Consider the following 72,089-nt stretch of genomic DNA (forward strand, 5'->3'; position numbering starts at 1 on the left):
CCGATATTCTCATTGGACTAAAAAAGATTGGTTATTAAATTAATCCAAAATAAAGTTCAAATATAAGATTTATACAGCCTAACTTGCCTACTCCAGCTGCCATTTCAGTAAATGCTTATATAAAAGATGTTTTATACCTTCCCTTTACGTTTCTGGTAAAGGTGAAAGGTTTACAGGCAGTAAATTTATTCATAATTTTTAAGAGCCCCTGAAGCGATATTTGTTAGAAATAATTGCTTCAGAAAATGGTTAATTGTTTTACATTTTATATATACAAATATTGTTGCTGCTTTAATACAAAAAATTAAGAGGTTAAATCTTTTGGTGTGTATTATTCATTGTGTGATACTTTATTAGTGGATTTCTCTAAAAAAGTTTTTTCTGCAAGCCATTGCTCCAATATAACGAGCTTTAAAAATTTTTAGAGTACTTGTTACTCCAAAAAAGGATTCAAAGACAGTGTCTTTCAATATTTGAGACCTCAGTTATATCCTAATCAGATTGTGACACAGAAAATTCTAATAAAAATAGATAGTTGGGGCTAGAGAGATGGCTCAGCCATTAAAGGCTGGACTTAATTTAAATTATAAAAGCTGAACTCCCAGCAACCACATGGTGGCTCACAACCATTTGTGGTGGGAATCTAACGCCATCTTCTGGCTTGTGAGTGTACATGCAAAAGAAAATGGTTTACTTTTAATCTTGATTTGCTCTTAGTGATTTTTAAAAGTTGTTAAGAGATATTAATTGGCTAAAACCTCATCTTAAGCTTACCATAGGAGGATTTAAACCTCTGTTTGATGTTTTCAAAGGGATGCAAGTCCTAAATTAAATCATATGTGTATTTTCTTGAGTTTATCCTGCTTCAACACAATTAAATTATATGTTGTAGCCACTGTTTAGAATGTTAAAAAAAGGTGTATCTGCCTTTGTCTTGTTGAATGGTATATTTCATGAAGTACAAAATGTTTCAGCTACATGATCTAATATCTCTAGCCATTTGAATAACATTAAAATTAATAAGGTGTTTAGGAATACATCTGCACAACCGGTGTCAGTGTGTGTGAACCGTCCATTTTTCTTTATGTTATCCAACTTTCAGAATAATTCTGATATCTTGGATTGTAAGAATGTTACATGCCTTTTGGCACAATGCTGGAATGGATCACTAGACCTAGCCTTGGTTGTGCACGTGCCTACCTTTGTGCCCATCCCAGTAGAAGCTGACCCTGAAACTCTCCCTACTACATCATTATTGAGACATAAAAGAGACTTTGGTCAATCAGAGAGTTGATTTGCTCCAAGCCCATGTGGAGCAGCTCACGGATGTGGTTCAAATAAGCTGCGTGTCAGCAACCCCACATCCAGGTATTACACCTCTGAGATTTGTGAATGATACATTTATTCAAAGCCATAATCTTTCTGCTTATTTACAAGAGAATTGGACTGGGGAGTTGGTCCAGGTGCAGCAGCAATTACAGATCTGGATTTCGAGCCTTGATGGAGCGCAGATGGACCCTGTTTCCCTTGGCGATTTTACTTCTTGGCCTACCTCTGCTTTTTCTTTCTTTCTTTCTTTCTTTCTTTCTTTCTTTCTTTCTTTCTTTCTTAAAGGGTGGGGATAGGCCTGCTTGGTGCTGCCCTATGTTGTGGATTAGTGTTCATGATGGTTGATCTGTAAGCTCAGAGCCCAACAAAAACGTGAAAAGGCCACTATCGCCCAAGCACTCGCAGCCTTGGAGCAAGGATCTGCCCCTGAAATTTGGCTATCTAGACTAAGAAAGTAGCTGATGACTGAGACCCTCAGTTGATGCACCCCAAGGGTTCAGCCCATTGCACTGGGTCGATGAAAGGTCTAAGTCCAGCCAGCCCTTGCCTGAATAACTGGTACCTGAATATTTAGAGGTGTTTGCGAGTGGGTACTCGACAGGGAATGTTTCACAAGTGTGGATAGATTTCCCGAAAGTATGCCTGATTGCACAAAGGTTTGATGCCAAGAAACCTCCCCTGGTGGCACCCCAGGGTGGAGGCTCCCTTTCCCCGTCAAAAGGCATCGAGATGGGTATGGGAAGTAAACCCATTACAATATCTCATTTTGCACAGGGGATCAGGCCTCTGCTTTCCCTCACTGAGTTGGTGCCGCGCTTGATAGGCAATAGGCTGTTCCATCTTAAATATATAGATAGGGGGAGATGTTGGGAGCCGCAGTGAGTCGCCATTCCAAGATGGCGCGGGCATTCTGTTTTCCCACTAGTAAACAATTGACTGCGCAGGTGCAAAAGGCAGAAAGCGCACCAAAGTCACTGCCCATCCCGGGGCGTAATATGGGGTGATGAGTGAACAGCCAATCAGAAGTGAACACGTCACTCTAGGGTGTATTTAAGCTGTGCCTCTTCCTGTCTTTTCGTCTTTCCCCTTGCTTCTGCTGTTACAAGTAAAGCCTCATCTGTGGTAATACCCGAATACTGCCTCACGTGTCTCTCTTTCGCAGGCAAAGTGGACACGAGAGGCGCGCAGAACATGATATGAAAGTAGAAGTGAGGGTCAGGTGTAGCTTCGTTTTATTTTTGCTTCGCAACTGTGTAGGCTCTTTGTGGGTTCTTCTGTCTCCTAACAATATCTTCTCTGGCTCAGCTCAGCTTCTCCTAGCTCAATGGTCTCTTATTTTCAGTTTGTTCAATGTCTTTTCTAGTCCTATGTAATCTTCTTTCTTCCTGCATCAACTGTAGTCTCTAATCCTACTCCCTGACCCTACTCTCTTCTCTCTCCAATCCTACACCTCTTCTGCCAGCCTCTGCTGGCTTTTTCTATCCTCTCCTGTTCCTAGAAGTCCAAGGGCCAACTGACACTGAAGATCATAGGGTCAAGCAGTTCTAATGGCTAAAAATTTCCACAGAGTCAGTTGACTAGCCATTTGGGATCCTTTACAGGGCTAGAGACAGAAAATGAATCATAATACACTCTTCCCCATTTGTTTTAGGTACTAATTACGCAGTTTTGAAGCTGCTTCTCCATTTCTTCTGATGTCTTTTCCAGGGTCCCAGGTCTCTGATGGGATCTTTTTGTTGATCTCTCAGGATTGTGTCCACAACTGAGATAATAACCCAACAGTGATGTTTTTCTTTCCTGTAACTTGGGAGCTGCTTCCTGAATCTTTTTTTTTTTTTTTTTTTTTTGACTTGGACTTGCAGGATGTGGTATTCAGCATAGTCTGTCTTAAAGTCCTGCTCATGGGCCTGTTGTTGCTCTGCTCTGTGGATGGCTCTGTATTGCAGGAGACCAAAGTCCTGCTCATAGGCCTGTCAGTGGTTAAATGCTGAACATCTCTTGTCCAGGCTTTTCTGGCTGTCAGCGAAGGCAGTGGCTGGTCAGGCTCTCTTCTTTGCTCTTTTTGGGTCAGTGGCCAAGGTTCTCAGAAACGTCCAATGCTCAACTCAGAGCTTTGTCAGTTTTGATGGTAACCACAGCTTTTAATTTCCTGTGGATATATAAACAAATCAATCTCCCCAAAGCAAAACATTCACTGCCTTTCATTCTGATGTTGACACATCCTTATAGTATATAGGCCGTTTTAATTAAACACAGATTTTTCTATAACCCAGGTCTTTCAGCTGCTGGTGTTCCTTTCTTGTTAGTTAGTGTTCAGAAATGTTCTCCACTGCTGTAATAAATCTCATCCTCATGAATTTATCATCATTTCAGCCACACAAGGCTGGTTTATTATAGCAGTGGAGAACTAAGATTAATTAATATTCCTTCAATACCAGAGACAATCCCTAAAATAAGGAGTGAAATAAAAGATGCGTCTGTGGAAGGTATTGAAAAATGTCATCCAGAACATCCACAACTGTGCTGCTTGTCCAAAACCAGGACATAATAGGGACTGAGTTTCCAAACTTATAGGGGCGGTTACTGCTGAAATTATACCAATGCCCCTACATTTTAACAAGCACGTGTGGGTAGATCAATGTCTCTTAGCAAAAAAAAAAAAAAAAAAAAAAAAAAAAATTACAGGCACTTGTATTGGTACAAGAGTAGCTGTAGGTTCAACATATAGAAGACTCACTCTACCAGCCCATGCATTTCCCCTGTGTTTGTTATAAAAACAAAGGAGGGGGATGTAGTATAATTTATTTTGTGTGCCTGGACCTTAAATGTATTTCCAATGGTTAGTCAGCTGACTCTGTGGGGATGCTTAGCTGTTAGAACTGCTTGACCTCTCTTTCCAGTGCCCCTCTGATTTTCAGGAACAGGAGAGGATATAAAAAGTCAAATAGAGAGAGACTGAGTAGGATTGGAGGGAGAAGAGTAGAGAGTAGGGCTAGAGAGGAGGTTGAGCAGAGTGAAAATAAGAGACCACTGAGCCAGGAGAAGCTGAGCTGAGCCAGAGAAGACATTGTTAAGAGACAGTTAAGAGAAGAACCCACACAAAGTAGTGAAAAGTAAAAGAAATAAAAGCTGCAACCTTGAGGCTAGCTCTCCGGAGTGCTCCCATCAGTGTGAGGTAGGGACGGTCCTATACACCCTTGGACATCACCATGGTCCCAGGCAGCAGGCCAGACCTGGGGTGTCTGCATGACTTTTGGTGTTAACATGAGCCAGGGACACTGACATAACTCCTGCTGCTTCCTGGCTACAAACCCACAAGTGGCACTCAGCCTGGCCGGGATGCCACCATGGCCTCAGGTGGCAGGACAGGCTACTCACATCAAACCACTCCTCTCCATCCTCACATCTCCAGTCCCACCTCTCTTCATATTGCTCAAACCTTTTCAATTCTTTCTCTCCATCTCTCCACCACATACTTGCACATCATAGTGGCTCCTACTGAAGGCAGGCAGGCCTCTGGATGTCTTCTGTAAAGGGATCTAACTATTGTTTTAATTCAGAAACTGAAACTTTTCACACCCCTAGGTCCTGATCAATCTGTCAACTTAGTTTGGAAAACATCAGAAGAGGCATATTTAGTCAAACCATTAGTAAATGCCCACCAAGTAGGTTCAGGGGCCCAGAAATACTGCTGTTGTACAAATGAATTAACCCACAAGGCAAAATAAGAAGTGTTAATATAAGAGAAAGTGCCTAGATTAAAGGCTTTGGATATTAGACACATTTCAGTCCCTTGTGAGTCCTCTAATGTTAATTTGGGTTTCCCCTAGTCATGGTGAGTTTTGTCAGTTAATAGGCTGACGGTAGCATGGGGGCTTGGCACAAAATGGCGGACTCCCTTTACCAGCAGAGCTTCTCCTCTGACCTTGGCTGGGGATCCCAACTCCCCCTACCCTCTACCTGGAGAAGGTTGAGTAATCCTTGGCAGACCTACAAGTTCAACTCCCTCTTTCCTGATGGGAACTTGTCCAGCAAGTACCTGAGATTCTGGAATGCCTTTCTATAGGCTTAAATTTTTCTCAACCCTTCTTTTAATAATGGTTCTTAAACACTTTAACCTCCCTTCTAGCCACCACCCACCAGAGGCAACGGAAAAGAAAGGTTATTAGGATCTAGAGGAAGTGGACCGGTTTAGAAATTTTTCTTTGGAGCAAATCCCATCTGCTTTGTCAGGAAATCACTAGTTCAGTTCACAGGTTAGCAGTGGCAGCTCGATCCACTCACAAACACTTCACAAATATTCCAGCAGTCTAGTCCGGTGTCAACATAGCAAACACGAATCAACAGTGGTGGCATGATCTAGCAGAGACAGCCAGGCCTATGCCAAACTGGCAGGAGTGAGCAGGAGAGACCAGGACCACTGGAGACATGAGGAGTGGTACATTGTCTGTCATGCCTCTCCCAACAAAGTGAAGATCAGCGATGATGTGAGACCAAGAAGTGTTGCCAAGTTAGCTAAGGCTATGCAAGCAAGCCTCCATCACTGTTTGTTGGGTCCTATTTATATTCCCTCCAAACATCACTTGTCCTCCATGGGTCTTGCTTCAGCATGTGTCTCGCTTCAGCACGAGTCTGTTTTAGCCAAACTCCATGTGAGTCTGTATCAGCTGACATCACTCTGCCAATTGGCCTGAGTTGGAGGAAGCAGCAAGAAGCCACAAAAACCTCTCAAGAAGTTTTTTGGTGCATTTCTCTCTATGGAGTCATAACAAATGGAGCTCAACAATGCATGCAGGGCAAATCCATACATGTGTGTTGTTAGCAAAGAACCATTTTGTTCGGGGCTGACTTTTAGCAGAAAGCGGCTATCAGATTTGCAGCCATCTTGAGCCATATACCCTGACATGAGACTTGAATTACAATAGCCTACAACAGCTGAGAACACTCCGATAATCTTGGTTTAGATACCTTGAGATTAAAGGCAAGTGAGATTAAAGGTGTGTGACTTAAGAGTATGACTTAGAAGTATAGAGATCAGAGTTAGAGACAAGACCTAAGGGCATGATTAAAGGTGTAACTTAGAGGCGTGGCTTAGAATCAGACTATAGAAGACAGAATCAGATTCAGACTATAGAGGGAGAATCAGACAGGAGACACTTAGAGGAAGAGAGACTGAAGAATAAACAGGATTGAATCACACCATGTCTGGTCTCCATTCTTTGAGTCTGCCCTCACCCTAGCTCTTGCTGAACCCCGACCCGCAGACCGGAGCAGCAGCTTGGGCCGGGATACAGTGGCCGCCCAAACGTGGGTCGGCCCGGGCCTCAACATTTTGCCTGGGCTGCAACATTATTTGGCTGCCCCAACGTGGGGCTAGTGTGGACCCCAACATTATTTTGGCGCCCAAACAGGGACTCGAGCTTGGGCCTCAACATTATTTTGGTGCCTGAACGTGGGGCAGCAAGAACGAGAGACCCAGTGACAGACTTTACTGGAAGAAGGATCTGTTGATTGTCGCAGGAATCTGTCGCGTTGAGAAAGGTAAGGAAATGGGACAAGAAATTCAACTCTCTGTTTTGGTTTTGTTATTTGCTGTTCACATGTGTTAATTTTCTGCTTTTGTTCTTGAATGCTGTCTTTTTTGTTCAAAATAAAAGGAATCGTAAGTTAGAATCCAAAATACAACCAAAGGTTGATGACAATTTGTCAGAGCCAGATTGTGCTGACTAAGAGAAAGAGGAAGTCAAATTTTATGACGCTGAAATGCCCCCTCCCTATGCACCTCCACCTCCAAGTGCTCCCCCAATGGAGATGGTGGTTATAGATCCCATAAGGGAATTACAGGAAAAAAAAATCTGTTCTTAAACGACAAATAGAGCTATAAAAAGAGTATCAGGACTTAATTAATCAGCTACAAAAATTAAAGACAGGAAAGATGTCTCAAGAGGTAAACTGTGAAAATCCCCTGGCTCCTTGCATTCCTCAACCAGGAATCCAAAGGCAGTCCCTATCACCTAGTTTAAGATTAGCCACAGATCAGCCAGAGGAGGGAAAGGCTGAGGCTTTCCCTGTATCCGAGACTAGAGACAATCAAGGAGTTGCTTGGAGACATCACACAGGTTTTAATTTTCAAATTACTAAGGAATTAAAAAATGCAGTATATCAATACGGTGCCACTGCTCCTTTTACTATTGCAATTTTAGAGTCTGCCGCAGAGGAGTGGCTAACTCCTAGTGATTGGAATACGTTAGTGAGAGCAGTTCTTAGTGGTGGAGACTATTTAATTTGGAAATCAGAGTATCATGAGAATTGTAAAGAGACAGCTAGGAGAAACATTCAGGCAGGCAATGGTTGGTCCTTTGATGCCTTACTAGGAGAAGGGCAATTTGTGTCTAGTGATAACCAGATGCAATATGACCCAGGTTTATTTGCTCAAATTCAAAATGCAGCCATGAAGGCTTGGCTTAAACTTCCGGTAAAGGGAGACCCTGGTACATCTTTAACAACAGTCAGGCAAGGGCCTGATGAGCGATTTTCTGACTTTGTTCATCGATTAATGACAACAGCAGGGAGGATTTTCGGTAATGCAGAGGCAGGCGTAGATTATGTGAAACAACTTGCATATGAAAATGCTAATCCTGCCTGCCAAGCGGCCATTAGACCTTATAGGAAAAAGACAGACCTAACGGGGTATATCAGACTCTGTTCTGACATAGGTCCTTCTTACCAACAGGGCTTAGCTATGGCGGCTGCCATGCAAGGAAAATCAGTAAGAGATTTTTTGTCAAGTAAAGACAGAAAGGCATGTTTTAAATGTGGCAAGCCTGGACACTTTGCAAGAGATTGCAGGGTAGAAAATGAGTTAAGCCAGAGACAGCCCAGAAAACAGCCTGGGCTCTGCCCACGTTGCAAACGTGGAAGGCATTGGGCTAGTGATTGTAGGTCTAAACAAGATGCACAAGGTAATACCCTTTCCCATAATCAGGGAAACGGGAACAGGGGCCAGCTTCAGGCCCCGAACCAACGCAAGCCAAAACAGGCTTATGGAGCAGTCAGTGTCATACCAGCAAACACCAATCCCTTTCTGAACTTAGTCAAGCAACACCAGGAAGTGCAGGACTAGACCTCAGTTCTATACAGTATTAACCCCAGAAATGGGATCTGAGGCCTTACCCACCAAAGTGGCTTTATCAGATTTGCAATCTAACTTGGATCAGGCCATAAAGGCTCATGAGTTACATCACCTTAATTCTAAAACTTTAAAAGGTATGTTTAAAATTACCAGAGAACAAGCTAGACAAATTGTCAAACAATGTCAATCATGTGTTAAACTTTTACCAGTTCCTCATTTGGGTGTAAATCCAAAGGGACTGATACCAAACAGTATCTGGCAAATGGATGTTACTCATTATAATGAATTTGGCAAGCAAAAATATATACATGTATGTGTAGATACATACAGTGGTTTCATTTATGCAACATTACAAACTGGAGAAGCAAGCAAGCATGTGATCGCCCATATGCTTGCTACAATCGCTGTATTGTGTGTGCCTAAACAGATAAAAACTGACAATGGCCCAGGTTATACAAGCTCCAGTTTCCACCAATTTTGTGAAAGATTGGGAATACTACATAAAACGGGTATTCCATATAATCCACAGGGCCAAGGTATGGTAGAAAGGGCACATCAAACCATTAAATGTCAATTTGAAAATATTAAAAAGGGGGAATGGTACCCTACCAAGGCATCCCCCAGAAATATCCTTCATCATGCACTCTTCATTTTAAATTTTTAAAATTTGGATTCTGAAGGAAAATCTGCTGCAGATAGATTCTGGCATCCTGATACCAAAAAGAATTTTGCAACAGTCCTCTGGAAAGACCCATTAACTGGAACCTGGAATGGGCCAGATCCAGTGCTTATCTTGGGAAGAGGTTCTGTTTGCATATATTCCCAAACTGCAGATGCTGCACGTTGGCTGCCAGAGAGACTGATTAAACAAATAGACAACAATAACAAATCCAGGGAGGAGAAACCCCCTGAGAATCGTATTTTTTCTTCACAGGAAACATAAAGATGCTTCACAATTGCCTTCAAACTGGAACAGGTCAACGAGTAAACCTGACTTGGGAAGTTATCAGTGCTGAAGGAGACATCACCACCTGAATCTCCAGGGTGGCTCTATTGGACTCTTGATTCCCTGACTTATGATTTAGTGGGGAACTAGATTGTTTTAGATTTAGTGGGAATTTAGATTGTTTAGACCCAGGAGAAAACCCACTACCACAGTTACTATAGTTGTTTTTTGGGTTTGAGATTGACTAGAGCAGGAACAGGGATTTCCTTAGTTTTCTTTAGATCAAAGCTATGATCAGTTTTGTATTTCTATAGATTTAGATTCTGATATAAGACATTTATAAACAGAATAGAAGAGGCTTACACTTTTTACTCCTCTGGTAGAGGGAGTTATATGTTGCCCTTTAAAAAGAGTGTTGCTGTCATACTAACTATTCAGGCGTTGTTAAGTCTCTTGTCTTTTGGGTCCATGCAGTTCAACAAACTGATGGCTTTTGTATGAGATGCTATTCAAATGAAACCCACACAGGTCCATTATTACAGGCTGGAAGTAAGGGATTGTAAAACCTCTGTCATCAAGACTAATGAGGTATATCCCCTAACTTACGAGCTAAGCCAGATAGTCAGTGACGGGTAAGAGAGCATACTGAGACCCTTGCCCCTAAAAGAAGGGAGGCCTCACCATCCTAAGACAGGAGCTCAACCAATGGCTGCTGAGTATCCAAGGACGGGAAAGGGAGGCTAGGGTCCTTTGCTCCAACCTAGGACAGGCACGGTTTCTGTAAGTTTTCCCAGCCTTCCCTTTTGAAAAAAAAATTTTTTTTAAAGGGGGACCTGTTGGGGGTCGACTTTTAGCAGAAAGCGGCTATCAGGTTTGCAGCCATCTTGAGCCATATACCCTGACATGAGACTTGAATTACAATAGCCTACAACAGCTGAGAACACTCCGATAATCTTGGTTTAGATACCTTGAGATTAAAGGCAAGTGAGATTAAAGGTGTGTTACTTAAGAGTATGACTTAGAAGTATAGAGATCAGAGTTAGAGACAAGACCTAAGGGCATGATTAAAGGTGTAACTTAGAGGCGTGGCTTAGAAGTGAGACATATAAAAGGCAGAGACAGAACAGATCAGAAGACAGACTATAGAGAGAGATCAGGGATGAATCAGACATTAGGTAGAATCTGCCCTCACCCTCGCTCTTGCTGAACCCCGACCTGCAGACCGGAGCAGCAGCTTGAGCAGGGATACAGTAGCAAGCAAACACGGGGCAGCCCGGGCCTCAACATTTTGCCTGGGCTGCAACATTTATTTTGGCCGCCCCAACGTGGGGCTAGTGCGGTCCCTAACACCATTTATCACTCCTCCTTTCATGTGGTTGCTTCAGCAAAACATACATTCACCTATATCCACTTCAGCAAAACATTCCTTCACATGTCTGCTTCAGCAAAACACTTTCACCTGTGTCCACTCCAGAAAAACACCATCTGACATAGTTGACTTGATGTATTTTCGAAGAACCCTTTGATGTATTTATAAAAAGATAAAGAGATAAAGAAAATATGTTCTGTGGGTGTGTGGTGAGGTATGGGGGAAGGGAATGTCTCAGTGGGCCCATGCTGAGGCATCCCTTTCCCCTGAGAGACCAGTCACACACCAGTATAGCATAGAATAGAGTTTATTCAGGGCATGGAGAGGGGAGCCAGGAGGGTAGTAGAAGCATATATATATATATATATATATATATATATATATATATATATATATATATAGAGAGAGAGAGAGAGAGAGAGAGAGAGAGTAGAGAAGTAGAGGAGCAGAGAAGTAGAGGCCAGCCATGACCTCGTGGAGAGAGGGGGAAGGGAAGGAGGGAGGGGAGAGGGGACCGAGAGAAGCTAGAGGCAAAAGAGCAAGAGATCAAGAGAGAGAGAGGAGGGGGCAAGCAGCCCCTTTTATAGTGGACCAGGCCTACTGGCTGTTGTCAGGTAGCTGTGGAGGTGGAGTTTAGACAGAATGCTAACACCCTTAAGTTTCCATTTCATATCCCTCCTCTTGTTTAAGAATTTTCCTTTCCTCTAACAATAACTGTTTATACACAATAGAAATAATTAAAAGAACCATCACATTTTCAATAAATAGCTTATGCACAATATAATCAAATGATAGTCTAACAAAACAACCTTAAATTTCTATCAATATACAATAATTAAACAAAAAACATTGAATGTCAATATACAACAATTTTAAAACCTTAAATATATATATCATATGCCCCTAGGGAAGGGGGGGCGAAAGATAGGACAAGAGACACAAAGATGAAGCACAGGTCTGAATGTCTGATCGAGTGCTTGAACTTTATTTTTCAGGTTGCTGTTATAAAGGCAAGCAGGCAGGAGGGCCAGGGTCCAGGGCCATCATTAATTAAGTTCTTTGCAAGCATTCCTTAGCCCAAACCACTTTCTCATGAGCAAGAGGGTGGTAAAACATTTGTTAGGCTCAAGTTGCTAATTTTCTCTCCCAGGCAGGAAGGCCAATAAGGTCTTCCTTAACTCAGGCTACCTACTTAACTGACATTTGCTCTCAGGAAGAAGGAAGTCTTGGCTTCCAGCATCAATATACAATAATTAAACAAAACCCCTTATTTGTATTTAGTTGTACCGAGAGTTCTAGAAATGAAATATATAAAGAGCTATTTGACCAAGTTAAGTTCCAGATATAACACAATGGTATTTCCCTGAACTCACCAGGGCCCCGTGTAACACCTTCTCTGTAGCTGACTGGTTAGGGAGAAGTGGTGTTCATGCCTGTAGTTAATTTCAGATCTTTACATACCTGAGAGCAGGGAATATCCAAGACACAGACAACCGTAGTTTCAGATGTCACACTGATGTCCGTTCATTACTAATTATGTATTAGAAGCTTGGAATACTCTATAAAATGTCTTTATATTGTATGAAACAATGCCTTTATATTGATAGTGTTGTTTGTTTATAATAGAGGATGGGCTCTCGTGAGCATCCTCTAACAGTTCCCTTGCCAGAGTTCCATAATTTGTCAGACCAAGGGCAAGTATAAAAGTAAACATCATGCAAACTCCATTCAACAAAGAATAGTCATTAACTTTTACAGATTTAAATATGGGTCTTTTAACTTAAGATTTGGAATCTTTACAATTCAGGAAAGTTTTAATTGATCTTAAAACTTTCTCACTATGTAACAGGATATTTAGAAGTACCTGAGAAATAATGATAGAAACTTTATGCTTATTCAATAACCTCTGACCTTGTGGAAACACACACACACATCCATCTATTTCCACATTGCACACTCATGACCACAGGGCACCCTGTAATATACACACACCATTCCATATTTCTGTGTAACAAAAGCAAGATTATAGATTATCTTTTAAGGTGATACTTATTAGACCTGCCCTCCATTTTATTTATTTATTTATTTATTTATTTATTTATTTATTTTAGTGTTCACCTATTAGTGAATTTTCTACTATACAAATACCTTCATCATGGCAAACTAGGATCATAACAGACTCTCCCAAAGGTGCCATTCACATAACGTATCACTCCAAACAGGCACTATTATATAGGAGCTGCATTTTGCAGATTATGCCGTAACAATATACTTTAAAACCCAGCAAAACACCAAATTCAAATGGTTGTAATAAGATAAATGGAGAAAAATTTCTGTAAATTTATGATCTCGAAAAAAATAGTTTTCTCTTTTCCCATTAAAGTTATTATCATCAGGACTGGTGAGGTTCCTCAGTAGTTAAGAGCACTTGTGCTGTCTCAGAGGACTCCAGGCAGGCAGGCAGGCAGGCAGGCAGGCAGGCAGGCAGGCAGGCAGGCATTATCATCCAGACCAGGTTACAAACGATCTTAACTCCTGTTCCAGGAGGATCTGGCTCCCTCTTCTGGCCCCCTCAGGCACCACACACACAAAGTGCACATATACATTTTTTAAAAAGTCTTAAAACATCAAACTATTTTCTATTACTCCTCATTTACTTCTGACGGTGTCTTTATATTTGGTCAGGGTTTGTTATGTGTCTTGTGCAGCTTTTTATTTTTTATTTTTAGGTAGAAATTAAAATAATGTTTTTATTTTACTTATTTTTAAAGACATGGTTTTATAAATCCCAGGTTGACCTCCAATTTGCCATGTAGTCAAGGCTGGCCTAGAACTTATAATCCTCCTGCCTGCTAGTATTACAAGTATGCACCCCCACATCTGGTTTACAGTGCTAGGAACTGAACCCAGGGCTTTGTGCATGCTAGGCAAGGACTCTGTCAACTGGGCTGCATTCCTAGGCCAGAATTGTAAATCATTCTAATTCTTGTACTCCATTTGAGCTATCTCTGGGTTAGTTACTGTTTTAAAATGCCTTCTAAAAATCTAAATTAATACTAGAAAGTTGGCTTCTACTTGATTTCTCATTGCCTCGTAATTTCAGGGATTGTATTTAAGCTGGGAATTGTGATGGATGGCTTTTTTTTTTTTTTTTGTTTTGTTTTTTTCAAGACAGGGTTTCTCTGTGTAGTCCTGGCTATCCTGGAACTCACTCTGTAGACCAGGCTGGCCTCGAACTCAGAAATCTGCCTGCCTCTGCCTCCCAAAAGTGCTGGGATTAAAGGCGTGCGCCACCACCGCCCCACAGTGATGGATGGCTTTAATCTCAACACTTGGGAGGCTGAGGCAGAGTCTCTGAGTTCAAGGCCAGCCTGTGCAGCTTCTTCACTTGAATGCTTAACTTTTTTCAACATTGTCAATTGCTCACTGGCTATAGCATATTTACTTGGAGCTCAAGTGCCAACAAAAACAAGGTTCCAATCAAAACAATCTTGGCTTTCTGCTCACACTGAATGGTACTAATTTTGTATTGAGTACAGCATCAGTTACAACACACAACTTGAATTATGTTAACATTATTTTGCTATTCATTCGTAAATTAATTTGAATTATATATATTTGACCCAAGATTAAAGTATCCATATGTATAAACATTTGGAAGTAATCTCTGCTCATAGATTACTTATCCACAACAAACTTGACCTTTTAGTGGAGTGCTGGCACCTACCACCTTATCCAAATGACAAATTTCAGCAATAATGTGACAGCTGACACATAAATGCTTCTGGACACAGTACAACATGACATAATATACATGTGTTCTTACCCAACATGTCTTGTCTGAACCTAATTTCCTTGGGATAGAAGATACAATGTCTAAGCGTTGGGAATGTAGCACATTGCTACTGTGTACAAGGCTCTGGGTCCAATTAACACTGAAACTTCAATACAGAACAGAGCAAGGCCAATTTTATATCTATATCGGGTTCTCCTCAGGATATATACATTTGTAAAAAGGGCAGTTTGGAGGACAATGACAAATCCATGAACATCGTAGGATTATTTCCCTAAGAATAATTGTGGTTCTGTGGTACAGACGACATTCCATCTTGGCTGATGTGGTAAAGAATAAAATGTTATGTCTACAACTTATTTTTTGTAAAACTTTTTTGTTTTTCTACTTTTTTTGCTTCTCTACAGTCAAAACTGAACTTGACAATACTATGTAACTAGGCTTGCCTTCAACTCTTGATCTTCCTGCCCCACCTTCCCAAATTCCTGTGATTTAGGCATGTACTACTATATACAACATTAAAATGTATTCTTAATGGTACAGCCCTAAATACTCACATACAGAAGAATAGGATCAACATGAATTGTTACCAGTTTTGAGTCTAGGTGAGGATACAGAAGTAGGTTGTTGACTATTCCAAAATTGTTATATGCATAAAGTTTCACATATTTATTTTTATAAATGATTTCAATTTGGCTATTTTTGATGTGTTACAGGCAGCCTAGCAGAGAATACCACTCAGACACAGTTTATAATCAACATAAAATTTACTCCAGTTGGCTGGGACTACACTCAGGTATTCAGGACATAAGAGTAGCACACATGTTTAGAGCAAGGGGCTATTAAAATAAAAAATTATATCCTTTTATCCTGCTCAGTAGCTGCAGGGGGAACTTATGCCCCAGGCAGCTTAACTGAAATCAAGATAAGCAGTTAGGTAGAAGGGAATGTTTGCACACATAGGCAGTTTAACAGGAATCAAGTTAAATTATCACAGGTATCTTGACTTCACATTACCAGGATGGAGTTAGGTAATATTCCAGGAGATTCTCTAACAAGAAAGTCAAATTCTAGTCAAACCTAAAATGACCTCAGCAAAAACAGAAGATGGAGAAACCTCTGTACTGACTTGTCACAAATGTCTAGTTTGTCTTAAGGTCTGGGCAGAGAATATAAATGACAGGGTTTTACCTTTTGAAATTTTTATGGGTTTAACCCTTTTAAAAAGTACTTATTCATCTATGACTGTGTTTTTAATATTTCCACCAAAAACCTCAAAAATGGATTCTCAGTGAAAATCCATTCATGTTGTTCTCATTCATTAGATTGTATCCAGAAGTTATGTAAAATTTAATAGTGGGTGAATGCATGATGTTTTTCCAAACTATCTGCAATTTGCAATACAATTTGCCACTTATGTAAGTCACAGTCATGCTAAAAGTGAAACCAATGTAAAAGATATTTTAAAGAACACAGGCATCAACCAAATACTCTCTGAAAGATTTTACTACCTAAGATGACTCTGTTCCACACCTTTGGTTGTGCTGACTATTAACAAATTATTCAAAAAGAAAGGAAACTAACAGGAGCCGTGGACTGTCAACTGGGAGACAAGGAAGGCACTACAGGGAAACCTAATTCTAATAGCTGCTTTAAGTCGACTGTGGTGGCGAAGTGTCGTTTGGTGAGTTATGTTTATAGAATTAACAAGATGAGAGTGTATGAAGAACGTGATGGCCACCCTATTATATCTCACATTTGAAGACATTTTTAACAGGGTACCTCCTCTGAACAACAAACTTCCCACGTTCTCATTCTCTATGGGTTTCTTGACATCAAGAGTACAGGAATACTCGTGCTGACCAAATCCTAGGGCAGATTAAGGTTCTTTCCATGTTCTTTTCAATTGTATATTCAAAAGTATTATTTCCAGACAAATACTTACCTACCTTCTTCACATGTAGAGGACTCCCGATGATCGTGGATTTTCAGGTGTTATGTAACCTCACCATTTACAGTAAAGGCTTTCTCTCCGTCTCCACATTCATAGACTTTCAGATCTATGTGGGCTCTCTGAAAAGGCATAAGAGCTTGGCTAATCCTAAAAGTGTTCACACATTCATTGCATTCATAGGGTTTCACAATAGCATTAATTCCTTTATGTTGAAGAAAGCCTGGGCTCCAGTCAAAGGTCTCTCCATTTTCTTTACACTGATAGGGCTTTATACCAATATGAATTCTATGGACTTCAGAGTTTCCAAAACCTATTTTAATAAGTTTTTTTTTTTTTTAACACTTTAACCTCCCTTCTAGTCCCCCAGCCACCAGAGGTAGTGAGTGAATAGGAAAGGTTAATAGGGCAAAAACAGATGTGGACCTGTTTAGAAATAGTTCTTTGGGGTGATTACAGTTTTCATTGTCAGCGTATCAGCAGTTCGGTTCACATGAATCAGCAGCAGTAGCTCGATCCACTTGGAAACACCATCCAGGAATCAGCATCAGCAGTTCTATCCAGAAGAAAACACAAGTCTCTGCCAATCAGCCTAAGTCCTCAGAAGTGGCAAGAAGCCACTGGAATATCATGAGTTCTTTGGTGCATGTCTCTCTACAAAGTCACAACAAGCAATGATCATTGAAGAAGGCAAGGTGAACCAATGTCACAGCATCATCAGTGAAGACCAGCATCAGCAAAGCCCAACGACCACCAGCAAAGAGTGGCAAGGCGAACCAATGCCAGAGTGTTATCCACTCTCTCTTGGGTTATACTTATACTCTTTCCAAACATCACATATCCTCTCCAGCAAAACACATGTCCTTCCACCAGACAGCTTCCAGAAAAACACCATGTGTCTGTTCTCAGAAAAACATCCTCTCATAAGACAGTTTTCAGAACAATTATCACAACTGAGTCTCCAAAGAAACCAGAAATTTCTACTTCAGAACTCTCCAATGTGCACTGAAGGCTGAACTAAATCTAAACATTTTCTTACACTTCTTACATTCACAGTTTCTCACCAGTGCAAATCCCCTGATAGACAGCCAGCTTAGCAATATTGCTAAAGGCCTTTCCACATCTTACATCTTAAGGATTCTTACTAATATGAATTTTAGCATGTCAAACCAAGCTTGATTTTTTGCCTTCACAAGACTTAACATTTGTAAGGTTTCTCACCAGTGTGAATTCTTTGATGTACTTTAAGGTCTCCGCCACAATTCTTTACATTCAGAAAGATTCTTGCCAGTATGAGTTCTAAGATGTCCAAGAAACTGGTAATGATATCGAAAAGCTTCCCCACATTTGTTACATTGAAACGGTTTCTCACCAGTGTGGATTCTCTGATGAATCCTAAGGGCTGTACCACGAACAAAGCCCTTTCCACATTCCTTGCACTGATAGGGTTTCACATCCGTATGAATTCTCTGATGTTGATTGAGTTGGGACTTAAGTCGGAAAGTGGACCCACATTGCTCACATTCAAACGATTTCTCTCCAGTATGGATGCTCTGGTGCCGGGTGAGCTGTGCCAAAACAGTGAAGGCCTTCCCACATTCCTTACACTGAAAAGGTCTCTCACCAGAATGAATTTTCTGATGTTGCTTGAGGTTTGAGCGATGATTAAAAGCTTTTCCACACTCATTACATTCATATGGTTTCACAGCAGCATGGATAACCCTATGTTCAACAAGGCTGGAGACATGCTTGAAGGACTTCCCACATTCCTCACAAGCAAATGGTTTTTGATTTGTATGAACAGTTTTATGGTAATTAAGCTGGCTGGGAAGATGAAAAGCCTTTCCACATTCTTTGCACTCAAAAGGTCTCTCACCACTGTGAGATTTCTGATGTCTCATGAGATGTATATTAAGTCTAAAGACCTTCCCACAGTCCTTACACTTGAAGGGCTTCTTTTCACTGTGAATACTCTGATGTTCAGTGAAACTTGATTTTCGGCGAAATAATTTTCCACATTCCTTGCACTGATAGGGTTTCACATCAGTATGAATCTTCTGATGTTCATTAAGTTGGTCCTTACGTCTGAAGGCTGACCCACAGAGCTTACACTTGAAAGGTTTCTCATTAGTGTGAGTTTTCTGATGCTCAGAAAGGTATATCTGAAGCCGAAAAGCCTTCCCACATACATTACATCCAAAGGGTTTCTCACTGGTATGAATACTCTCGTGCCGCAAGAGGAATGAGCCACAACTGAATATCTTCCCACAATGCTTACATTCAAATGATTTGTCTTCAGTATGAATGTTCTGGTGACGAGTGAGCTGAGCCAAAACAATGAAGGTCTTTCCACAGTCCTTACACTGAAAGGGTCTCTCACCAGAATGAATTTTCTGATGTTGCACAAGGTATGAGCGACGTTTAAAGGCTTTCCCACACTCATTACATTCATAGGGTTTTATACCAGCATGAATAGTCCTATGTTCAACAAGGTGGAAGAAACGCTTGAAGGACTTCCCACATTCTTCACATTCAAAAGGTTTTTCCCCTGTATGAATGATTTTATGATATTTAAGCAGGTCAGGAAGATGAAAAGCCTTTCCACATTCATTACACTTGAAAGGTTTCTCACTACTGTGAGACTTCTGATGTCTTGTAAGCTGCTGGTGGAGTCTGAAGGCCTTCCCACAGTCCTTACATTCATAGGGCTTCTCTCCAGTGTGAATACTCTGATGCTGAGTAAGAGTTGAACTACAACCAAGGTACTGCCCACCCTCTTTACATTCATATACTTTTTCTATATTGTGAGCAAGAGTCTGGCTGGTATAAGAAGGCATTTCTTCCTTGTCAGTAATCTTTTGATCAGCACCTCCTTCTTGAGAACTCTGTAGTCCCTTGAATGTGTAACAGTTGGGGCCATTAGTAAAACTGCAACCCTTGAGGTCAAAAGTTTTACTGAATTGCTTTATTCTCTGGTTGAATAAATTTATCTCATAAGTTTGATTTCCTGGAGACCTATTTTCAGTTTCATAACATGACTCCAAATCTGAAAGAAAAGGAGAAAACAAGAATACTTTATTTCCTTGTTACATGCACACCCCCACACACAATTTTCCTATAACATAAAGTCCACTAAATTAATGGCCAGACTGCAAAGTATTTTCTGAGAAGCTAAACAGGAGCAAGGAGAGCAACAATAGTAAAATATTTATGTAAAGAAATATTCTTTATAGTACAACAGGTTGGAAATGGAAGACATGTCTGCTTAATGAGATTACATCTAACTATATTGAAATAATCTTAAACGCTTCTTTGCATTCTACAGGGAATACACACCCTTTGGTAAAGGTATTTAAACTAAATCATGAATAAAAGTCTATACCAAACCAATGTGTAATATGTATCACCCCTTAAGAAAACTGGTCTGGATTTGGAATTCTGAAAACCAAAACCAAAACAGGGTAAAATCTGTGGTGGTGGAAGTATACAACTATAATCCCAGCAACAAGGAGCCAGAGGTACAGGGTCCTGAGATCTAGGGTAACTTGGACTAGATAGTGACACTCTGTCTGAGAAAAACAAAAAGAAGCTAAAAAGAAAACAGAAAGGAGGAGGGAGACAATTCATTAGAACTTTGAAGAAGACTAAGGATATGCATCCAGAGATCTTTACAGATCTTTACCTATCCCTCCTCTCCTCCAAATCCAATTCCCTAGTCTCATCCTGAGCTCTGCAGCAGATCACCTAGTGTGGCCCTATGTCCAGTAGATCACACAGATCTACACCTCCAAACTTGCTTCTCCCCATTCGCTGCTTTATCCCAGCCTCCAACTCCAACAGGCATTCTTTGGCAACCCAAAGGCTAGTCAGTCTGGTCAGTAAAACAGGTGCACCAACTGCAGATTTTCACCTCTTCCTCCATTTCTATAAATCTAATCCCTAGTCTTACCCCAGCTCTGCAGCAGACCATCTGCTGTGGCATCTCCTTACTCTCTGAGCCATTCCCAGGGGACTCTGCAGATCCTAGTTAAGCACTTGCTTTCCTCCCTACTGTGGACTCTGTCAGCACTCCACTCCTAGACCATCCCCATAGCTAAGTGTCAGCTGCCAATATCCAGAAACACATCTTACCTGGAACGCTCAGTGGCCACACCTATCAGCATCTCACAAGAATTTCCTATCAGGCAACACCTAAGGACCACACTCTCCTAATGGAGAGTGCCACAGAAACCAAGGAACAAAGCACACATTCAAAAAAGACAAGAACAAATACCAGCACCCAGAATTACAACTTTCCCAAAGCCAGATGCCTAGAAGCAAACATAAAAACAGTGTGTTTAACTAGAGCACAGCAACCAAACCACAGCAGGCCTTGATACTGCAACATAGCTAAAGCACAATAAAAGATATTACAATAGCCTTTATAGATATAATATAGATCATTAAAGAAGAAATGAAGACATCTCATAGAGAAATCTATGAGAACACAAGCAAACGATGGAAAGAAATGAATAAACAGTTCTAGACCTGAAAGTAGAAATAGAATCAATACAGAAAACCACAACTGAGGGAAATCTAGAAATGAAAAGTTTAGAAACTTGAACAGGAACCTCAGAGGCAAGCCACACAAACAGAATGCACAAGATGAAAGACAGAACCCCAGGCATTTAACACGAAATAGAAGAAGTGGATATCTCTGTGAAGACAATGGTAAAACTAACAAAATCCCTACACAAAATGCAAGAAGGGTTGGAGAGATGGCTCAGTGGTCAAGAGCACTGATTGTTCTTCCAGAGGTCTTGAGTTCAATTCCCAGTAACCACATGGTGGCTCACAACCATCTGCAATGGGATCTGATGCCCTCTTCTGATGTGTCTAAAGACAGCTACAGTGTACTCATATACATAAAATAAATACATAAATAATTCTTTTAAAAAAACACACAAGAAACCTGAGGCACCATGAAAAGGGCAAACCTAGGAATAAGAATAGAGGAAAGAGAAAAAAAAAAACAGGTCAAGGCACAGGAAATATTTTCAACAAAATCATAGAAGAAAATTTCCCTAACCTAAAGAATGACACGTCTATCAAGGTACAGGCCACATCTAGAATGACAGACTGTATCAGAAAAGGAAGTCTTCTTAGCACATAATGATCAAAACACTAAATGTAGCTGGGCAGTGATGGCACATGCCTTTAATCCCAGCACTTGGGAGGCACAGGCAAGCAGATTTTTGAGTTCGAGGCCAGCCTGGTCTACAGAGTAAGTTCCAGGACAGCCAGGACTATACAGAGAAACCCTGTCTCGAAAAACCAAAAACAACAACAACAACAACAAAAACTAAATGTACAGGACAAAGAACTCAGCAAAAATTTTAATCACCATATATAGAGAAAATAAGACATTTTACAATAAAACAAAATTTAAGAAATATCTATCTACAAATCCAGGCCTATAAAAGGCACTAAGAGGAAAACTCTAACCTAAGTAAGTTAACTATATCTAAGAAAACACAAGGAATAAATAAATCCAGAACAGCAAATCAAAAAATCAAAAGAAGAGAAACACATACCACTACCACAACAAAAGAAAAAGAATCAAAACATTGCTCATTTGATATCTCTCAATATTAACAGTCTCAATCCCTCTCCTCCCCCCCCCCCCCCCCCCGCAAAAGACCCAGACCGGGTCCATTCTTCTGCAGCATAGAAGAAACACACCTTAGCAACAAAGATAGACATTACCTCAGAGTAAAAGGCTGGTAAAAGATTTTCCAGGCAAACAGACCCTAGATACAAGCTGGAGCAGCCATCTTAATATCTGACAAAATATACTTTAAACCAAAACTAAACAGAAGAGACAGAGAGGGACTTTACATGCTCATCAAAGAAAAAAATCCACCAACTTCTATGCATAAAACACAGGATACCCAAGTTCATAAAAGAAACAATACTATAGTTTAAATCACATATTGAGACTCACACACTAATAATGGGAGACTGCAATATCCAACTCTCACCAATAGACAGATCATTCAGACAAAAACTAAATAGAGCCGGGCAGTGGTGGCGCACGCCTTTAATCCCAGCACTTGGGAGGCAGAGGCAGACAGATTTCTGAGTTCAAGGCCAGCCTGGTCTACAGAGTGAGTTCCAGGACAGCCAGGACTACACAGAGAAACCCTGTCTCAAAAAAAAAAAAAAAAAAACTAAATAGAGAAATGCTGGAGCTAACTTGATGTTGTTAGAAACCAAATGGATCCAACAGGTATCTACAAAACACTTCACCCAAACAACAAAGACTACACCTTCTTCTCAGTATCACGTTGAACTTTCTCCAAAATTGACCATATACTTAGACACAAAGTAGGTATCAAAAGACATAAGAAAATCCAAATAATACCTGGTAACTTATGTAACCACAAGCTCTACCTGCTTGCAGGGGTTGCTTGTGAGTGAGCCCCAAGGGTGTGACAGCAGAAGAGCCCATACCTCTCAAGCCCAGATCCAGGGCTTTGAATTGGCCCACCCCAACATCTACCCCCATTGATGAACTGCTGGAGTGCATGCAGGGGCTGGTCCTACAGATCCAAAACTACAGGATCTCCATGACATAGGGCAACAAGATATCCAAGAGGAGTCCCATTGAGGTTTCAGTATTGATAGAGTAGCAGAAGCCAGAAGCCTCATACCAGACCAACACGTCATTGCAATGAACATTTGCAAGCAAAAAGTATGGACAAAAGGGTGTACAATAGGACACTCTGTGACACAATACAGCTTTCACAATAAAATTCTTTTCTCTGTTGTTGGGGGAGTTGCAAGGGTGGAGAGGAGGTATAGGGGGGAGATGAGTGGGACTGGGGTGTATGATGTGATAGTCACAAAAATCCAATAAATAGCTTAAAAATTTAAATCACACATCACATCCCACACATTAATAATGGGAAACTTCAACCCCCATCTCACCAATGAACAGGTCATCCAGACAGAAACTAAACAGAGAAATAATGGAGTTAACACACATTATGAATCAAATTGACCTAACAGATATCTACAGAACATTTCACTCAAACATAAGAGAATATACCTTCTTCTCAGCACCTCATGAAACCTCCAAAATTGATCATATACCTGGTCACAAAGCAGGTCTCAACAGATACAAGAAAAATGAAATAACCTCCTGTATCTTACTACCATGGATTAAAGCTGGACTTCAATAATAATGGAAACAATAAAAAGTCTACAGACTCATAGAAACTAAACAATTCTGAACAACCACTGGGTAAAGGAAGAAATAAAGAAAGAAATTAAAGACGTTCTAGAATTAAATGAAAATGAAGACACAACATACCCAAACTTATGGGATACAATGAAAACAGTGCTAAGAGGAAAACTCATAGCACTAAGTGACTTCATAAAGAAATTGGAGAGATCTTTTACTAGTGACTTAACAGTATGCCTGAAAGCTCTAGAAGAAAAAGAAACAACACACCCAAGAGGAGTAGATGGCAGGAAATAATCCAAACTAAGGCTGAAATAAATAAAATAGAAACAAAGAACAATACAAAGAATTGATTCTTTGAGAAAAATCAACAAGAATGGCAAATTCTTGTCTAAACTAAATAAAAGGCAGAAAGTGTTGGGGACTGACTTTTAGCAGAAAGCGGCTATCAGCTTTGCAGCCATCTTGAGCCATATACCCTGACATGAGACTTGGATTACAATAGCCTACAACAGCTGAGCACACTCTGGTAATCTTGGTTTAGATACCTTGGGTGTGTGAGATTAAAGGTGTATGACTTAAGAGTGACCTAGAGATCAGCTTTAGAGACAAGACCTAAGGGCATGATTAAAAGTGTGACCAAAAGGCATGGCTTAGAAGTGAGACATATAAAAGGCAGAGACAGACAGAGGAGAGAATCAGACACTTTTAGGAGACACTTAGAGGAAGGGAGACTGAAGAATAAACAGGATTGAAACACACTCTGTCTGGTCTCCATTCCTTGCGACTGCCCTCACTCTCTCTCTTGATGAACCCCCGACCCGCAGACTGGAGCGGCAGCTTGGGCCAGGATACAGTGGCCGCCAAACGCGGGGCAGCCCGGGCCTTAACATTTTGCTCAGGCCACGACATTTTTTGGTGCCCGAATGTGGGACTAGTGTGGTTCCCAACATTTTTTGGCCGCCTAAAGTGGGCTAGCTTAGGTCTCAACATTTTTTGGCGCCCAACGTGGGGCAGCGAGAACGAGAGGTCCAATGAGGTACGTTACCAGAAGAAGGATCTGCTAATTGTCGCAGGAATCTGCCGCATCGAGAAAGGTAAGGAAATGGGACAAAAAATTAGTCAACCTGAATCCAACTCTCTGTTTTGGTTTGCTTTGAGAAAGGTAATAAAAATGGGACAAGAAATTAGTCAGCCTGAATTCAACTCTCTGTTTTGGTTTTGTTGTTTGCTGCTCACGTGTGTTAATTTTCTGCTTTTGTTCTTGAATGCTGTCCTTTTTGTTCATCATAAAAGGAAGCATAAGTTAGAATCCAAAATACAACCAAAGGTTGATGACAATTTGTCAGAGCCAGATTGTGCTGACCAAGAGGAAGAGGAAGTCAAATTTTATGTCACTGAAATGCCCTATGTGTCTCCACCTCCAAGTGCTCCCCCAATGGAGACAATGGTTGTAGATCCCAAAAAGGAGTTACAGGACAAAATTTCTACCCTTAAACAACTGATAGAGTTAGAAAAAGAGTATGAGGGCTTAAGTAATCACTTACAGAAATTAAGGACAGGGAAGAGATCTCAAGAGACTAACTGTGAAAATCCCCCAGATTTTCATGTTCCTCAACCCGGTGTCCAAAGGCAGTCCCTATCCTCTAGCCTTAGTTCAGCTACAGATCATCCAGAGAAGGGAAACGCTGAGGCTTTCCCTATATCAGAGACCAGAGACGCTCAAGGGGTTGCTTGGAGACATCACACAGGTTTTAATTTTCAAATTATTAAAGAATTAAAAAATGCAGTATCTCAATACGGTGCCACTGCTCCTTTTACTCTTGCAATTTTAGAATCTGTAGCAGAGGAGTGGCTAACTCCTAGTGATTGGAATACGTTAGTGAGAGCAGTTCTTAGTAGTGGAGAGTATTTAATTTGGAAATCAGAGTATCATGAGAATTGTAAAGAGACAGCTAGGAGAAACATTCAGGCAGGCAATGGTTGGTCCTTTGATGCCTTACTAGGAGAAGGGCAATTTGTGTCTAGTGATAACCAGATGCAATATGACCCAGGTTTATTTGCTCAAATTCAAAATGCAGCCATGAAGGCTTGGCGTAAACTTCCAGTAAAGGGAGACCCTGGTGCATCTTTAACAACAGTCAGGCAAGGGCCTGATGAGTGATTTTCTGACTTTGTTCATCGATTAATGACAACAGCAGGGAGGATTTTTGGTAATGCAGAGGCAGGTGCAGATTATGTGAAACAACTTGCATATGAAAATGCTAATCCTGCCTGCCAAGCGGCCATTAGACCTTATAGGAAAAAGACAGACCTTACGGGGTATATCAGACTCTGTTCTGACATAGGTCCCTCTTACCAACAGGGCTTAGCTATGGCGGCTGCTATGGAAGGAAAATCTGTAAGAGATTTTTTGGCAAGTAAAGACAGAAAGGCATGTTTTAAATGTGGCAAGCCTGGACACTTTGCAAGAGATTGCAGGGTAGAAAATGAGTTAAGCCAGAGACAGCCCAGAAAACAGCCTGGGTTCTGCCCACGTTGCAAACGTGGAAGGCATTGGGCTAGTGATTGTAGGTCTAAACAAGATGCACAAGGTAACACCCTTTACCATAATCAGGGAAACAGGAACAGGGGCCATCTCCAGGCCCCGAACCAATGCAAGCCAAAACAGGCTTATGGAACAGTCAGTGTCATACCAGCAAACACCAATCCCTTTCTGAACTTAGTCAAGCAACACCAGCAAGCACAGGACTGGACTTCAGTTCTGCCACTCACACAGTATTAACCCCAGAAATGGGAGGCCTTACCCACCAAAGTGGCTTTATCAGATTCGCAATCTAACTTGGATCAGGCCATAAAGGCTCATGAATTACATCACCTTAATTCTAAAACTTTAAAAGGTATGTTTAAAATTACCAGAGAACAAGCTAGACAAATTGTTAAACAATGTCAATCATGTGTTAAACTTTTACCAGTTCCTCATTTGGGTGTAAATCCAAAGGGACTGATACCAAACAGTATCTGGCAAATGGATGTTACTCATTATAATAAATTTGGCAAGCAAAAGTATATACATGTATATGTAGACACATACAGTGGTTTCATTTATGCAACATTACAAACTGGAGAAGCAAGCAAGCATGTGATCGCCCATATGCTTGCTACAATCTCTGTATTGGGTGTGCCTAAACAGATAAAAACTGACAATGGCCCAGGTTATACAAGCTCCAGTTTCCACCAATTTTGTGAAAGATTGGGAATACTACATAAAACGGGTATTCCATATAATCCACAGGGCCAAGGTATAGTAGAAAGGGCACATCAAACCATTAAATGTCAATTTGAAAAAATTAAAAAGGGGGAATGGTACCCTACCAAGGGATCCCCCAGAAATATCCTTCATCATGCACTCTTCATTTTAAATTTTTTAAATTTGGATTCTGAAGGAAAATCTGCTGCAGATAGATTCTGGCATCCTGATACCAAAAAGAATTTTGCAACAATCCTCTGGAAAGACCCATTAACTGGAACCTGGAATGGGCCAGACCCAGTGCTTATCTGGGGAAGAGATTCTGTTTGCATATATTCCCAAACTGCAGATGCTGCACGTTGGCTGCAGAGAGACTGATTAAACAAATAGACAACAATAACAAATCCAGAGAGGAGAAACCCCCTGAGAAGTGTATTTTTTTTCTTCACAGGAAACATGAAGATGCTTCACAATTGCCTTCAAACTGGAACAGATCAACGAGTAAACCTGACTTGGGAAGTTATCAGTGCTGAAAGAGACATCACCACCTGAATCTCCAGGGTGGTTCTATTAGACTCTTGATTCCCTGACTTATGATTTAGTGGGGAACTAGATTGTTTTAGATTTAGTGGGAATTTAGATTGTTTAGACCCAGGAGAAAACCCACTACCACAGTTAGTATAGTTGTTTTTTGGGTTTGAGATTGACTAGAGCAGGAACAGGGATTTCCTTACTTGTTTTCTTTAGATCAAAGCTATGATCAGTTTTGTATTTCTATAGATTTAGATTCTGATATAAGATATTTATAAACAGAATAGAAGAGGCTTACACTTTTTACTCCTCTGATAGAGGGAGTTATGTGTTGCCCTTAAAAAAGAGTGTTGCTGTCATACTGACTGTTCAGGCATTGTTAAGTCTCTTGTCTCTTGGGTTGATGTGGTTCAACTGACTGATGGCTTTTGTATTCAAATGAAACCCACACAGGTCCATTATTACAGGCTGGAAGTAGGGGATTGTAAAACCTCTGTCATCAAGACTAATGAGCTATATCCCCTAACTTACGCTAAGCCAGATAGTCAAAGACAGGTAAGAGAGCATACTGAGACCCTTGCCCCTAAAAGAAGGGAGGCCTCACCATCCTAAGACAGGAGCTCAACCAATGGCTGTTGAGTATCCAAGGACGGGAAAGGGAGGCTGGGGTCCTTTGCTCCAACCTAGGACAGGTACGGTTTCCGTAAGTTTTCCCAGCCTTCCCTTTTGAAAAAAAAAATTTTAAAAGGGGGACCTGGTACCCCAGGTGGGACTCAAACCCACAATCCCTGGCTTAGGAATATCCAAATTGACAAATTTTGAAATGAACAGGGAGACATAACAACAGATACTGAGGAAAGTCAAAGAATCATTAGATCTTACTTCAAAAGCCTGTATCCACAAAACTGGAAAATCTAAAAGAAATGGACAATTTTTTCCATTAAAATCCACCTACCAAAGTTAAAACAAGATCAGATAAACAATCTATGTAAACCAATATCCCTTAAGAAAATAGAAAAAGTTATTAAAATTCTCCAACCAGGAAAAAAACCCAGTGCCAGATGGTTTTAGTGTAGAAATCTACCAGACTTTCAAAGAAGAGATAATACCAACACTCCTGACATCATTCTACAAAACAGAAACAGAAGGAATACTGCCAAATTCATTTTATGAGGCCACAGCTCCCCTGATACCCAGACAACACAAAGACTCAACAAAGAAAGGGAATTTCAGACCAATGAACACTGATGTAAAAATACTCAATAAAATTCAAAAACATAATCCAAAAAACATATCAAAAAGATCATGCATCATGATTAAGTAGGCTTTCTTCAAGGGATGCCAGAATGGCTCAACATATGAAAATCCATTAATGTAATCCACCATATAAACAAACTGAAAGAAAAAAAAAAAACAGACATGATCATGTCACTAAATGCTGAAAAGGCCTTTGACAAAATCTAATAACCCTTCCTCATGTTTAAAGTCATGGAGAGAGCAGAGATACAAGGCACATACCTAAACACAATAAAGGCAATATTCAGCAAGCCAATAGTCAACATTAAGTTACATGGAGAGAAACTTAAAGCAATTCCACTAAAATCAGGGACAAAATACAGCTGTCCGTTTTCTCCATATCCATTCAGTGTAGTACTTGAAGTTTTAGCTAGAATAATAAGACAACTAAAGAAGATCAAGAGGATTAAAATAGGAAAGGAAGAAGTCAAAGTATTGATATTTGCAGATGATATGATAGTATACATAAGCGAACCCAAATATTCTACCTGAGAACTCCTTCAGCTGATAAATACCTTCAGCGAAGTGACTGGATATAAAATTAACTAAAGTAAATCAGTAGCCCTTCTCTATATAAATGATAAATGGGCTAAGAAAGAAATCAGAGAAACAACACCCTTTACAATAGCCACAAATAATATATCTTGGTGTGACTCTAACCAAGCAAGTGAAAGACCTTTATGACAAGAACTTCAAGTCTTTGAAGAAAGAAATTGAAGAAGATCTCAGAAGATAGAAAGATCTCCCATAGCCGGGCGGTGGTGGCTCACCCTTTAATCCCAGCACTTGGGAGGCAGAGGCAGGCAGATTTCTGAGTTCGAGGCCAGCCTGGTTTACAGAGTGAGTTCCAGGACAGCCAGGACTACACAGAGAAACCCTGTCTCGAAAAACCAAAAAAAAAAAAAAAAAAAAAAAAAAAGAAAGAAAGATCTCCCATGCTCATAGACTGGTAGGATTAACATACTAAAAATGGCCATCCTACCAAAAGCAAACTACGATTCAATGAAATTCCCATCAAAACTCCAGCACAATTTTTTTTTTACAGACTTTGAAAAAACAATACATACATACAGAAAAACTAAACACCCAGGATAGCTAAAACAATCTTGTACAATAAAAGAACTTGTGGTGGTGTCATCATCCCTGATCTCAAACTGTACTACAGAGCAATAATAATAAAAACCACGAGGCATTGGCATAAAATCTAGACAGTTGATCAATGGAAGTGAGTCAAAGACCTAGAATTAAATCCACACACATATGGACACAAGATTTTTGATAAAGAAGCCAGAAATGTACAATGGAAAAATGAAAGCATCTTTAACAAATGGTGCTGATCTAACTGGATGTTAGCATGTAGAAGAATGCAAATAGATCCGTATCTATCACCTTGCACAAAACTCAAGTCCAAGTGGATCAAAGACCTCAACATAAATGGGATAGACTAAATCTAAAGAATAGAATGTGGGAAACTCCTTTTTGCTGCAGCAGACTCCTAGCTGGTCTGCTGCTGTGAAGTCATCATATCCTGAACCATCCTAGAGGAACCACTGCACTCAGAGCAGCAGGTAAAAACCCTCCCCGACAACCCGAAGCCCCAGAGCTGCAGCTGGGTGTCTGGGGCACTCAGGACACATCATCCACCAAAATCCCTCCCTCTGGAATAACCACTCCCCTTCCGCCCCTTGCGTGGTCCTTTTTGCTGGGGCAGACTCCTAGCTAGTCTGCTCCTGCGAAGACACCATATTCTGACCCATCCTAGAGGAACCACTGTGCTCACTGCAGCGGAGGACCCACTGCATACAGAGCAGTTGAGGAAGCTGGACTCCCAGTGGCTCTAACATGCTCAGGATCATAGGATTTCAGGATCCCAGAGGCAGCCTGAGTCCCAGGAGGTCTTTTACCCAGGAACTCAGGATCACACGATCACAGAGACAGCTGGACTCTGAGGAGTTCTGACACAACCAAGATAACAGAAGAGACAGGCTCCAGTCAGAGACAGTGAGTGCAGGTAGCACTAGAGATAACCAGATGGCAAAAGGCAAGCGCAGGAACATAAGCAACAGAAATCAAGGTTACATGGCATCATCAGAACCCAGTTCTCCCACCCCAGCAAGTCCTGGATACCCCATCACACCAGAAAAGCAGGATTCAGAATTAAAATCACTTCTCATGTTGATGTTAGAAGAATTTAAGAAGGACATAATAATTCCCTTAAAGAAATACAGGAGAACATAGGTAAACAGGTAGAAGCCCTTAGAGAGGAAACACAAAAATCCCTTAAAGAATTACAAGAAAACACAACCAAACAGATGAAGGAATTAAACAAAACCATCCAGGATCTTTAAAAAAATGGAAGTAGAAACAATAAAGAAATCACAAAGGGAGACTACTCTGGAGATGGAAAACCTAGGAAAGAGACCAGGAGTCATAGAGGCAAGCATCACCAACAGAATACAAGAGATAGAAGAGAGAATCTCATATGCAGAAGACACCATGGAAAACATTGACACAACTGTCAGAGAAAATGGAAAATGCAAAAAGCTCCTAACACAAAACATTCAGGAAATCCAGGACACAATGAGAAGACCAAAGCTAAGAATAATAGGTATTGATGAAAGTGAAGATTCCTAACTTAAAAGGCCAGAAAATATCTTCAACAAAATTAAAAAGAACACTTCCCTAACCTAAAGAAAGAGATGCCCATGAACAAACAAAGAAGCCTTCAGAACTCCAAGTAGACTAGACCAGAAAAGAATTTCCTCCCGTCACATAATAATCAAAACACCAAATGCACAAAACAAAGAAAGAATATTAAAAGCAGTAAGGGGAAAAAGTCAAGTAACATATAAAGGCAGACCTATCAGAATTACAGCAGACTTCTCACCAGAGACTAGAAAAGCCAGAAGATCCTGGACTGATATCATACAGACCCTAAGAGAACACAAATGCCAGTCCAGGCTACTATACCCAGCAAAACTCTCAATTACTATAGATGGAGAAACCAAGATGAAAAACCAAGATGATCCCATGACAAAAGCAAATTTACACAATATATTTCCACTAATCCAGCCCTACAAAGGATAATAGCTGGAAAACTCCAACACAAGGAGGGAAACTACAACCTAGAAAAGGCAAGAAAGTAATCTTTCAACAAACCCAAAAGAAGATAGCCACACAAACATAATTCCACCTCTAACAATAACAACAACAAAAGCAAGAAGCAACAATCATTTTTCCTTAATATCCCTTAACATCAATGGACTCAATTCCCCAATAAAAAGACATAGACTAACAGACTGATATGTAAACAGGACTCAGCATTTTGCTGCATACAGGAAACACACCTCAGTGACAAAGACAGACACTACTACCTCAGAGTAAAAAGCTGGAAAACAGTTTTACAAGCAAATAGTACCAAGAAACAAGCTGGAGTAGCCATTCTAATGACAAATAAAATCAACTTTCAATGAAAAGTTATCAAAAAAGATAAGGAAGGACACTTCATACTCATCAAAGGAAAATTTTACCAAGATGAACTCTCCATTCTGAACATCTATGCTCCAAATGCAAGGGCACCCACATTCATAAAAGAAACCTTAAAACTGAAAGCACACATTACACCTCACACAATAATAGTGGGAGACTTCAACACCTCACTTTCAGAAATGGACAGATCATGGAAACAGAAACTAAACAGAGACACAGTGAAACTAACAGAAGTTATGAACCAAATGGATTTAATAGATATCTATAGAACATTTCATCCTAAAACAAAAGAATATACCCTTTTCTCAGCACCTCATGGTACCTTCTCCAAAATAGACCATATAATTGGTCACAAAACAGGCCTCAACAGACACAAAAAGATTGAAATAATCCCTTGCATCCTATAAGATCTCCACGGACTAAGGCTGGTCTTCAATAATAACAAAACAATGCAAAGCCCACATACACATGGACACTGAACAACGTTCCACTCAATGACAACTTGGTCAAGGAAGAAATAAAGAAAGAAATTAAAGACTTTTTAAAATTTAATGAAAATGAAGGCATATCATACCAAAACTTATGGGACACAATGGAAGCAGTGCTAAGAGGAAAACTCAGAGCTCCAAGTGCCTACAAAAAGAAAACGGAGAGAGCATACGCTAACAGCTTGACAACACACCTGAATGCTCTAGAACAAAAAGAAGAAGCAAATACACCCAAGAGGAGTAGACGGCAGGAAATAATCAAACTCAGGGCTGAAATCAACCAAGTTGAAACAGAAAGAACTATACAAAATATCAACAAAACCAGGAGCTGGTTCTTTGAGAAAATCAACAAGAGGGATAAACCCTTAGCCAGACTAACCAGAGGGCACAGAGACAGTATCCAAATTAATAAAATTGGAAATGAAAAGGGAGACATAACAACAGAAACTGAGGAAATTAAAAAAATGATCAGATCCTACTACAAAAGCCTATACTCAATAAAACTGGAAAATCTGGATGAAATGGACAATTTTCTAGACAGATACCAGGTACCAAAGTTAAATCACGATAAACCATCTAAACAGTCCCATAACCCTTACAGAAATAGCAGCAGTCATTAAAAGTCTCCCCACCAAAAAAGCCCAGGACCAGATGGTTTTAGTGCAGAATTCTATCAGACCTTGAAGGAAGACCAAATACCAATTTTCTTCAAACTATTCCACAAAATAGAAACAGAAGGAACACTACCCAATTCATTCTATGAAGCCACAATTACACTTATACCTAAACCACATAAAGACACAACAAAAAAGAGAACTTCAGACCAATCTCTCTTATGAATATTGATGCAAAAATAATCAATAGAATTCTCGCAAACTGAATCCAAGAACACATCAGAGGAAGAGTGAATGAAATGATTCCTAATGATATTCTGCTACATCAAAGAGGCCTCACCCAGCAATTAATAGGAAAAGATACAGAGACCCACAGGCAAACATTGGCTGGAGCTTGGGGAATCCTGAGGAAGAGGAGGAGGAAGGATTGTGAAGACTGTGGGAGCCAGAGAGGACAAGGACAGCATAAGAAAACATGCAGAATCAACCAACCTGAGCTCACAGGGGCTCACAGAGACTAAACCACTAACCAGGAAGCCTGCATGGGACTAACCCAGGCCCTCTGCCCATATGTTACAGTTGTATGGCTTAATCTTCTTGTTGGACTCCTAGAAGTGGGACAGGGGTTGTCTCTGACTCTGTTGCCTGCCTTTGGGACCCATTCCCCTTACTGGGTTGCCTTGTCTAGCCTAGGAGAGGAGGTGTCTAGTCTTACTGCAACATCATATGCCATGGCTGGTTAAGATCAATTGAGGCCAGCTCTTTTCTGAAGAGAAATGGAAGTGGGGTGGATGAGGGGTGAGGAGGCAGAAAGAAGGACTGGATGGAGAGGAGGAAGGTCAGGATGTAAAGCGAAGACACAAAAAGTGGGTCTTCCAATATCAAATGATTTAATTGAGAAAAATCTCTCACAGGGGTACCCAGCTGTTTGGGTTCTAGTTGATTCCAGATGTGGTCAAGTTGACAACCAAGAAGAACCATCACAGCTCCCTGCAAAGCTACGTAAAAAGCTGTGTTGTGCGCACTCAGATGTTTCACTGACTTGTCCATCTGTTCTTTTTGAGTCACGGTCTATCATTTGCTTGGAGCTGCACAAATAAACAAGGCTGACTTGCCAGCAAGCTCAAGGGATCTAATCTGCCTTTGCCACCTCCCCAGTGCTGCAGAAAGGATACACCATCACACCGTGTCTACAGTGACCATGAAGACACAGAATTGAAACATTTGGCATGCCTCCCTGTGGTACAGCTTTCACTGGGGCTGAAACTGTCCTAGCTTTGGTTCAGTGTCAACAACACTGAAAGCTCTGCCAGGGGCCCTGGGTTAGAGTACCAGCAGCCACCTGTGACTCCAGCCCAGGGAGCTGACCCTCTCTATGGCCTCTGTGGACACCTGCACACATGTGTGCACACACACAACCAATAATGAGATACTTGTAAAGGTTACAGAGAGGGCACCTGCTCCAGTGGGAGGGAAGAAAAGAACTGAAAGTGACTCATGAAACAGAAGCCCCTCTGACAGCTTCTGCTCTGACCTTGACTTCCTTCCCAGGCTCAGGCATGTTTCCCACAGACCCTGGGGCTTTGAAGGAAGTTTGCCACATCCAGTGTCAGCTCTGTGGAGCCTCTCTGACCACATGCAGTGCCTGGCAGGGCTGCAGGCTCACCTCACTCTTACTCACCTGGGCTCAGCCTGTCTGTTTCTTCCTTCACAGCCATCCAGGGCTCTTTCTCCTGCTCTAGTAAGGTGATCAGATCTGGCTTGGAAATGCAACTTCCCACTTAAAAGAAAGAAAGAAGTGGCTCATTGTGTAGACATACTTATTTATTTTTTTCTTTATTGAGACTCAGTCTAATAATCTCAGGATGTCCTAGAACACAATAAGTAGACCCAGCTGGCTTTGAATTTACCTGATCTGCTTGCCTCTGCCTCCCAAATGCTGGGACTGAAGGTGTGTGACACCATGCCCTGCCTGTGTAGATTTTAAAAATACAGACTTATTTATTATAAAGGTCTATCTTGGCACCATGAATCATGCCTGTGAGCTCAGTATAGGGGGCGGGGGAATGAGCCAGGCTATCTAGGCAACAGAGCAACACCTTTGTTTCAGGAAAAACAGATTATAAAAAATTCTAAAAGCCAAAATAATGCTGTGAAAAGACTGCAGAGAAAGAGGAAAAAACAACCTGGGTATGAAACCAGCTGTTTCAAAAGAGGGGTTTTAATATTATTTAAATGCAGATAGGGGCATGTCACTTAAGAGGAAAGCATAGCTGAGTAGTGAGAACATGAACCCGTAGGCTACACTGTCTAGTGTGAACCCCATCTCTGCAACTCACTAATAATGTCACTTATTTAGGTGAGTACCATAAGATTCTCTGTTCAACTTACCACCTAAACACTGGGCATGGTGGCGCACACTTGAAATCACTGCACTTGAGGAGTGTGAGCAGGCAGATGAAAAGTTCAAGGTCGGCTTTAGTTACATAGCAAGTTCAAAGCTAGCTGGGGCTCCCCGAGGCCTGGCCCTCCCAAACACACACACAAACAAAACACCACCACTACAAACAAAAACAAAATTGCCCACAACAACAAAAATACAAAGAAACAACCTCAAAACAACAACAAAATCACCACCACCACCACAACAACAACGAAAAACATTCAAACAATAATAATAAATTAAGTGATAATGATGATAATAACAACTTATTATTTAGATTGTATTGCTAACTATTGGATAAAGTTCATATTAAGATGAGATACTATACTCAAATATTTTGAATCCTGTCTAACCTACAGAAACAGAAAGTCATGCATTCATTTAATAATGCCTTGAGCATGCTGGGAAGGGCTCTGCCACTGAGCTGGATCCCTACTGATGAAAATCCCTATCACTAGAATCCTGCACTGCCTCACTTCACATTTACAGCTCATTCTTACATTTTGCTCAATGAAACAGACAACGCATCACGAAACTTTGACTACAATGCTTAAATCAATTCATTATTAAGTAAATCATCAACAGCTCATTTATTTAGTTGCATATATGTGTGCATGTATGGTGTGATTTTGTGTTCATCAGTGAGTGTGCACAAGTGTGTGTGGGTACGCTTATATGCATGTGTGTACAGACCAGAGACTAACCTACGGGGTAGGTGTCTTCTTTGAGTGATCTCTGTTTAATTTCATGAGACAAGGTCTCTCACTGAATTTAGAGCTCAGTGAGAGACTCTCTAAGGGATGAGGAAAAGCAGGCGCTTCACCAAGCTCCCAGTTTCAACCTAACAAATCTCACATCATTCCTTTACGAAGGAAGAGGAACTCAGCTATCTCTTTTAAAATTCTATTGATTAAAATTTATTTTATTTTCTGTGTATGTGAGGACATATCTGCATGTATGTCTGAGTTCCACATGTGACTACGGTGGCCATGGAGGCCAGAAGAGGGCATCAGACACCCTGGACCTGGAGTTACACATGGTTGTGAGCCTCCTTATGGTGCTGAGAATTAAACCTGGATCCTCCACAAGAGCAGCTGGTTCTCTAAACCACCAAGCTAATTGTCTAGCCTCTGATTCTAGTTATGGAAGATACCACTGTCCTTTAATTCCAAGTGAGGAAAGCACACAGTGTACAGGACACATCCTGCATTCATGACACACAGGCCTTACCCACTCTGACGAGGTTGCTGTAGGTCTCCAACATCGTGTCCCTGTATAAGATCTTCTGAGTAGCATCCAGGCAGGCCCACTCCTCCTGAGAGAAGTCAACAGCCACATCCCTAAATGTCACTGACCCCTGAAAGAGCAAACACAAGGAGACTGAAATTGGGGAAGCTTTCAAGATGGACAAACAGAAGGGAAAGGACTCAAGCGTGGGAAGGGAGCCATAAGGAAATGCTCAAGGCACCTGACTGCACGAGCTCCCCATAAACGACGGCTGTGCATATCCACCTACATATCCAATAACTGTGCCTCTCCACTCCATCCTCATCCTTCAGGTTATCCCCACAAAGGAGAAATGTCACCTGGGTCAGGGAAATTACACAACGAGTGCTGTGAGTTTTTAAATTTATTATGATATCAGTTGATATAAAGATTTGCAGTCATGAAAATGACTTCTATAAACTATATACCAGTACATATTACTGACATATTAAGTTTAATTTTTGGTAAAAACAAAACAAACAAAGAACAAAAAACCTTTCAGGTGGTCAGCATGTCTCTTCAGGTCTTTCCTAACTTCCTGGGTCATCAGCCTGACAGCACCACAGATGTCAATCAGGTTTCCCAGTGCAGTCAATGTTTCCCTGTGAGACTGACACCTCTGCTGCAGTGACAGTCCTCCCTCACCACAAACCAAGCAGAGAGCACATGTCCAGGAATGCATTCAAAGACAACCCCAGTACCAGCTGGGAAGAGGCTCAGACAGGAAGGGCTCAGACCTGCCAACCCTCACTGTAAAGGGGCAGACTGGGATGGGGGATTCTGGATCCCTGGGAAGCTTCAAGAGGGAAAGACAAGGAAGGAGTCACCTAACCTGAAAGTCCCCCTATGTCAAGGAGAGACATACAACTTACACAGACCATGTGTTGAGAATTGAAGCTGGCCATTCTTCTTCAGGCTTCCTCCCCTGGGGACAAAAAGAAAGCCTTTCATTGGATTGTGACCTGATGTTCCCAGACTGACTTTGTCACTGTGATTTCAACAACTCCATTTATTTCTCCTGCATCCCCACTCACTCTCTCCCCTCCCACGACTCACAGCCTCCCACACACAAATCAGAAGCACACAGGAGTCTACACAAAGCTGATCCTCTCCTAACCCCAGACAACCCATTGCAAAAGGGTCAGTGTGGGCGTGCAGAGCAGACGTGTCTGCCTTGAACTTCCTCCAGAAGATGCCAGCAGAAGGGACCCATCTTCCACCCTGAGATCCAGCTAGCCCTGCACCTGAGCTGCTCCTACTACTGTGAGCAGACCTTCCTACTGGAACCCCACCTATCAAGGCTGCCAGGGGCTTACAGCATCTGAATGGCACCTCCGTTGAAAAACCAGGGTTAATAAAGAGCTGATTAGCCAATAGGTGGTCAGGAGAGGGGAGGCAGAGCTTCTGAACCCAGGCAGGGGATCCCATGCAGAGGGACAGAGAAACGGGGTGAAGAGGGCGTTTATGAGCAAGTCTCCAGGGGAGTCGCCATGAGAACACTGAGGAGCAACCAGGACAGGACCAAGGTGGCAAGTAGCAGGGCATGTGGCTGGGTGGCAGGCAGCCATAGACTGGTAGAATAGTGAGAATCTTCTATTACTTTCCCATCTGAAATCGTGAGCAGAAATCTCCTACCCCCTCACTCTTCTGCTGCTCTGAAAGTCAGGCCTGTAAAGATCAAAAGCCATCTGAGGTGTGATGCCATTGAGATAGGAATCGATTTAGCAAATGGAAATTTGAAAGCCCTAATGCTAACATCTGGAGAGTTCTATCTATAACATGTTCGGGGGGGGGAAAAGAAGTGACTGTAGGGAGATGTCAAGGGTCATTGAAATGATACTGTGAATACTAGCTGGAAAAGGAGGGGACAATATAAGGGACACAATGGTGGAGATTATCAATTGGCATGTTCCTCTTTCAGTTGCTGACAATTCTATATTCTAAAAATTAAAACCTCATTTCCCAAACAGAGAGAAAGCGCAAACTCATTTTTGAGCCTTAGATGTGCAACAATTAAGTTCTCATTCTACTTCAGCCCTTCTTGGGAATAATGGCTGAGGCAGGGAGCCTGGGGAAGCGTGAGATCCCAGACTGTATCTGACCTTCCTCCGTGAGCACTTTCCTTAGCTTCCCTCCACACTCACGTGGCTAGGGCTCTGGGATAGTCAGGGAACTCAACTAGTAACTGTTCTCTTAAGCTCCTCCCATGCTGAACTCTGAACCTCAGGAAAAGCTACCCTTCAGACTCTGCACTCTCCTTTCTGAAACTTAGTCCTCTGCTTCAGACCCTGCGGCTGGGGAAGAAAGTAGGAGCAGAGAGCGACAAGCACAGTGACACAGATAATGCAGACAGCTCGGGGTGTGCATAGAGAGACAGACAGACAGACGCACGCACGCACGTGCACACGTGCACACACACACACACACACATCACCACCACCACCACCACCACCACCACCACCACCACCACCACACACACACACACACATCAACAGACAGACAGACAGACAGACGCACGCACATCAACATACAGCCACCCCACACCGCAGTCCACGTCCGCACCTAGCCGGCTAGTTCCCGCCTTACGTGGAGACTGAAGCCAACTAGAGATTTCTTCCTCTGACCAGAAAGATCGGACTTTCCGCATTAGCCGTGCCAGAACACCCAAAGCCTATCCACTACTTCCGCCGCGGTGGTGGCCCTGAAAAATACAGTCCTAGTTACCGGAGACCGGAGAAGCCCAGGGCTCCAGAGAGATCCCAGCATGCAACTTGGCCCAGCCCATCTGAGAGCAGCGGCCTGTGGCTCCTGAGAGTTCCCACGGGGAGGGGGAACTCCCGGTGCTTAAAGGGGAGGCTTCCTCCTGTGATCAAAATAGTTCCGGGTTCAGCTAGTAACTGATTTTCTCTCCTGTGGAGCTGACAGACTAGCTGAAGTTTTAAAGTTCAGAATAGGAAATAAGGGCAGTAACTGCTTTGCCTGAGTCCCACGGAGTGGTATTCAACCTCACTGTGCTCTGGTAGGGACTATGGTAAATTTGAAAAGACTAAACTAAAGAATTGTTGGGTTTAAACATGGATAGTTTAAATTAGCGATTTCAGAGAGCCAGATGTTCTGGACCCTCCCAGGGTTCCGTGTCCCTGTGTTCAGGAAGTTGCCACTCAAACCTTATAAACACCAATCTCAGTTAAGCAAGACTAGTTTATTGAACACACACCATAATACTGGACGTCCAGGACTGCAAAAAGGAATCGGGAGCCTAATTGCGTACTAGTCTGTTCTCAGGGTAGGATTTTTATATGAGAAACCAGGTTCAAAAAGTTTAAAGGGCAAGGAGGGAAGCAGTTGGCTTACTAGGAGAAGTATATTATCAGCTAACCTTTAAGCTGATTGGTCCTGAGTAAGGTAAGGGGCGTGATGGATGGGGTGGTGAACGGAACATTGAATTTCAGAACATTGAGATAACAGAGCATGAGTATTATAACTTTTTGACTTTATGTCAGCCACAAAAACCACAGTGAGCTCATAGGTGATCAGCTCTGACTCTATATTTTAGATGTAAGAGTTCATATTTACCCGTGATTCAATGGGTCCTACAAAAGCTTTGTTGAATTTCTTAAGATTAGCAAACCTCATACAGAACATATAGAACAAAACAGGGTATGTGGTCAACAGGTGCTTGAGCCAAGTCACGTCTCTGTGTCAATGGCTGGTGGACATAAAGCAACAATGAAATAGCTGGCAGGCATGGAACAAAATGGCTACAGCTATGCTGGGGCTGGAGGTCAGAGCATAACCTTTGTTAGCTAGACAGGAAAACGCCGAGGAACACATTGGTATGTATCAACAGAGCTGTGTCCGTTAGACATTAGCCTTGTGTTGGACGATGAATGGATGGACTAGCACATAAAGGTGTCCTAAACAAAAATGTACACGTGTTTGTAGAAAACCCTATTTATTGTAACATGACACTATTGAACTTTCAAAACCACTTTTGCTGGTTGTTTTGTATTTACGCAAATTTTCCAGAACGTGATAGTAAACAATAGACGATCCTAGTAATGAAAGTAATCACATTAAAATGTAAATTATCTAAATGCTAAAGTATAGGTTTGTCACATTAGATTAAAAAATAAGACAGACCCAGCCATATGTCTACTGCAGAAAAAAAATGTTAAAGATAATTAGCAGATTTAAAGTGACCATCCATCCTCGCATAGTCAAAAGAAGACTAAAGAGTTTAAAGTTCAGACAGATTTGGGGGCAAAGAACATTACCAGTGATAATAAAGAGGTCAAGTCATCAAGTGACAATAAACATTGCTGATCGTGGTAGCACAAGTCTTCTAGCCCAGCAATGGGGAGGCACAGCCAGGTAGATGTCTGAAGAGGCCATGGAGGACTACACAGTAAAAGCCTGTCTACGAACTAAAATACACTCAGATTATGGTGGCACATGCACCTAGTGGGGCAGAGCCAGGAGAATGTCTGAGGCCAGCCTGGTCTACTGAGTGAGTTACAGGACAGCCAATACTACACAGAGAAACCCTGTCTCGAAAAACCAAAAACCAAAACCAAAACAGCTAAACAAACTAAAATAAACTCAGAGTACACTCCTAATAACATGGCTTTATAACATCAAGAGGGGAAAACCCTGCTAGAGCAGTAAGGAATGACAGCCAAATCCAGCATCACATTCAAATGTTTTCCGTCTCAATAACTGATAGAAGAAATCCAGAAAAGCAACAGAGCATAGCTGATTTAGACAGCATCATCAACTCTGAATGAAAGAGAATAAACATGGAGACAGCTGAACTTCAATGGAATCAGGAAGGGTGACTGGAAGGGAAGGTGTTCCTGTACACACACCTGTGACAGAAACGCTCATTATCTTTAGGCATTTGTTTAAAGCTTCCCTTTTTAATGCTTTTTAAATAAATAAATAAATAAATAAATAAATAAATAAATACCAGCACTTTTAAAAATTAAAGACTGCATCTATTTTAAGATATTCAACAGGCTGATTACTAATGTAGACACTGTAGGCAAGGGGTCCCCAGCCAGACTCAGGTTACTTTCTGCAAAGCTTTGTTTTTGTTTGACTGGATTTTGGGTCATTTATGAACATGCTTAGTTTTCTGTCACACCAATGTATTCCAATCTTCCTTTCCCTTCGGTGTAATTTTGGTTGGTCTGCTCCATCTTTGTGTTACAGTTCTTAGTGCTATCCCATATCCCTCATGGGAAAAAAAATTAGATAATTGGGTTTCCCTTTTCTGTATAGCTGCTGTGTGGAATTTGGGGTAGATGAATACATAACTGAAGAGATTAATGTCCATCAAAAATGTTCCATTAGCTACAAATAACTCGAATTCCTGCTGAGGTTCTGCCCATTTGCAGTCTCAGATCTGTCTCTGTCTCCTGCCGTGTATACCTTCATCCTCCTCACTCAAAGATGCCTATCTTTTCAAATACTCTTCTGTCCTGCTTCTGAAGGTGACAGTAGCCATGTGTTAAGAAATATCTCCATTCCCTTCCACCTTCCTGGTACTCACGTCACCCCCACTCTCTTCTAGATCTACACTGTGAGCCGCCCTTCACCACATTGATGTCCATAGTCGTCATGTTCTTATGCAGGGTTTAATTGTTGTTGCTTGGCTTTGTTTTGTTTGAAACAAGGTTTTCTCTGTGTGACCTTGGGATGTCCTGGAACTTTCTCTGTAGACCAGGCTGGCCTCCTCAGTGCTAGAATCAAGGTGTGCACCACCACCTGGCTGGATCTTATGTCTTAAGTAATGTCATACTTTGTGGTGCTTTGAATAAAAATCACCGCCCCCCCCATCGACTCAGGGAATGGCATTATTGGGGATGTGGCCTGAGTGGAGTATGTATGGCTTTGTGGGAGAAGTGTGTTACACGGGGTGGGCTTGTAAGTTTTTGAAGCCCAAGCAAGGCTTAGTGTCTGTCTCCCTGCTGCCTTGGGTCAAGATGTAGAATTCTTAGCTACTCTCTAGAACCATGTGTTCTGGATGCTGCTATGCTTCCCAACATAATGGGCTAACCCTCACAATTGTAAGCCAGCCCCACTTAAGAGTTGCTGGGGTCATTGTTATCTTTTCACAGCAACATAAAACCCTAAGTAAGACAGACCTCCATGTAATGAATATTATGTATGCCTATAGGAATTAAATAGCTTGGATTGCTGTCTTTCATCCCCATCAATGAGCTTCCTTTAAATCTCATGAGGTTCTGGATGGCCTGTGACAACACCACTTACTGGTTGAATGCTATTCATTCCCTTGTCTTTTTTTTTCTTCATGTGTACGTAGTGCTGCTGTTTGTGTGGGAAGTGGTGTGCATACAGAGATGCACAAGAGACCAGTAAGACAAAATCAGAAGTGTCAAAGCAACGCAAAATAAAACAGAAAGTTCACAAAAATACCACTAAGTTTATTTTGCATTGGCCAGCTACTCCTGGGCCCAGTGAGACAGCATTGGAGAAAACAGATTTTTATTCGCTAGCAGGTGTCAATTATAGATAGTCCACTGGTTAGGGATGGGAGCCCATGATCCCCCACCCCTCATTGTTGAGACTGTCTCTCTTGAACCTGTACATACTGCACAGTCTCTGAGAGTTCATATGTGTATCTGTAGTGTCTGGAAGTAGTCACCATTTCCTTGAAGACACCCATCCCCTCTGGCTCTTCCAATCTTTCTGCCTTCTCTTGTCTGTAGATCCCTGAGCCTTTAGGCTTGTGTTTTTGTTTATTTTGCTTTTCTTCTCCAGGATACCCTGGAATTCATTACATATAACCTGGGCTTGCCTTAAATGTCTGGTAATTCTCCTACCTCAGCCTCTCATATTCTGGAATTAGAGGCAAAAGTCACCAAACCTAGCTTCAATCCTTAAAGGAAAGAACTCTTTGAATTGTAGGCATCCAAAATTTTCTCCCAGACATTAGAGCCTTCCAGGCTTTGTTACTGCTGCTGCTGCAGAACAAAGGTGAGGCAGGTCCTTCGTGTGGAGCCCTCACAGTTTAACTATCAGTGTTCTGTGCCCTAACCACGCAGGGAGGACAGGACAACTTTTCTTCCAATAACTTCTGGGACATCCTGGAACATGCTCTACAAACTCAGTCAATTTGACTGTTATAATGCTGAGAAAAGGTTGTCAGGAGACTTTTCTCCCTAGATTTCTAAGGATAGGAGACATTCTCAACAGAATATCTTCTCTGAACAACTGACTTCCCAAATTCTCATTCCAAAGGGTTTCTTGGCATAAACAGTATTCTGATGTTCATCAAATCCCAGGGCCAATTAAAGTTCCCACATTCTTTTAAGTCAGTCTTCCCAATCAGTTCTCTGATGTTCGGTAACATTTTCATACAGTGGCTTGTCCTCCTTTGCATGCACATGACTCATGATGATTGTGGGTTTTCTGATGTTGTGTAAGCTCACCATTTACAATAAAAGCTTTTTACCGAGTCTTCACATTCACAGGGTCTCAGACTTAGATGGACTCTCTGATGAGCATCAAGAGCTGAGCTAATTCTGTAAATGTTCCCACATTCCTTGCACTCATAGTGTTTGACACATGCATGCATCTTTTATGTTGAAGAGGGCCCCAGCTACACTTGAAGGTCTTTCCACTGATAGGGTTTCCTACCAGTTGAATTTGCCACTGTGCATGAAAGCTGAACTAAGTCTAAACATTCACCTTATATTCATGGGCTTTCTCACTAGTAGGACTTCTCTGATATTACAGATGGCTTAGAATTACTGTAGGCCTTTCCATGTTCCTTATATCATTAAGACTTCTTATTAATATTATATTTAGAATGTCAAAACAAATTTCATATTCAACTGAAAGTCTTTCCACATTCTTAACAGTGGTAATGTTTTTATGAGTGTGAATTCTTTGATGTACTTTAAGGTATCTACCACACATAAAGTACTTCCCATATTGTTTACATTCATGACAATTCTTGCCAGTATGGATTCTATTATGTCTAAGAATTTTGTAAAGATATTCAAAAGCTTCCCCATATTCATTACACTGAATGGGCTTCTCACCAGTATGGATTGCCTGATGAATTCTAAGCTTTGTTCCACAAACAATGTCTGTTCATTGTTCAATCTTCCATGCACTGAAAGAATTTCACATCAGTATGACTTCTCTGATGTTTATTGAGTTGGGACTTACATCTGAAGGCTGACCCACACAGCCCGCATTCAAATGGTTTCTCTCCAGAATGAATGTTCTGATGCTGAATGAGGTACGCCAGAACAACAAAGGCCTTTCCACATTCCTGACATTTAAAAGGTTTCTCATCAGAATGAATTTTCCGATGGTGGAACAGGCTTGATCGATGAATAAACGCTTTCCCACACTCATTGCATTCATATGATTTCACACCAGCATGGACAGCACCATGTTGAATGAGGTTGGAGTCACGCTTGAAGGACTTCCCACATACCTTGCATTCAAAGGGTCTTGTACTTGTATGAACAATTTTATGGCTATTAAGTTGACTGGGAAGAAGAAAAGCCTTTCCACATTCTTTACATTCAAAAGGTCTCTCACCACTGTGAGATTTCTGATGATGAATGAGAAGTGTATTAAGTCTAAAGAACTTCCCACATTCTTCACACTGGAAGGGTTTCTTCCCAGTGTGAATACTCTCATGTTCAGTTAATTTTGACCTTTGACGAAAGCATTTCCCACATTCCTTGCACTGATAGGGTTTCCCATCAGTATGAATTGTGAGATGTTTATTAAGTTGGTACTTATTTGGGAAGGCTGACCCACAGAGTTTACACTTGAAAGGATTCTCTTCAGTGTGAGTTTTCTGATGCTCAGAAAGGTATACCTGAAGCCGAAAAGCCTTGCCACATACATTGCACTCCAAGTATTTCTCTTCCATGTGCGTTTTCTGATGCTCAGAAAGGTATAGTTGAAGCCGGAAAGCACTCCCACACACATTACATTCAAAGGGTTTCTCACCAGTATGAATGCGCTGGTGTTTAACAAGGTGTCTGGCCGTTCTGAATTTCTTGCCACATTCCTCACATTCAAATGGCTTCTCTTCACTATGACTACTCTGGTGCCTAGTGAGGTGAGCCAGAACAATGAAGCCTTTCCCACAATCCTTACACTGAAAAGGTCTCTCACCGGAATGAATTTTCTGATGGCGCACAAAACTTCTATGTCGTTTAAAAGCTTTCCCACACTCACTACATTCATATGGTTTTACATCTGCATGAATAATCCTATGTTCAACAAGGCTGGAGACACGGTTGAAGGATTTCCCACATTCCCTGCATTCAAATGGTTTTTCACCTGTATGAATGGTTTTATGGTACTTCAGTAGGTTGGGATGTTGTTCATTATGACTGAAAGGTTTCTCACCACTGTGAGACTTCTGATGTCTTGTAAGCTGTTGGGGGAGTCTGAAGACCTTCCCACATTCGTGGCATTTATAGGGCTTCTCTCCAGTGTGAATACTCTGATGCTGAGTAAGAGTTGACCTACAACCAAAGCACTTCCCACACTCTTTACATTCATATGGTTTTTCTATGTTGTGAGCAAGAGTCTGGCTGGTATAAGGAGGCATTTCTTCCTTGGTAGTAACCTTTTCATCAGCATCTCCTTGACAATCCTGAAATCCACGGAATGTACTATAGGTAGGGCCATTACTAAACTTGGAGCACTTGAGGTCAAAAGTTCTACTTAATTGTTTTATGCTCTGTTTGGGAAATTCTCTATTATTAATAGGACTTTCTGGGGATATATTTTCAGCATCATAATCTGTCTCCAAATCTGAAAGAAAAAGAGAAAGCAAGAATACTTTATTTTCTGGTAACACACATACACACATTTTCCTAACAAAATCCATTAAATGAATGGCCAGGCTCTAAAGTAATATCTGAGAAGCTGAACAGGAGCAAGGAGAGCAGCAGTAAGCAAAGTTTATGTAAGACAATACAATTTATAGTAGAATAGGTTGGACATGGGAAGACATGTCTGTAGTGAGAATTCTGATTTCTTTAAAAACACAGAAATGTTATGGGAATATGTTTTTGTTTGTTTGTTTCCTTTGTAACAGCCCTGGTTGTTGGGGAGTTGTTTTGTAGATCAGGCTGACCTCGAACTCACAAGAGATCCACCTGGCTCTGTCTCCCAACTGCTAGGATTAAACATATATGCCACTACCCCCAGCATATGTTTTTAATCCCAGGCATAGGATATGGGGCTACTTCAGATTGTCCACAGCAACAGGCTATGATTTGCCTCGTGCTATGGCAGGAGCTTGATTTTGCCAGCTATAGATAGTTTTTGCAAGTCTATGGGAATCTTGAGAGGAGATATGAATGCTCCAGCACCCAGGGGTGCTGAGGAAGCTGCTGCTCCTGCTGATCTTGTGGTCTGTCAAGTGGTTGTACACAAAGAGGGAAAAATATCCTGGATATCCTGGCAGCCAAGATCAAACTTGCCCCAAGATACTCGAAGCCCTTAATCAGCAGTCTATCTGATGTCTAAGAATATCAACATATCAACACTCCTTCTCCCTCTAGCCTTCTTTCTTTCCTAGTATTTGGCAATTGGAAGGATGGGATAATGGTGAAAAAGGGTTGTAGAAAAAGAAACCCAGACAGTAGCCAAAAGTCTGTCTACAGGTCTGCTTAACCAGTTTATAACTGTACTGAAATAAAACATGTTTATTTGCATACTATTTGAAATACACAGTTAGCAATCAGACATTTCCACCAACCTGTCCTTGGGGACCTAGCAGCAGCAACTTAGGTCATCACCTACAGCTACCAGGTGTGCCAGGTGTGGTCCATAAAAGGCCCCAGCCACCCCAGCTTGCTCTCCCATTCTGTCTTTCTCTCAATCTGTCTTGTTCATCTCTTTTCCTGTCTTCTCTCTCTCTCTCTCTCTCTCTCTCTCTCTCTCTCTCTCTCTCTCTCTCTCTCTCGTCCCCACTGGAGACAGCCTTTCAATTGCACCCATGCAGCTGGTCTCTGCTACTCTGTGGGTTCTTTTTCCCACCCTTTATCCCCCAGTTTCACCCCCTAACACTAGATAGGAGAGAAAGTAGGATAGAGAGAGAAAGAAGGATGGAGGGACGGAGGAAGAAAGAGAGACAGAAAGAAAGAGAGAGAGAGAGAGAGACCCCTGAATCTAATTCCTTTCCCACCTATCCCTCCCAGTTTCCAGCCCAATCCCTTCAAAAGTTTCTTCCAACCATTCCTCCCTCAGTTCCCCATCAGTGTGCTTAAATAGTCCCTCTCCCAGTTTTCCCAATGCTAGCAGCTCCAAACTGTAACAAGTGTTCTAGCCTATCTGTGCGGCTCAGCTTCTCCTGACTCTACTGTCTCCTAACAATGTCTTCTGTCCCAACAGCCTTCTCCTCTCACTCTGCTCAATCTCCTTTCTCAGCTTCTGCTTTATATCCTATACTGAAGGTCATAGGGTCAAGTAGTCTAACAGCTAAGATTTCTTAAAAGGCCAGTTGACTAGCAAGACATACACCTTAACCCTAACCACCAATGAACTTCTTACACTCGATCAAGTGTGTGGTATAATGTCTTAGCTACATACCTTAGCACAAGCCTGCCAAAGGTACCCACAACTTGCCCTTTTATCCTAACCTACATCCTTTGGTAAAGGTTTCTGAACCAAATCCTGAGGGGAGAAAAACACTATACCCAACAAAGACAAGACCAGACTTCGGCACTTAGAATCACAGTCTTCCCAACAGCACATGCATAAGTGAAAACACAGTACAAGTTAGGGCAGTATGTGTACACTAGAGCCAAGCAAGCCTACCTCTGCAGGCCCTGAGTATTGCAACATAGCTGAAGCAAAAACATTAAAGTAGCTTTCAGACATATGATGAAAGATTAACGAGGAAGAAATCCCATGATGGGATCTATGAACACACAGACAGTGGAAGGAAAGGAATGAAACAGTTCACGACCTGAAAGCAGAATTAGAATCAATAAAGAAAAACAAAACTGACATACGTCTTTAATTGAAAAACTTAGGAACTCAAACAGGAACCTCAGAGGCAAGCCTCACCAACACAATACAAGAAAGGGGCTGGAGAGATGGCTCAGCAGTTAAGAGCACTGACTGCTCTTCCAGAGGTCCTGAGTTCAATTCCCAGAAACCACATGGTGGATCACAACTATCTGTAATGGGATCTGATGCCTTCTTCTGGTGTGTCTGAAGACTGCTACACTATACTCATATAAATAAAGTAAATCTTTAAAAAAAGAAAAAAGAGAGACAGTAAAGAGAATCTGGGACATTATAGACACAATAGAAGAAATGAAGACTTCATGAAAAAAAAAAAAAAAAAAGCCCTGCCCAAATCATCCAGGAGATCAGGTACACAATGGAAAGACAAACTCTAGGAATAAGACTAGAAGAAGGAGAAGAAACTCAAAGGACAACAGAAATATTTTCAACAAAATCATAGAAAAGTCCCCTAAAGAATAACATGCCTATTAAGGTACAAGAACGATGCGGGACACCAGTAGACTGAACAAACGAAGGTCCCCTCAGCACATGATAACAAAAACAGTAAACATATAGGACAAAGAAAGAATATGAAAAACTGCAAAGGACACAGACCAAGAATAAAGGCAACCTATTCGAATAAACATGGCTTCCTCTTGGAAGCTTGAAAAGTCAGAAGGGAATGGACACACACTTTACCTAGTCTGAGAGACTACAGATGCTATTCCCAGCAAAACTTTCTATTACCAATAGTCATAAAAACTGCATGATATTGGTATAGAAACAGACAGGTTGATCAATGGAATCGAATTAAAGACCCAGAAATAAACTCACATACCTATGGACACTTGATTTTTGACAAAGAAGCCAAAACCATACAATGAAAAAAGGAGAGCATCTTCAACAAATGGTTGTCCAGACTCTCCAAACCTACTCAGGAAAGTACATCAAGGTTACTTAGAACAATAAACAACTGAAGAAGATCAAAGGAATGGAAATTGGAAAGGTCAAAGTATCTTGATTTGCAGACAATGTGACAGCATACATAAGTGACCCTGAAGATTCCAATGGGGAACTCCTACAACTGATAAACCCATTCAGCAAAGAAGCTGGATACAAATGAACTCACAACAATCAGTAACTTTCCTAGGTTCAAATGACAAATGGACTGAGAAACAGAAAGAAATCACAGAAACAACACCTTTCACTATAGCTTCAACTAATATACAACATCATGGGGTAATTCTAACCAAGCAAGTCAAAGACTTGTATGATAAAAATGGTAAGACATTGAAGAAAATTGAAGATATCAGAAGACAGAAATATCTTCCATTCTCATGGATCATTAGAATTAATATAGTCAACTTGGTAATCCTACCAAGAGCAAGCTACAGATTCAATGCTATCTCCATCAAAACTCCAGCACAACTCTTCACATGCAATGAAAAGCCAACTTTAATCTAAAAAAAAAAATCCCAAGATAGCTAAAAATAATTCTGAATGATAAGAGAACTACAGGAGGTATTACCATCTCCAAAATCAAGTTGTACTACAGAGCTACAGTAATAAAAACAACACGGTATTAGCACAAAAACAAATTGATCAAGGGAAATGAATTGAAGACATAAATCCACACACCTATGGACACCTGAGAGTTGATAAAGAAGCCAGAAATATATACTGGAAAAAAGACAGCGTCTTCAACAAATGAGGCCAGTCAAAAAGTATAGCTGCATGTACAAGAATGCAAATAGATCCATGCTTATCACCCTGTATAAAACTTTACTCCAAATGGATCAAAGATCTCAATGTAAAACCAGATACACTGAACTTGATAGAAGAGAAAGTGGGGAATAGACTTGAACTGAACGACACAGGGAAACATGCTCTGACCAAGGAATCATAGACACGGGCAGAATTAATAATTGGGGTATTGTGAAACTGAAGAGCTCTTGCACAGCATAGGACACTGTCATTTGGACAAAGCGGCAGCCTACAGAAGGAAAAAAAAATTTAACAACTACATATCCAACATAGACTTAATATATAAAATATATACAGAACTAAAAAAAATCTACATAGCTATAAAAAAACTCAATTAGAAAATAGGATATAGATCTCAACAGAGAATTCTCAACAAACTCAATTGGCTGAGACACCTATAACTCCATCCCAGGGAGCTGGCCCTCTCTATGGCCTCTGTGGACACCTGCACACATGTGTGCACACACACAACCAATAATGAGATACTTGTAAAGGTTACAGAGAGGGCACCTGCTCCAGTGGGAGGGAAGAAAAGAAGAACTGAAAGTGACTCATGAAACAGAAGCCCCTCTGACAGCTTCTGCTCTGACCTTGACTTCCTTCCCAGGCTCAGGCATGTTTCCCACAGACCCTGGGGCTTTGAAGGAAGTTTGCCACATCCAGTGTCAGCTCTGTGGAGCCTCTCTGACCACATGCAGTGCCTGGCAGGGCTGCAGGCTCACCTCACTCTTACTCACCTGGGCTCAGCCTGTCTGTTTCTTCCTTCACAGCCATCCAGGGCTCTTTCTCCTGCTCTAGTAAGGTGATCAGATCTGGCTTGGAAATGCAACTTCCCACTTAAAAGAAAGAAAGAAGTGGCTCATTGTGTATACACACTTATTTATTTTTTTCTTTATTGAGACTCAATCTAATAATCCCAGGATGTCCTAGAACATGATAAGTAGACCCAGCTGGCCTTGAACTTAGTTGATCTGCTTACTCTGCCTCCCAAATGCTGGGACTGAAGGTGTGTGCCACCATGCCCTGCCTGTGTAGACTTTAAAAATACAGACTTATTTATTATAAGGTCTATACAGGTTGGCACAGTGGATCATGCCTGTGAGCCCAGTAGGTGGGGCAATGAGCCAGGCCCTCTGGGCTGCAATGCAAGACCCTTGGGTCCAAAAAAAGAAATAAAAAATTCTAAAAGCCAAAATAATGCTTTAGAAAGACTTCAGAGAAGAAGAGAAGAAACAACCTGGGCAAGAAACCAGCTGTTTCAAACTAGGGTTTTAATATCCTTTAAATGCAGATAGGGGCTTGTCGCTTAAGAGGAGACCATAACTAACTGAGGAGTGAGAACATGAACCCGTAGGCTACACTGTCTAGTGTACAGACATCCTCCAGCTCGCTAATAATGCCATTTATTTTGGCAAGTCCTGTAACATTCTATGCTCAGTTTTCACATTTAATAACTGGGAATGGAGACACACACACAGAGTCACACTCTTGAAGAGTGAAAACAGGCAGATAAGAAGTGCTAGGCTGGATTTAATTTCATAGCAAGTTCAAAGACAGCCTGCAGCTTTGGACTTGCTATGAAGACCTGGCACTAGAGAAAAGCTTTAGTAATAACAAAAGATAAAAATTTACATTGAGTTCATTCTATTTATGTGATAGGGTTGTTAAATACTATATTCAAATACTTTGACGATTCTGACATATACTAATACAAAATCATTATTTTTTTAACTTTTCCTGTATTTGTTTAGTAATGCTAGGGCCTTGAGCATCATGGGGACATGTTCTATCCCAGCCATGTAAATTGTTATCAATATTGTTTTTCATGTTGCCTTTGTTAACATTTATACCTCATTCTTACAGATTTGCTCCTTGAAAAGACAAACGTCGCAGGGCAGTGGTGGCACACGCCTTTAATCCCAGCACTTGGGAGGCAGAGGCAGGTGGATTTCTGAGTTCGAGGCCAGCCTGGTCTACAGAATGAGTTCCAGGACAGCCAGGGCTACACAGAGAAACCCTGTCGGAAAAAAAAACAAAAAAGAAAAAGAAAAGACAAACGTCACACCATACAATGTCCACTACAAAGCAGGTAAAGGAAGGGTTCACTGAAGAAAACAGAATGTGTTCACTTCTGTTTTGAGTCAACTCTATTGATTCATTTAGTTGTGCATGTACAGGATATGGATGTGTTCATGAGGGTGTGTGTAGGTATGCATGCATGCATTTATGTGTCTATAGGCCAGAGACCGCTGTTATATGTCTTTGTTGGTTGATCTAGACGTTAGTTTTTGAGACATGGTTTCTCACTGAACCTAGAGCTCACTGAGAGGAGCAAAAAGGGATGGTAAAGCAGGCGCTTCATGAAGTCCTATTCTCAATTCAACGAACTTTACATTCTTCCTTTTGGAAGAAAGAGGAAACTAGCTCCGTCTTTTAAACTTCTACCGATTAAATTTTATTTTATGTGTATGTGAGGATCTGTCTGCATGTATGACTGAGCACCACATAAATGCATGTTACCCATGGAAAATAGAATAGGGCATTACATCCCCTCAAACTGGAGTTACACATGGTTGTAAGCCACCTTGTGGTGCTGGGAATTGAACCTGGATCCTTTACGTGAGCAGCTGGTTCTCTTAACTACCAAGCTATTTCTCTGGCACTTGATTCTATTTGTGGATCCATCTGCTTATTTATTTCATTTAATGATTGATTTTGTTTTGATTTTCTTTGATAGAAGGCATCAGATTCCTGGACTTACACCTGGCTGTGAGCCTCTGTGGTGCTGGGAATTGAACCTGGATCCTTTACATGAACAGCTGGTTCTCTTACCCACCAAGCCATCTCTCTAGCCAAGACTCTATTTATGGATTTATCTCTTTATTTACTTTATTTATGTGTGTGTCTTATTTTCTTTGAAACAAGGCCTCACCCTGTAGACTAGGCTGCTCTGGAACTCAGATGTATCTGAGGGTGATGTTGCACTCAGAACAATCTTCCTGTCTCAGCATTCTCAGTGAAGCAATAACAGGACTTGGTCACCACCCCAGCTTCAGCTACCACTGGAAAATGGTACTGTCCTTTAATTCCAAGTGAGGAAAGCACACAGTGTATGGGACACATCCCCCATTCATGACACACAGGCCTTACCAACTCTGACGAGGTTGCTGTAGGTCTCCAACATCGTGTCCCTGTATAAGATCTTCTGAGTAGCATCCAGGCAGGCCCACTCCTCCTGAGAGAAGTCAACAGCCACATCCCTAAATGTCACTGACCCCTGAAAGAGCAAACACAAGGAGACTGAAATTGGGGAAGCTTTTAAGATGGAAAAACAGAAGGGAAAGGACTCAAGCGTGGGAAGGGAGCCATAAGGAAATGCTCAAGGCACCTGACTGCACGAGCTCCCCTAAACGACGGCTGTGCATATCCACCTACATATCCAATAACTGTGCCTCTCCACTCCATCCTCATCCTTCAGGTTATCCCCACAAAGGAGAAATGTCACCTGGGTCAGGGAAATTACACAACGAGTGCTGTGGGCACTTGAGTTTACTTTACTGTAAGGGTCTGTGATTTGGATATGACACTCCAGATTCAAATAGTGAGCAACAGCAAAGAGTTTATTCTGCAGAGAACCTACATGCAGGGGTCCACCATAATTCACGATGGAAGACAGAAGCGTGGACTTTGTGGAGTCAATTTAAAGCCTCTTAGGGTAGGAGTGAGTGACTTTTACCTTTGTTTCCCTTGATTGGTTGGCTCTATCTCCAGGGGTCCGGGTGCCTTTGTGATTGGTTAAGGTTCTTGGGCATTTGAGGAACTTTTGCTGATCAACTATACTTGGCTACAGCTAGGTAACCACCCACAAGGGGTGGATTTCCCTGAAATTAGACTTTTTAGTTGTGGAAAACAGAACCTTAGGCATAGTCTCCCGAACTGCCAGTTTGCAGCCTGTCAAGAAGTCAGCCTGGCTCTGGCTAACTCTGCCCACTCAATAAGATCACATGGCATCCTTAAGATTTTTTTTTTTTTGTCATGAGAATGATTTTTATATACTAGGTGTATAAAATATGTATGAGTACATGTTATGTGCATGTAAAGTTTAACAATTTTCTTTCACAACAAATGAAAACAAAACTTTCCAGGTGACAATGTGTCTCAGGTCTTCCCTGACTCTAGAGACTACAATCACCTCCCTATCACAGCCCAAATAACCTTTCCCTCTGATACCTGAACTCCCTCCTACACCCTCCTCAAGCAGGTCACCTCTTCACACACATGCACAGGGGACACTCATACCCTGGGTCATCAGCCTGACAGCACCACAGATGTCAATCAGGTTTCCCAGTGCAGTCAATGAGACCATCACCTCCAAGCTCAGAAGCCCCCAAAGCCCATGTCCCTGTGGGACTGACACCTCTGCTGCAGCGACAGTCCTCCCTCACCACAGACCAAGCAGAGAGCACATGTGCAGGAATGTATTCAAAGACAACCCCAGTACCAGCTGGGAAGAGGCTCAGACAGGAAGTGCTCAGACCTGCTAACCCTCACTGTAAAGGGGCAGACTGGGATGGGGGATTCTGGATCCCTGGGAAGCTTCAAGAGGGAAAGACAACGAGTCACCTAACCTGAAAGTCCCCCTATGTCAAGGAGAGACATACAACTTACACAGACCATGTGTTGAGAATTGGAGTTGGCCATTCTTCTTCAGGCTTCCTACCCTGGGGACAAAAAGAAAACCTTTCATTGGATTGTGACTTGATGTTCCCAGACTGACTTTGTCACTGTGATTTCAACAACTCCATTTATTTCTCCTGCATCCCCACTCACTCTCTCCCCTCCCACGGCTCACAGCCTCCTACACACAAATCAGAAGCACACAGGAGTCTACACAAAGCCAATCCTCTCCTAACCCCAGACAACCCATTGCAAAGGGGTCATGTCAGGGTGGGAGTGCAGAGCAGACATGTCTGCCTTGAACTTCCTCCAGAAGATGCCAGCAGAAGGGACCCACCTTCCACCCTGAGATCCAGCTAGCCCTGCACCTGGGCTGCTCCTGCTACTGTGAGCAGACCTTCCTACTGGAACCCCACCTATCAAGGCTGCCAGGGGCTTACAGCATCCAAATGGCACCTCCTTTGAAAACTCAGGGCTCAAGCACAGCAAGGCTGGAGGGGCTGCAGCTGCAATGCTCAGGCAGGGTCCAGCCTTCTGTCCCCACTTTCAGTAAATGGGACTGTGCACCATGAACACTTTCCTGAGAGCCTTCGCTCATCTATGATAACACTTATGTTGTATTAATTAAGCCATGATCCTTTATGAAGGTAAGTAGCTATAACACATTCTGTCACAGGAAGTGAGTGTGTGTTTCCACCTTTCCATATCATGAGATATTTTGAACAAAATAATACTAGATTTGTTCTGGGTGTCCTAGGTCTTTTGATCCTGAACTGGGTTTCTCAGCCGCAGCATGGCTGACACAACTGTTCTGTCTTGGGCTGTGTGAGGACCAGCTTGTGCTCTGTACTACACTCAGCAGCACTGACCCTCTACTCACAAGCTCTGAGCAGCACACACAACCCCAGACCTCCCTAAGATGCTGCCCCAGGGAGCAGCCATCACCAAATGGGGATCCAGGGCCCTAGCCAACAGGTCTAAGCCTTGGTTCAATACACTGTGGGACTGTTCATCTGTTTTTGAGACAGTCTCCTGTATTCCAGGCTGGCCTTGGACACCTAATGCTCCTTCCCCCTTCTCCCTCTCAAGTACACATCTGATCACCTTATGAAATTTTACAGTTTTGTCTGCACACAATATTTACATATGGATTTTCCTTCTTTCTTTATCCTTCCTTCCCGCCCACCTCTGCATACACCAGGCTAGCCAGCCTGCCAGGGATTCTCTTGTCTCCACCCCAGTCTTGCCACAGCAGGGCTGGGACTGCAGACATGCACTGTTGCATCTGGCACTGCATAGTTCCATGCTTGCATGCACTGAGCACCTCCACCACACACATTTCCGCATTCTCTGACATTTACACTACTGTACATGCTATACACTTCCAAGAGACACGTACTCTTGCTTTCATTCCAGCATCATTTCCACAGCTGTGATACCGACCCCACCCACAGACGACTGGACAAAGCACATGGAGAACGAGGCTCACACACAGCGAACCATTTACTACAATATGGATGCACACGGAGAATAACAAGTGCAATAAGCTAAAGACAGAAAGACAAACGCTGGGGCAGGGGGATGGCTCAGAGGCTGAGAGCTGATATATATATATATTCTGCTTGAAACAGCTCTCCAAGAACTTCTCTCTTGCTATTCTAGACAAAGTCTCGGGATAGCTCATCTCTTGCAGATCATAAGCCCCGTCTTTATTTTCCATATCAATCAGTCATTTACTCCAGGTTCCCTTTTGCTTATCCTAAGAATCCCAGGACTCCAGCCCCTTAATTCTTGGGAGACAGCTTCCTTTTAACATTGCAAAAGAATTCAGAGACCTGGTACCTCTGTTAAGCACAGAAGATAAACTAGCTGGGTGGGACCCTGCCCTGCAGTTACCGTTTCTACCACCCCTGGGCCTAAATTACATATGTCCCAGGCTGACCTTGAACTCAGGAATCTGTAGGCACAAACAACTTAGTTGGGTAGGATCTCCTGCAATTACCACTCCCTAAATCTCTGTATTTCCTTCCTTAGAGTTTTCCCTATGAGTTGGCTCAAGGTGTAACTGTCTTGGTTCTTTTTAATTCATGAAGCCCCTCATATAATTCATATTGCATCTTTATTTTTTGAGAAATTATTTGTTTTTGAACCCCCGTTTTTAGAGTTCTTTTTCACAGCTTTAAGGACTGTCCTGACGGTCCCAGCATCTACCATTTTGCTGAGACAGTAGCTATACCTTAGTCTCCTGGACTCATGCACATGATTATAGAAACAAGCCTTAGACCCATAGCAGCCATCCACGCTGGCCCTGTCCCAGAGGCAAAAAAATCTGTAATGAACCCAAAACGGCCTCACAGAGCAACAACTAAAGCTCACCAAGCCCTTAGTATCTGGCGGCACTGCACTAACAGGCTTCACCACAGGCATCCTAAGGTTCAGGACAGGACCAGAGAGCCAGAAGGGGACAGAACCAAGACTCCAACCCGGTCAGCACAGATCCACATCCTCACGTTCAACCACAGCATTGCTCACCTGGATCTGACCAATGCTACCCATTTCATACAAACACACAGAGAATAGCCAGCCCTCAGAGGTACCAAATTCAGTGCTATCACGTTCCCACTCCCAAAATCCTCCCTGGTGAACAGATCATCCACAGCCTACATTCTTCCCTTGCTTTGAAAGAAGGCCTGTAAATGTCAAAGGCCATCTGATGTGTGACACCATCAAAATATGAATCGATTTAGCAAATTGGAGTTTGAAAGCCCAAAAGCTAAGCTCTGGAGGTTCCTATGTATAACCTCTTGGGAAAAGGAGGGAGTTGTAGAGAGCTGTCAAGGGTCATTGAAATGGTAATGTGAATACTAAGTAGAAAAGGGCAGGGACAATGTAAGGAACACAATGCTGGAGATATCAATTTACACGGACAATTACAATTCTATAGTCTAAAACTAAAACCTCATTTCTCGAACAGAAAGAGCACACTCATTCTTGAATCCACATGCTTCTCCAGTCCTCCTTTTGAAGGGCCGACTAGGGGAGCCTGGGGAAGCATGAGATCCCAGACTGTATCCAGAGCATCCTCAGTGCGCACTTTCCTTCACTTCCCTCGCCACGCATAAGGGTTAGAGCTCTCTCGACAAAGTCATGGAACTCAACAAGTACCCTCCCTCCTAGGCGACACCCGGGCCTCAAATGCTCCTCCCAAGGTCAAGTCTGAACCTCACGGAAAGCTTCCCTTCACACTCCGCACCTGACCTCTCCTGACTGAAGCTTGGTCCTCTGCTTCAGTCCCTGTGTCTGAGAGGAAGCAGGAGCAGAAAGCGACACGCACAGAGACCCAGATAATGCAAGAGCTCAAGGTGTGGATACACAGAGACACACGCGGGGTCGGTCTCTCTCTCTCTCTCTCTCTCTCTCTCTCTCTCTCTGTGTGTGTGTGTGTGTGTCTCTGTCTCTGTCTCTGTCTCTCTCTCTCTCTCTCTCTCTCTCTCTCTCTCTCTCTCTCTCTCTCTCTCACACACACACACACACACACACACACACACACACACACACACCCCACCCCACCGTCCGGACACACCCACTCCCAGCCCGCTGGCTCCCGCCTTACTCTGTGAAGACCTAAACCAGAAGCCTATGCGCTACTTCCAGAGCTGTGGTCCTGGAAAATACAGTTGTCACAAGCAAAGCCCTGGAGAAGCCCCGCACTTCCCCGAGATCCCGGCATGCAACTTGGGCCAGCCCATCCGAAAGCTGCGCCCAGTGGCTTGTGGGAGTTCCCACGGGGGTGCGCATTTAAAGGGGCGGCTCCCTCCTTTGATCAAAGGTACTTCCGGTTCTGCACCGAACTGATTTTTCTCTCCTGTAGAGGACAGAGGAGTCTAAATTCCCTGCTCTGGATAGAAAATGTGACTGAGGACCACATTGCTATGTATCAACAGAACTGTGTCCGTTAGACAGGCTAGACAATAAAACTAATAAAACTAGTCGCATTAAAAGTTCTGTAAATTGTCTAAACTCTTAAAGTATAGGTTTACCACATTAGATTTGAAAAGCTATGTGTTAACTACAGAAAATATGTTAAAGGTAAATATTGTGGCAGATTCAAAGTGACCATCTTCGCATAATCAAAAGAAAACGCAAGTCAATTATAAAATGGAGGCAGATTTGGGGGCAAAGAACATTGCCAGTGTAAAGAGGGCAAGTCATTAAGTAACAATAAACATGGCTGGGCGTGGTAGCATATCCCTTTTATCCCAGCAATGGGGAGGCACAGCCAGCTGCGCATCTGTGAGAAGAGGCCACCAAGGACTAAACAGTGAAACCCAGTCTAAGAACTAAAATACCCTCAGATGGTGGTGGCACATGCCTTTAATCGCCGCCCTAGAGTGACAGAGGAGGTGTCTGAAAAAAAAAAAAAACACAAAATAATTAAACAAACAAAGATAAACTCGGAGTACACTCCTACTGTCTCGAAAAGACTAAATAAACTAAAATTCAGAGGATACTCCTAAAGTCTCAAACACCTAACTAAATAAACGAACTCAGAGTATACTCTAATAGCACACCTTTAAACACGAAGAGGGGGAGGTCCTGCTGGAGCAATGGGGAATGACAGCAAAATCCACCATCACAGTCAAATGTTTTCAGTCTCAAAAACTGATAGAACAACACCCCCAAAAGCAACAGAGCGTAGCTGATTTGGACAGCATCTCAACTATGAAGGAAGTCAGAATAAAAATGGAGACACTAAAGCTTTAATGACAGGAGGGGCCTTGAAAGGAAAATGTTCTCCCACACACCTGTGGGAGAAATAAAAAGCTCATAACCTGGAGATGTTTCTATTAAAGCTTTCTTTTTTTAATCCTTTTTTCCTGGGGGGGGGCGGTCTATTACTTCATATATTTTGTATTGCACTTTTAAAAATTAAAGATTCTATCTATTTTAAGATATCCCACGGACAGATTACTAAGGTAGAGACTGTAGGCAAGGAGTCCCCTGCCAGACTCAGGTGACTGCTTCTGCAAAGCTTTCTGTTCTGTTTTGTTCTGTTTCGCTGGCTTCTGGATCATTGATAAACACACTTAGTTTTCTGTCATGCCAGTATATTCCAGTCTTCCTTTCTCTGCACAGTGTGATTTTGGTTGGTCTGCTCCATCTTTCCTGTGTACAAAGTTCTTTTCTTAGTGTTATCCCTTATCCCTCATGGAACAAAAAACTTAGATAATTATGCCCCCTTTTCTCTAAAGCTGATGTGTTGAAATTGGGGTAGCTGGGTACGTAACTAGAGAGATTAATGTCCACCATAAGTGTTTCCTTAGCTACAATAACTTGAATTCCTGCTGGGGTTCTGCAGGCCACACCCCCAGTCTCGGCTCTCAGCTCTTTCTGCCTTTGTCTCCTGCTCTGTGTGTGCATAGCTTCATCCCCCTCACACAAAGATGCATCTGTGCTTCTTTTCAAATATTCTTCTCTCCTGCGTCTAAAGGTGATAGTAGCCATGTGTTGAGAAGTCCCTCCATTCCCTTCCCCCTTCCTGATGGATCCTCACTTCACACCCACCCTCTTCTAGATCTATACTGTGAGTGACCCTCTCCACGCTGATTTCCATACTTCCATCATGTTCTTATGTAGGCTTTTGGTTACAGTTGTTCGTTTTGTTTTTTTGTTTGGTTTGGGCTTTAGTCTTTTCTAGACAAGATTTCTCTGTGTGGCCTTGGCTGTTCTTTGTGTTCCTCTGTAGACCAGGCTGGCCTCGAACTCAGAGATCTGCTGCCTGTGCCTCCTGGGTGCTCAGATTAAATGTGTGTGCTACATCTGGCTGAATCTTACATTTTAAATGTTAGGCCTCAATCTACTGAATATAAAGTATGCCTACCATAATCAGTGAGCCGGGGTAGCTGCCTTTCCTCCCATCAATGGTAAACTCTCTTTAAATCCCATGGAGTCATGGATGGCCTGTGACCACAACATATACTGAGTTCTGCTCAATCCCTTCTCTTTTATCATTGTTCATGTGTGTGTAGTGTGCATTTTTCCATGTATGTGTGGGAGTGGTGTGCATACAGATGTGCAAAAGCAAAAGACCAATAAGAAAAAAATATTCCAAACAATGCAAAATAAAATGAAAATGTCATAAGAATATAATTAAGATCATTTTGTGTTGGCCAGCTACTCCTGGGCATGGGGCCAGTGAGACAGCATTGGAGAAAAGTGATTTTTCTATTGCCAGTGCAAATCAATAACAGAGAGTTCACTTGTTAGGGGTCTGAGCCCATGTTTACTTCCCTGCCTCAGTGTTGAGACTCTGGCTTCACCCTGTGCAGGCCCTGTGTGTGCTGCATGGACTCTGAGAGTTCATGGGTGCATCAGTCCTGTTGTGTCTGGAAGATGGATTTTCTTGGAGGCACCCATCCCCTCTGGCTCTTACAATCTTTCTACCTCCTCTTTTTTCAGAATCCCTGAGCCTTCAGAATTTCTTGTGTTTTTATTAGCTTTTGTTTCCCAGGCTAGCCTGGAACTCGGGCTAGCCTGGAACTCATTACCTGTAACCCAGGCTTGCCTTAAATATCTGGCAAGTCTCCTGCCTCAGTCTCTCATATTCTGGAATTACAGGCAAATGCCACCACACCTAGCTTCAATCCTTAAAGGAAAGAACTCTGAATTGTAGGCATCCAAACTTTTCTCCCAGACATTAGAGCCTTCCGGGCTTTATTGTTGCTGCCGCTGGAACAAAGGCAGAGTCAGGTGCTTCGTGTGGGGCCCCTCACAGTTTAATTGTCAGTGTCCTAACCACATAGGAAGGACAGGACAATTTTTCTTCTAGTCACTTCTGGCAGCATCCTGCGACAGGTTCTGCAAACTTGGTCAGTTTGGACAATTGAAATGCTGGGGGAAAGCTGTCAGTATGCTTTTCCTGCAGCCCTTGTCACCGAGGGCTGAAAGAACACAGTGATCACTGAGCCACAAAGTGAAAACAGCAAAACCTGTCACCCAGGGCTCCTCCTTCCCTCTAGTGGTGAGTCTGAGAGACCCAAGGATCTGCTTCCTAAAACAAGTGTGAGTTGAGTGGTATCCAGACTTGTGATGGAGCATGTATTCAACCCCAGTGCTTGGAAAGGCAATCCAACAGAATCAGTAATTAAAAGACATCCTTGGCTAGAGAATACATTAGAAAACAGTCTACATTCCCAGAAACTTATCAGAAAGGAAGAAAGAAAGAGGAAAAGGAAGGAGAGAGGGAAGGAGGGAGGGAGGCAGGGGGAATGAGTGAAAGACAGGGAGACAGACAGACAGACAGACAGACAGAGAAATTGTCTGGGAAAAAAATGGGTAAACACTCTGAGATAAGCATATGCACAGTGTCCTGACCACAGGCCATCTCAGAATGCTCTGGGGACGTCACAGTAGTGCTTGGCTCTGATAATTCCGGAAGTTCTTCAATCATGTCAGTGTCTCTTAGCAATTCCCCTGCTGTGTCTCCTTGATTCCTTCCCTGCATTCCTTGCCTCTGAATACTTTGATATGTTCTCAGACATTCTTACTTCATGAAACCAAGACAGAGTCCAAACAAATTAGGAATAATTGTAGGACTGGTGATCAGAATATCTTTATAATTTTATATTAGGTTTATTTTTTTCTGTGTAAGTGGGGGTTGCATAGCATTTGTCTACTGGAAGACAATTGTGAGAGTCCCATCTTTTATTCCACCATGTGAGTCTGAAGAATCAAACTAAGGTTGTTAGGAATAGCAACAAGACTCTTTACCTGTTGAGTCACATACCCAGCCCCAGAATATCTCAACAAATATTAAAGTCCTCTGCTTCTGCTGGCCCTTACCTGGATGCTGTTGCAAAAATGTGGAGACAAGTCCCAGATGTCCATGAACCCTGAGGCTCAGTCAGATTTTAATAAGCTTTGCCATTCATTTATCTGTGAAAGTTCCATGTGTGCCAGGACTAAAAGTGACAAGGACTTTTGTGAAGCTTCCTTGGAGTCTATGCTCTGGGTAATGTCAGGGACTATCACACTATTGCCCATTCTGATTCAAATCATGTCACATCCCCTAGAATAAATACTGGCCTCCTTACCGTAAAGGCTTGTTTACTTGTGGACACCCCCACAGCTCAGCCCTCTCTTGCAATAGCATATTGAGTCTGACGGTGGGACTCAGAGATTTGACACTGGTTGCTTATCAGATACTAAATATATGTGCATCTGGCCATGGACACTGTGCTCCAGAGAGTCTAAATGCCCTGAGACAAAGAGATTAAAACAGGGTAATGGCTGAAACAGGGTCAGTGGTTTGCATAGGATCACTGCCTATCTCAGAACAGTGTGGTGCTCAGGGCACTGCTCACAACCAGCTTTAACTCATGTCCAGGAGACTCAAAAGCTCTTCTGGCCTCTGTAGGCACAAGGCATGCTGGTGGCCCACAGACATACCTGTGGGCAAAATACCCACACACATAGAACTATTTTAATGAATTTAATTACAAAAAAATTACTGTTGAGGTGTGGTCTGTTGCTATGAACCGTAATGCTAAATTCTGTACCTGAAGGCCTGGTTGCCTATGAGTAAGTGCTCAGGTTTACCAACAGTTGTGCAAAACTTGTTCCTTAATTTAAAACTTCTTGGTAAATAAAAATGGTAGAGCCAATTATTGGAGAAGTTAGAAGTAGAGGGATTGTGAGTTACCTGGGTGGGGGTTGTAGAGAGACACACACATTGTGTAAAGTTTGTCTATAATAGAGGATGGATGGGCTCTCTTGTGAAATTTTCTGGTTTCTTTGGAGACTCAATTGTGTCTCATGATATTTTTCTGGAAACTGTCTTAGGAGAGGATGTTTTGCTAAAAACACACACGTTTTTCTGGAGGAAAAAGGACATTTGATGCTTTGCTAGAGTGGACGCTTGAGAGAACATGTGTTTAGAAAGGATATAAAAATAGCCCAGTGGACAGTGGACGATGCTGGATGGCATTGCCTTGCCATTCTTTGCTGGCCATCATTTATTGTGACTTCACAGAGAGAAATGCACCAAAAAACTTCTGGTGGTGATCCCAAGGCTTCTTGCCACTTCCCTGGATTCGGTCAGATTGACAGAGCCTTGTGGTTTCTTCTGGATTGACCTGCTGTTGCTGATTCAGGAATGGTGTTTGTGAGTAGATGGAGCTGCTGGTGCTGATGCGTGTGAACTGAGCTGCTGATGTCCTGACAATGCAAATTGGGTTAACCCCAAAGAGTCATTTCTAAACAGGTCTGCATCCTCCTGTGTTGTGTTAACTTTTCCTTTCCAGGACCTCTAGTGCATGGTGGGCTACAAAGGGAGGTTAAAGCACTTAAGAACCTTTATTTAAAGTAGGTTTCAAAAATGTAAGCCTACAGAGCTCTCGTGAGCCTTCCCTTGCCAGAGGCCCATCATTTGTCAGGCCAAGGGCAACTATAAATGTAAACATCATACAAAATCCATTCAATAAACTATGGTAATTATTGTTTAAAGATTTAAATTTAAGGCTTTTAAAGTCTTTACAATTCAGTAAAATTTTAATTATGATCTGAAGAAATGTTTCTGCAAGGTAACAGGATATTTAGAAGTACCTGAAAAATAATCATAAAAAAATTCTGAAGTAAAAAAAAAAAAATGGGTTTTCCCATGTAGGCATGAAAACTTATACCCAACTGATAGTATAAATAAAACAAATTATAAACAATATCAAAGCATTACAGTTTCATGGAGGAAAAGTTTTTTGAAAGATTTGTTTTTTACTGTATTTTGAAGGCAGTTTGATGTAACAGATTTTTAGGCTGTATCGAAAATAATTTTAAGTGAAAACTTCCAAAGAATCTAATCCTTACTGATTGCATTTTGTTTATCCCCTTTTGGGTCTCCAAGAAAATTTAAGAAGCATACAATAATGCTTGTAATTTTTGGCCACAATATTATCCAGAAGAAATATTTAAAATATTTTCTTGATTCCAGTTTATTCCTATTGTCCATTTTAAATCCACCTCAAGCCCACTTATGTTATTTTTCAAATTTTTGTTATGTTGTACAACATAGAAATTTCAAAACCAAGTTTTATTTATAAAAGATAAGAAAATTCTTATTTTGGTAATGTTGCTAGCACATTCTTTGATTGAAGCATAGTTTGATCAGGGAACCATATACTAAGTGTACCTAAACTAGGTTATTTTTTTAGTTTCTTGTTTACAGACAGTATTTATAGAAATTCGAAGTTTGTCCTTTTAAATGAATTTCATTAGTACTTAGCATGAATGCCAGCATAGTTCTGGGCACATTAAAGAATTTAATCACTTATAAGGTGACTGACCATGACCTTGCATAGCTTAATTATCTTTAAGAGTTTACAACAAGCTAGTAGTTTTCTATGATTTTTATTGGCCTTCAGTTTTTTTAATCATATATGTGTGTGTGGTGATTTATTAATTTTATGTGTTAGTACACTGTAGATGTCTTCAGACACACCGGAAGAGGACATCGGATTCCATTACAGATAGTTGTGAGCCACCATGTGGTTGCTGGGACTTGAACTCAGGACCTCTGGCAGAGCAGTCAGTGCTCTTAACCGCTGAGCCATCTCTCTAGCCCTTGGCCTTCAGCTTTATTCCTGTTAAGTTTGAGCTTTAAATTTTTGAACTGAAGATCCCTTAGCATTAAAATAAAAACATTAATCCAAAAACACAGTCTCAGAGACAAAGTGGCAAGTCATAGATCTTTAAGTCAGTTTTTGCTAGCCTGAATAGACCTCAGGAATTTAGATCTTATTTAAGACTGATTTTCATGCAAAGGATAGTGTAGTGCAAAAGGCCAGAGGCCAGTAGACAGATATTCCAAATGACAGAGTGGACCATGTTCAGGGTCACCACAATAGGCATGTTGGTGTGAAATTCAGAGTCTAAGCAGAGGAGGAGAATGTCTACCAGATACTCTGTGGGAACCCAAATTAAGGATATCAGGACCGGCCGAGCGGTGGTGGCACACGCCTTTAATCCCAGCACTTGGGAGGCAGAGGCAGGCGGATTCCTGAGTTCAAGGCCAGCCTGGTCTATAGAGTGAGTTCCAGGACAGCCAGGACTACACAGAGAAACCCTGTCTCGAAAAACCCAAAAAAAAAAAAAAAAAAAAAAAAAAAGGATAAAAGGATATCAGGACCATTCATGTGGGTGGGCTAAAGGGTGGTGTAAAACCCACATTTGGGAAGAGAGGAAACTCAGTCAGGAGTTAGGGTGTGGCAGGAAAGGATTTGTTTTGTTTCATTATTGCAGAAAACTGGTCCAGAAATTATGATACAAAGCCAATGGGAACCAGGCTTCTCCGGCCTAGCAAGAAATTATACACAAAAGGGAGCAGTCGTGAATGAGCCTTGTGAGATCAGATTAAATCTGGATGTAACAGCATGAGCCCGTGGGTGTCTGTATGAGTAGATAATAATGTATCAGTCACAGGTTGACAGGACAGCAAGCTAAGTCTTTAGCTCACAGAACTATGGCTGGTTTGGCTTTTGCTTGCTTCTTGCTCAGCAGGAGTTGCAATGCTTGAGATTCCAAAGAAAAAGGCCACATGGCCAAGCAATGTTGAGAGCAAATTTGTGAGGGCAAATCTGGGGACCATGCTTTAGTTTGTGGTCCAGGTTCCATATTGAAATGTACTTTATCTTCTTTCCATTATATAGGTATAAACAAGGCAGAATGTGCACTATGATTCATAGAAGGTCTTTGAGATGGAAAAGCATCACAGGAGGCATATTTAGTCAAACCATTAGAACATGCCCACAAAGTAGTCTCGGGGATTCTGTAACATTGCTGTTTTCCAGATGAGTTAACCCACAAGGCAGAACAGCAGGCATCAGAAGAGGAGGAAGCACCTAGATTAAAGGTTTTAGATATTAGACAAGATTCGGCCCCTTATAAGTCCTCTAATATTAATTTGGGCTCTCCAGCCACAATGACTTTTCTCCATCAATGGGCTGACAGTCTGATTAGCTCCTATACCTATGTTGTATGGGAATCAAGGGAATCAAGCATAACTAGCAATCCTGTCGGATTACTGGCTAGAAGCAATTAACTAAGTGGTGGAAGAATATTTCCCAGAGTGGAAAAGTGGGGTGAGGATCCCTCAAGCTTCCTGGAAAGTGGCAGGCAGGACTCTGGATCCAGGTGTGTTAGGTGAAGTAGTTTCTTAGAGGAGATAGTCCTCCAGGATTTTGTATGGCTCAGAGAACTTTGGTAGGATCTAAAGGTCTGGAGACCAAGAAGAGGGGGGTAGTTTATTCTGGATAGTGAATCTATTTCAAAGTTCCCTTCTTGTGGCATAGAGCTTGAGTGCCCATGTTTTCCCTGTTTCCTATACCAAGAACTCTTTATGGTGTTCTTGGAAATGGAGCATAGCACTTTGACGGGTAAGGCAAATAGCTTCTAAGAGGGCCAAGATTTTGTTTCCTTTTAATGGCCTTTCCCAATACAAATGAGAAAACCTCTTTGTCTATACATATCGTGTATATGCATGGTAGTAAGGGTATAGCGACTGTCTATGGTGGTGGACTTTCCTTTTCCCCATCTGAGTGTCTGGGTCATCAATTACCTCTGCTCTCTAGGCTGAGGTACCTGACCTTAAGACTTAGGCCCTACTCAGTTGAGCTAAAATAACTATCCAAGGTCCCATATACCAGTTTCATTTTTAGTGAAGCTGCTCCCACTTTCATAGAGTACTGTAGTATCTTTCAGGGGGATGTCATCTTGAGAGAGTCATGGATGAAAACCTGTAGGTCCTCAACAGGCAGAAAGGTAGTAGGATTGATGCCACTGGGTTTCTCAGACTAGACACAAGGATGGTCCATGAGTAGGGCCGGTACTTGCTCAGGTAGGCATTAGACAGACAGCATCCTGGGGGTCCTCAGAGGAAGGCCTCAACCAGTCGGGCTGCAAGTATAAAATACTGACCCAGAGTTAACTCTTTTGCTTTTTTTTTTTTTTTTTAATTAGATGAGTATATCCCAACACAGCGCTTAGACAAATGGGTCATCCTGTGGCTACAGAGTTCAATTGTTTAAACAGGTATGTCACAGGGCATTTTCATGGCACCAAAGTTTGGGCTAAAATCCCTTTTGTATTGTATTCCATGAACAAATGAAGAGATTTGAGATGTCTGGAAGTGCTAGGGCTGGGTGTCAGCTGTTTCTCAAGCCTCAAATGCCTTTTGTTTAGTCTCTATCCAGATTAGGTAACCAGTGTATGATTTGTTCTGGTATATAAAACTGGTGCCATTTTCATAAACTCTGGTATCCTGAGTCAGAAATACATAGATGAACCTGGGAACTCTCAAACATGTCTCTTGGTCTTTGGTGTTGTAATATGCAAGGTGGCAGTAATCCTATTTTAAGATGGGCTCCTTTTGCCTCCCCTCATCAGGTAGCCTCTGATGTACAAAGTAGAGCTTTCTGAACCAATGTTGTGTAGCCCAAGTTCTTTAACTTTTGAGTAGTTCCTCAGGGGCCTTTAAAATCTATGGTAGTTTTAGAGGCTAGGAGGAGGTTATCTACATATTGTGAGAGTATGGCCCCTTAAGCCTCTGATGAAAGGGCAAGAGGTTAGCACTTACAGTCTCATCAAAGAAGGTTGGATTTTTTATTTTTTTTTTTAATCCTTGGGGCATCCTGTTCCAGATAAATTACCCTCTGTAACCTTGCTCTGTCCATTCCAAAGCAAAGATGGGTTGACTCACCTCTAACATAGGAGGCTGAAGAATGCATCTTTCAAGTACAAGACTGTACACATATTTCTCTGGGGAATCAGACTCATGCAAGTGTTTGGGTTTTCGAGTATAGGGTGACTAGTCTTGACCTTCTTTATTATTTTTCTCAGATTTTGGACAAGTCTATGATCAGAGATCCAAGCTTTGTCACAGATAGGAGAGGTGTATTTCAAGTCTGTCTCAGTAAGCCAGGCTATAGGGACTGCAATTTCCGCTTTGGTTTTCAGGGTCACAGTATTGTTCAGTCTGGCCAGGAGTGGCTGAACTGTTTAGCAGAACTTGGTGTTTGGCCAATCCTGGTTTCTGCCATCACCGCTGGGTATGTTTGTTAGTAATCTGAAAGATGTGTGTGTGTGTGTGTGTGTGTGTGTGTGTGTGTGTGTGTGTGTGTGTGTGTGTTTTGGTTTTTCAAGACAGGGTTTCTGTGTAGCCCTGGCTGTCCTGGAACTCTGTAGACCAGGCTAGCCTTGAAACTGCCTATCTTTGCTTTCCAAGTGCTGGGATTAAAGGCATGTGCCACCAATGCCCAACCCTGAAAGATGTTTTTTGATTGGAAATGCAACTTTCAGCTAAGAGATATTCTTCTGAAAGAGAGCAAGATACCAATATTTTGCTGGGTATCTGTAGCCTAACTCATCAATAGAGAATGTGGTGGTGGCTCTGAAGTTTATCCAAAAGTCTTTGTCAATCATTATTTGTTTCTGTTCTTTCTACCTTTTAAGCTACTCTCAGGAACTGGGACCTATATATACCTTTAAATTTGTCTAAATTTTATAACTTTTTTTTTCTAATAGTGCTTACTGGGTGAAAAAGTTAATCTTTTTTAGCAGCTGTCTTTAATTCTTCTAAAGAACTTTTAGAGAAAATTGCCTCCTTGGTCAGGGTTGGGCAAAAGGGGAAATCCATTCTATGCTGCTGTGTTAACCATCAGTGTCCCCTACAACACTACTCATACCTGCCACAGCATGGGATCAGCTTCTCTTCACACAATGGTGGATTTTGAGTTTGGCAACTACAGGTGACATGATGAAAATATATAAACCAAGATAGAAGGGGAGTTTAATATTGAGTACAGCATCAGTTACACCACACAACTTGAATTATGGTGTTCAAGTTACAGCATGCATCATTATGCTATCCATTTAATGTTGATTTCAATCTTTATTTGTATTTACTCAAGATTAAACTATACATATTTATGCTTGGAAGTAATAGCTTCTCCACATAGATCACTTAACCATAACAAACTAGATCTTTTAATAGAGCTCTGGCACCTGCCATCTTATCCAAATGAAACTTAATTTCATCAGTAATGTGATAGCTGACATGTTTCTGGACATGTTACAAGACATAATCTACAATGTGTTCTTACTCAAAATGTTTCATCTGAAACTAATTTCCCTTCGATAGAAAATACAACACCTAAGGACTGAATGCAGCTGGGTGATTGAGAACATCCCTACTGTGCTAACAAAACTCCAGGTTAAATCAACACTGAAAATTTAATAAAGGACAGAGCAAGGCCAAATATCTATCTATACTGAAGTCTCTTTAGAATATATACATTTCAAAACAGGAAAGTTTGGAGGTAAATTACAAACGTATGCATGCCATAAAATTTGACTTTGACATTCTATCTTGGCTGATGTAATAACAGATAAAATGTCATGTCTATAACTTTTTTTTTTTTTTTTAAATAGTGGCTTCTATACTGCCTTAGTGGATTTAAAGTCAGTATATAGCTAGGCTTGCTTCCAACTTTTTTTTTTTTAATTAAGATTTATTTATGTGAGTACACTGTAGCTGTCTTCAGATACATCAGAAGAGGGCATCAGATCCCATTACAGATGGTTGTGAACCACCTTGTGGTTCCTGGGAATCGAACTTAGGACCTCTGGAAGAGCTCTTAACCTCTGGAGGTGCTCTTAACCACTAAGCAATCTCTCAGCCCCTTGCCTCCAACTCGATTCTCCTAATTCAGCTTTATAATAACTAGGACTCAGACACACTTTACCACACTCAATTCTAAAACATATTAATGGCACATCCTCAAATCTATATACAAAGAAAAACAGGATCAATCTTGTAAATTATTGACAATTTTCAATCTAGGTGAGAATACAGATATGTATTGAATATTCCAAGCTTTCAACATGGATGTAAAATTTCACATATGTATTTTTATAAGTAGTTTCAATCTGGCTATTTTGTTAAGGTGTTACAGGTTGCCCATCAGAGATGCCCACTCAGACACAGTTTAGAGCCAAATAAAAGTCTTTATTCCAGCCAGCTCTGAGTACATTCAGGTATTTGGGACCCAAGTATAATCCCAAGCATTTAGAATAAAACCACATTCTATTATCTTGCTTGGGAGCTGCAGGGGGGGAGCTTTTCCCCAAGCAGGCAGTTTAATAGATGCCAAGATAAGCAGATAGCTGGAGTAGGAGGTTTAAACAGAAGCCACGATAAATTATCAGAGGCAATTTGACCTCCAGTAGAATTGGATATTCTACAAGATCTCCATCAAGGGAATCAAATTATAGTTGAAGCTAAAATGTTCTCAGCAAGAATAAGAGATGGAGGATCCAACAACTTTCTTGTCTTATCACAAATGTATAGTTTATTTTTATTTGTGGAGAAGGCATAAATAATAGGATTCTGACTATTTAACTTTTTATGTTTTTTATTCCTTTAGAAAGTACTTTTCATCAATGACTCTGTT

At 41.7% G+C, this 72,089-nt stretch overlaps 3 protein-coding genes across 8 annotated transcripts in view; all 3 read right to left on the reverse strand.

The window, feature by feature from the left end:
- Positions 1 to 12,840: 12,840 nt before the first annotated feature.
- On the reverse strand, positions 12,841 to 39,931 carry LOC117704571 (uncharacterized). 6 transcript variants are annotated; one of them, XR_013109151.1, is made up of 5 exons: positions 37,325 to 37,449; positions 37,087 to 37,213; positions 35,095 to 35,193; positions 16,947 to 19,566; positions 12,841 to 16,642 (listed from the first exon to the last, which is right to left on the reverse strand). XR_013109151.1 is itself a non-coding variant. In XM_076930493.1 (5 exons), exons 2-5 carry the CDS (start codon positions 38,025 to 38,027, stop codon positions 17,765 to 17,767), a joined length of 2,061 nt encoding a protein of 686 aa, XP_076786608.1. In that variant the 5' UTR covers positions 38,028 to 38,047; positions 39,685 to 39,931; the 3' UTR covers positions 12,841 to 17,764. The 6 variants fall into 6 exon arrangements, 5 of the variants coding, with proteins under 5 accessions (XP_076786608.1, XP_076786604.1, XP_076786603.1 ...); XM_076930493.1 differs by lacking the exon at positions 37,325 to 37,449 and adding exons at positions 37,995 to 38,047; positions 39,685 to 39,931 and having other exon boundaries at positions 12,841 to 19,566; XM_076930489.1 differs by lacking the exon at positions 37,325 to 37,449 and adding exons at positions 37,995 to 38,047; positions 39,709 to 39,930 and having other exon boundaries at positions 12,841 to 19,566.
- Positions 39,932 to 43,550: 3,619 nt separating this feature from the next.
- Positions 43,551 to 59,342, reverse strand: LOC117704614 (uncharacterized). Its single transcript, XM_034496829.2, has 5 exons — positions 59,204 to 59,342; positions 55,582 to 55,634; positions 54,064 to 54,190; positions 51,651 to 51,749; positions 43,551 to 46,941 (listed from the first exon to the last, which is right to left on the reverse strand). The coding sequence occupies exons 2-5, from the start codon at positions 55,612 to 55,614 to the stop codon at positions 45,254 to 45,256; spliced, it is 1,947 nt and encodes a 648-aa protein (XP_034352720.1). The 5' UTR covers positions 55,615 to 55,634; positions 59,204 to 59,342; the 3' UTR covers positions 43,551 to 45,253.
- Positions 59,343 to 70,508: 11,166 nt separating this feature from the next.
- The window catches only part of LOC117704580 (uncharacterized), a 23,479-nt gene continuing 21,898 nt past the window's right edge, over positions 70,509 to 72,089 (reverse strand). The window contains exon 5 of the mRNA XM_034496780.2: positions 70,509 to 72,089. This exon is cut by the window's right edge and continues 3,648 nt beyond it. The gene's annotated coding sequence lies outside the window, so the exon portion shown is untranslated.

The sequence above is a fragment of the Arvicanthis niloticus genome, chromosome 1 (assembly GCF_011762505.2).
Source record: "Arvicanthis niloticus isolate mArvNil1 chromosome 1, mArvNil1.pat.X, whole genome shotgun sequence".
NCBI classification, from domain to species: Eukaryota; Metazoa; Chordata; class Mammalia; order Rodentia; family Muridae; genus Arvicanthis; species Arvicanthis niloticus.

Bases quoted from the DNA above. Each gene is read 5' to 3' on its own strand.
- LOC117704571 (XM_076930488.1), bottom strand. From the start codon at position 37,408: ATGAGGATGGAGTGGAGAGGCACAGTTATTGGATATGTAGGTGGATAT. The intron at 37,214-37,324 runs GTGCCTTGAGCA...TTGCTCTTTCAG, and splicing joins TGGGGAGCTCGTGCAGTCAG to GGGTCAGTGACATTTAGGGA. The intron at 19,567-35,094 runs GTGAGTAAGAGT...CTTTTCTTTCAG, and splicing joins AACAGACAGGCTGAGCCCAG to ATTTGGAGTCATGTTATGAA.
- LOC117704614 (XM_034496829.2), bottom strand. From the start codon at position 55,614: ATGGCCAACTCCAATTCTCAACACATGGTCTGT. The intron at 51,750-54,063 runs GTAAGGCCTGTG...CTTTCTTTTAAG, and splicing joins CAGCAACCTCGTCAGAGTTG to TGGGAAGTTGCATTTCCAAG. The intron at 46,942-51,650 runs GTGAGTAAGAGT...TTTTTCTTTCAG, and splicing joins AACAGACAGGCTGAGCCCAG to ATTTGGAGACAGATTATGAT.